We start from the raw sequence: 72089 nt of genomic DNA, 5'->3' as shown, positions 1-72089 counted from the left end.
GCCCAACAACTATCTATGAAGATAATACAGCTTACATAGTACAAATGAAAGAAGAGTATCAAAAATGACAGAACAAAACATAAATGCTGACGAGGCGCTAAAGCTATAAACGGTCTTAACGGTCATAAGTTTGATGGAAAAGAATGGTATATTGGTAAGGCTCAGAAAAAGACTGAAAGGGAATAGGAATTGAAACAACAGTTTGAGCAAACCATGAAGGAGACTGTAGACAAATCACAAGGGTCAAACTTGTACATAAAAGATTTAGATGATACAGTTTCAGATGAAAACCTCAGATTCTTCTCATATACTCAAGATCTCGTAAAAGACAACCAGATTAAAATGAGATACGTTCAATCAACAACTCTGCTGATCTTTATACCAAAGCACTGTCAATCGCTGTTTTCAAAACATACGTTCACAATATTGGCATGAGGCAAGTTCAAAAGATGTGACGACTCAGCGTTGTCTACTTGAGGGGGAGTCAACTCTATGCTGCACTCTTTTTCCCTTAGCTAAAGTTTTATCCCACTGAGTTTTCTTTAGCAAGGTTTTTAACGAGGCATTATTAATTGCTCTTTAAAAAAAATTACCATCCAAGGGTGAGTGTTGTAAATTTAGTAGTTAAATATGGATGGTAATTAGTCAAATATGGATAGTAAAATTTGTACTATATATATTAGCATAATGTAAGTTATAAAAACACACATATACATTAAATACATCACACATCTCTTCAACCTCTTTCTCTCCTATATCTTCTACAACACATCTCTCTTTTATTGGTTCTTTCAATTTGAATATATTGAACCAGGCCACTAAGGTAGTTATAAGCCTACTGAAATATAACACTAACAATAATAAGAGTTACTATTATTTAAAAAAAATACTATGCGACACATTTTTTTCCTTATTTTCCAGAAAAAAACTTGGTATTTTACGTTATTTGAGAGTCCAAATTCCCAGGTCATTTTAAAAGCGAAAGACTTGCCAACAATTTGTGTTAAATCGATCAAATTTTTATAATCACACCCAATAAATCGATTCATTTAACTCGAATGATTGGCTGGATCTTGTTGGGTTATTAATTCCTTTGAAGGTAATTCATTTCCCCCTTTTTTTTCGTTTCAAGTTTTGATCTTTATTTCATAAATCTAAATGGGTAATTTGATTTTAATTGCATTTGCTGTTCGAAATCTAGGGCATGATATAATATCTAAATTTATATAAGTAGATTTTCTTGAATTCGTATTGTTTTTTGATATACCTGAACATGTACAGTTTTTGGAGCATTTACTTTTTATAGGAGTTGTATCTTTATTTATTTATTTATTTTTTTAATATGAAAATGATTTGAATTTTGGCGATTGTATCCCTTCTGATGTATATTTAGATTCTACATTTTATATTTGTAAAAACTGAAGCATAAATGTAGTTATGAGAATAATTCTAGTGATCTTTGTATTTTATTCTTAATGTATTCATTACCCTAGACAAAATTTTCACTTAGTTAAGCCAATATATTTGCAAAAAGTGAAATTATGTCACATTATCTAAGTCGATTAGATTAGGCACGTACGTGTTTGATCCGAAATTGAATGGTGTATTTTTGATAAATTCAGTATCTTCCCTTATTTCTTTCGATATGATTTTTTATCAGTTTTCTTCTACATTTTATGGTAATTTTGTGCGAAAGTCCTATAAGTCTATGTACGCTCGTTTTTAGTTTATCCATTTACTCCTACTGTATCTAAAGAACTGTGAAGGGATCTTAAGAGTAGCTAATTAAACAACCACACAATGTGCTTATTGATATCTTTTAAACACGTATTGCATTCTAGGACTTGATTATGCATTTTCGATAATTAAATGCATCCCCTATAGATTGTTTTTATATTTCCATAAATATAAATACAGCTAAAAACATTTGTGCACAATAATGCGGTTCTAGAAGACAGATTATGTCGCATAATATGGGCCTCCCTAAAGAAGGTTTACCCAATACCTAGCAATTAGAATGCCTTTTTATATGCTTTAATCACTTAAGAATACATATTTAAGGCTATTTTCCAGAACAATTTATTTAGCTTGTAAACTAAAAGAACGTAGCATTCTAGCAGGGGCGAGTTTACTTCTATGAGGGTGGGGTCCTTGGACCCCACTATTTTAGAATTTTCTTTTAGAATGTATCTTTCAAATTGTATAGGACACCACTAAATTTAACGATAGGACCCCATACAAATTTAGGATTTATGGGTTTTTTTTTTGGAGGTAAACAACCACTAAAATACCCTTCAAGTATAATTAGCTTTGAATTTTTTTTTGGGACCCATTGAGTTTCCATGCTGGATTCGCCAGTGCATTCTAGTGATGTACTAGTAGAGGTGGCAAATTCGACCCATTAACTTATGGATTGGTTAGTTCAGGTCATGCCGTGAAGGAAAGGGTCAAGTGGGTCGAAGTGTCGAACATGTCGGATGTTTCTTGGGCTGTTTTCGTTGCACCGAAACAGCAGGAACACAGCAGCAAAAACAAGTAGCAACAAGAGCACTTTTGGGCTGTTTATGTGGCGAAACAGGAGGCTGTAACAGCAGCCGAAAACAGGCGAATGATGGTGGTTTGAAGGGCTGTTTTGGACTGCAGAAGGTGGCGATTAGGAGGCTGTTTGGTGGTCGATTGCACATGGAGGCTGCAGAAGGGCTACTACTACACAGTTTTGATATGAAAGTTGCACATGGAGGGCAGCAGCCCGTGTGTGCTAATTTGGTAAAAGCTCAAATTGTCCAAATGGGCGGGTCAGTTAATAAACCAAACATATTATTAATTTTATATTATTTATTAATATTAATTTTATATTATTTTAAAACTATTATTTTTATCCTTTTAAACTACTTTACCAATTATTTTTTAACACATCTCAACACTCCTAACCAACACCATCAATACCAACACATCCTAGTCACCAAAAACTTACAAAAAGCAACCAAGACGAACTCACAACACGAGTCACCACTACAAATGGTCTTATATTTTTGTGTTGTACCGTATTCTTGAGGAAAAATGCAGTGGGCAATGTTACATTGACATGTCAATAGTTGATGCTGAAATTTCGCTTCAAAATTTTCCAGGTTAAAGTACATTCTTTTCTTGAACATTATGAAAAGGCTTCAAATGTACTGCAGAGATATGGACCTAAATAACTTGATACAGAAACTAAATAGGTTCTGTTACATAATCGCTTTTTTTCCTCCTTATATGAAAGCAGTTCACTTTTTATGGTATTTACATAAGTTGCAAAGAAGTGATCTAGTCTTATAGTTACCTATTTACTATGATTATTGTGATTTTGATTTGAAATGGCAATAATTAGTTTTTAGTTGGATAAGTTCTGCTTATGCTTATGAAGTTTTGGATAATCAGGTCATACTCTCAGCAACCAAATTGATTTTTTGAATTTACTTGATTGAACCCACACATATCAAACATATGTTTTAAGCTTTGGTTTTCAAATATTCTTGATTAAATAATGTTGTGTTAGATAAGATGATTTGAAAGATGAACCGACAGTTTTACACAGTTTACAGCTAATGGGAAGTGGGGAAGTAAGGATGTCTTTCGATGATAAAAGAACGTTTTAATGGGGGCAAATGTGCAGTTTTGTGCGATTGGTGACGGATGGAAGAATGTGAAGCATCCGAAAACATGCAATGGCCATTTGTGCATATTCATCCGGGGCCCGTTAGTACCTCTCATCGTTTTCCTGGGCTATATCTCGAGACTTCAGGACACTACATAAGTGTCATGTACGGAGATTATGATGGTGACGATGAATGAATAAAGAATCAAGAAAATCACATCTTTTGTTGAGAAAGAAATATGTACAACATGTTAGGAGTCTTATGTATTCTGTTCTGTTTTCTTTTAAAACAGAGGGAGATATATGTTTTAAATTATCTCCACAAAATTTCATTTTTATGTTTCGAGGGTCAAGATGGGTCAAGTGTTTGACACCTTCTTCCGGGCTAGTAGTATAAACTCATGTACATTGTGAATTACATTGAAGGATTTTAATCTACCTTATAGACTTCTGTTTTGTTATATATAGACTGTGGTATGTGTCGTATAGTGTTAAATCATTGTAGGGCTCACCAGTTTTTTGAATTTTTTTTTTTAAATAAGAATATTCAAAATGATACTTATATAATCAAAAACATGTTAGATAGAAAAATGACATTGCAAGGTTCCATATTTTTAAAATGTAAATGTGAAGTTGTTTGAAAAATGAATGGATGTATGGATGTTTGTGTTTTCTGGTATGAATAATGTATGTGATATAATAGAGTATTTTATAGATGAGATAGATTGATTTTAAAAAATATATATATAAATATTTAACGGTAATAGTACCGTTTGAAATAACGGTAATATTTTACAGCCAAAATATCTTTTTTCTAGTTACTGACGTCCCGTGTGCATTACCCCTTAAGCTACGTTAATGGTGTTACGAGGCGTTAGTTTTGACAAATCACACGAAACTTGAGCACCTATTCCAACGCCCGTGTTCGAACCATTTTTTCGCTCAACACGACGGTAACGCGTCGTGCTCACCTCCAAATCAAGATGGTGTGCTAGTGAGTGGCGTGCAACCACTTTTTATTGTATTTTAATACTATTTTAATTGAATACTATTTAATATCTTTTAAATATATTTTATCCTCTTTTTCATCAAACGATCAATCATATTCTGAAACATCACTCAATACACTAAACACGCTATTCTAATATTTTTCAAGTTTATCAATCCGCAACTCACGTCAGCATCAAACACCCCCAACATGCAGCACTTCATCACCATTGGAATGGGTTTAACGAGTCCGAAATTGAAAAAGTACCTTGTGAATCCTACAACATTCGTTAAGGCCCAATAAGTAGAAATCCCATGAATAAAGCCCCCATTCATACGTCAGTCCACTTATTTATAATGGGAAGAGCTGCTTAACTGTAACTGTAAGGTCACCACTCACCACAGTTACAAATCGCGATTCACACACATTTGACGATAATTTGCCTCGCTGCTCATCGCTTAAATTCGTTGTTCAGCAGGTAACGTATCTGAGCAATTTGTTTGTGTCAAATTTGAATCGAAATTCTTTGTTATTGATTTAGGTCACAATTGATTATTGAAACCTAGGTTTATCACTGTATATATTTTGTTCCTCGTTTTATAAAGCTAGGGTTTAGGTTTATGAATATATCGCAAACTTTGTTGAGTTATTATACTTTGTTGGTGTATGTTAGATGCTTCTTCTGTGCTATGATTCAGTGTGATGACCCGGAAATTTCTGACCAAATTTAAACTTTATCTTTAAATGATTTAATGTTTTCGACACGATAATCAAAGTCTGTAAAGTTGAATCTCAAAATTCTTGAACTACTCAATTACCCTTCGATTGTTCTCAACGATTCGCGAACAATTATATGTAAATAGATACATATATATGTACTATAACTTGAAAACGTAACAAAGTGTTGTGTATATGATACTGTGCATTAAACTTATTGGTTTGATTATCTGATTGATATAATTTGATAAGTTAACTAGAACGTTTAAAATGAACAAGTAAAACACTAAATTGCTACAGTATTTTCGAATTGCTACAGTACCCGAAAAGCTATAGTGTTTTTGAAAATCACTATTTGCTACAGTAAAATACTATTTCAAAATGAAAATGTATATATGTATATGTATATACTACGAGACGATGATTTATAGAAGCAAATAACCAAAACACTTAATTGATTAAAGCTACACTTCGAGTGACATAGTTTATCAATGATTAAGTTTAATTTTTGATAAAGGTACACGTCGCGTAACGAAAAGTACTAGTTTTCTCAGTGTACGAAAGGACGTTCGAAAAACCAGAACCAGGACATAAGTCGAGTGACGACGTACGACTTATCGGAACGAAAATTACAAGTCAACTATGCACGTGAATTTAATATAATATATAATTAATTATATAAATTAAATATATTATAAATATAATTAATAAATATGTCGACGAGGTACACGATAAAACATTGTGAGCTGTAAAACCAATCCATGCAATCGCATGGGAATTGGTCATGGGAGCCATGCGATTGCATGGTGACAGATCCCAGCAAACATCTATAAATTTCGACGATTTTGTTCATTTGTTGCACAATTACTCCCTCTGTTATATTATTATTATTATTATTATTATTATTATTATTATTATTATTATTATTATTATTATTATTATTATTATTATTATTATTATTATTATTATTATTATTATTATTAAGATTAATATTATTTTTAATCTTATTATTATTAGTATTATTAATAATTAGTATTATACATAAAATACTACGACGAGGTTATGAGCGTGTCACTTTCAAAAATGGGTTTTCTAGCGGGATAGAGCTAAGGAAATTATGGACTATTGCCATGGAGGTTATGGGTAATGTTCATGGGTAATATTCGCAAGTCAAACCTAGTGTTTATCATCTCCGTTACGTCTACGTACTTTCCTGCAATATTGAATCACAATATTGATACGTTGAGATCTACGGTTATTTGGTAATCCGAGTTTCGGTCACATTACGATGAACAACTTTATGTGCTGCTAAGGCGAGTTTCATTTGCTCCCTTTTTAATTGCTTTTGCAATATATATTTTTGGGCTGAGAATACATGCAATATATTTTAAACGCAATGGATACAAGTACATACTAAATTCTACACCGAGTTTGAACCGAAAATCCCTTAGCTTTGGTAACTAGTGTGATGACCCGAAAATTTCCGATCAAATTTAAACTTTAAACTTTATATGTTTTCGACACGATAAGCAAAATCTGAAATGTTGAGTCTCGAAAGTGTTGAAATCAATATTCATGTCATCAATTACCCTTCGACTGCTCGCGACAATTCACGAACCACTATTTATAATTAAATACTTATATATTTGAATATATGAATATATAATAATAATTTGAAATATAATTAGAAATATAAATATTGTTGTTATTAAAGTTATTATTAGTAATATCATTATTAAGTATTATTTGTATTATTATTATTATCTTATTTCAAATTATTGTTATTATTACGTTTGTCTTTATTTTTATTTTTTTTGATATTATTATTTATGTTATTATTATTATTATTATTATTATTATTATTAGTAAGTTAGTTTATTTTAAATATAAATATAAATATAATTATTAATATTATTATCATTACTATTATTATTATTACTGTAAAAATAAAACACTTTATTAATATTACCATTTATAATATCCTTATAACCTTTTTACAATTATTAGTATTATTAATCCAAATAGTAATATTATTATTACAATGATCATTAATAGAATTATTCTTATTAATTCCACTATTGTTATCATTAGTATCAATATTTTTATTATTATTATTTATTATCAGTAACAATATTAATTATTTGTTATTATTAGTATTAATATAATTATTATTAACGTTATTAAAATTGTAATTATTAATATATTATTTAATTGTTTATCACTGAATTATGACCAATATATACTCGTACAGTTTAGGTTAAGTATCACAATCAAACAGTGCTTATCTTGTTTCTTATCTGATTTTATTAAACAGCAAGATCAATTATAGTACGGTTCAGTTACTGATCAAAGTCAGCTTTATATTTCTTTATTGACCCTCTACTCGAGATTGAATCCAATCAAAGATACAAACAATTTCAGTTGCAAGTCGATCTCAAACTTTATTTATCTGTTGTACCATTTGATCCCTTCTGTCGACTTCCATTACACTACAACACATCAGGGATTAATTTATAATTACCACATCAATTGTTCAATTACACCTTATATAGATATTACCTGCCATGATTCGAAAAAGAACACATAAATATTATAAAACCCGGCCACACTTCACCATCATGATTAAACTACTCCCTGTTATGGTTTGTTTTGATTTATGTTTCACCCATAAAACACCACCACTTGAAACCATTACCACCTCCATCATCCCCTCTCTCCTTTATATCAATCTTATTTCTGTTTTTCTGTTCAGAATCACCATGAACCACTTTAACAAATCATAATTTTCGCAGCACCACCGCCATCGTCCACCATATCTCTCTCTCTCTAAATTACTTCGTGAAACTCAAGTGATCAACAACCCTTGAATCGGTAACCACCTTTATAGCTGCAACTTGTATTATTTTATGTAGATAAAACAAGCCGCATGCTATTAAACAACTAACAACAATATGGTGCGTGCTTCTTTTTTTTATCTTTTCCCTTTGTTGGCCGGCAGCCTTTTAAAATCAAGACAAACATTATATGATAGATTCACTAGATGAGTGGGTCTCATCCCGTAAAGTAGGAGTATTGAGGCAGGCGTGATTTTTCTTTTCCTTGTTTTCTGTTGAAACCACCGAAGACCACCACAAATTTGCCACTAATACGCTATCACTATTTCTGTCACGCCAAAACAACCCAACAAGCTGTCATTTGGGGCTGATACAATTACAGTCGAGCCGAGTTACTTCTGTCTTGAGTTAAACAACGAATAAATGGTGATTCTATATAATCATGGTGAAAATGTGATAATGATGATGAGGTGCTAGTGGGATGTTTTTAAAGTAAACCAAAAGGGACTCAACCACTAAATTTTGTTTCTGTTATTTAAAGAAATAATTATAAAAGCATGTATAATTTAATATTTCTAGTAATCGAAGTCAGTTGGTGGATTAGATCAAGTTAATGGAAGATGAGGTATGCATGATATGAGTATGAAACAAAGTTAGATCAAGAATAAGGATACAGAAATAAGGGATAGAAGGTTATAAATCCGTAAAATTACAAGAAAAGAAACAACAGTGATATGGTTTGAGAGGTGTGTGGTCTAGCTAGAGGTCACGAGTTCAAAACCTGGGAGAGGCAGTATCTTTTATTTTTGGAAGATAAACCCTCCTGTTTTTCTTAGTGATGGTATTTAATTCCTTCTAGCCAAGTACCATGGGCCAACCATCACAAGTGCAGCCCAACAAATTCGTACACGGGCCTGGGTTGCTGTTTGATGTACACGGCCCAACAAGCCATAATGATCAGCCTATTAATTCGATGATTTATGATGAAGTGAAGGATGAGAACAGAAAAGCACGAGTTTAATACATTTAAGTTATAGTTAAAATAGAAAAACAATGGCAGAGTAACTGGTTTGGGATGTCATTGGGTTAGCGGGAGGTTGTGGGTTCGAGCCTGACTTGGAGCATTTCTTTTTAGGAAGAGTTATGAGGTAGTTTTCTTCTTAGTTATTATTTATTATTATTATTATTATTGTTATTATCATTAGTTATGATTATTATTACTAGTAAATCGTTAATATCATAACTCTCATTTACAGTAAAATTAATTTTTTACAAGTATTATTACTAACATCATGGTTATTACCCAAAATTGGAATTTTTATTAACATAAGTGTATCATTAATGTTATTATCATTATTTTTACTAATATTAAATTAGTTTAATTAGAACTACTGTTTCGATAAACAAATGAAGTACATACATAAATATATATATATTTTACACACATAACATAACAAAATTAATATTTTATATACGAAATGAACATATAAAACATATATGTATTATTAACCTAAAAATGATATAACTAATACATCTATATATATGTGATCAATTACAACTATGAATATTAATAAATATACAAATGATATAGGTTCGTGAATCCGAGGCCAACCCTATACTTGTTCAATGTCATTCTATGTATTTTTACTACAAAATACATTAGGTGAGTTTCATTATTCCCTTATATATATATATATATTTTTGGGCTGAGAATACATATAATGTTTTAATAACTATTTTACAATATTTATATGCGTGAGTTTCATTAATCCCTTTTTAAATGCTTTTGCAATATATATTTTTGGGACTGAGAATACATGCGCTACTTTTATAACTGTTTTATGAAATAGACACAAGTACGTGAAACTACATTCTATGGTTGAATTATCGAAATCGAATATGCCCTTATTATTAAGTCTGGTAATCTAAGAATTAGGGAACAGACACCCTAATTGACGCGAACTCTAAAGATAGATCTATCGGGCCCAACAAGCCCCATCCAAAGTACCGGATGCTTTAGTACTTCAAAATTTATATCATGTCCGAAGGAGGATCCCGAAATGATGGGGATATTCTTATATGCATATTGTGAATGTCGGTTACCAGGTGTTCAATCCATATGAATGATATTTTTGTCTCTATGATTGGGACGTATGTTTATGAGAAATGGAAATATGAAATCTTGTGGTCTATTAAAATTATGAAATGATTATTTATGTTAAACTAATGAACTCACCAACCTCTTGGTTGACACTTTAAAGCATGTTTATTCTCAGGTTTGAAAGAAATCTTCCGCTATGCATTAGCTCATTTTATAGATATTACTTGGAGTCATTCATGTCATATTTCAAAAGAATTGAATTCGAGTCGTCGAGTTCATCAAGATTATTATCAAGTCAGTTATAGTTGGATATATTATGAAATGGTATGCATGCCTGTCAACTTTCGATGTAATGAAAGATTGTCTTTTTTAAAAACGAATGCAATGTTTGTAAAATGTATCATATAGAGGTCAAGTACCTCGCGATGTAATCAACTGTTGTGAATCATTTATATTCGATATGGACTTCGTCCGGATGGATTAGGACGGGTCTTCACAACTAGTAACTGCCGGTTATAAGAACTGGTGGGCGCGAGTAGTTATATATGGATCCATAGGGTTTGACATCCCCGTCTGTTCCAGGTATAGAAACCCTAACCTGAACTATAAAACAGACGTATACTATTTGAGTTTAATACACGTTGGTTTACGTGTATTGTACATGTTGGTTGCATGTATGTTAAAACAGGGGTACTTATTATAACGTTAAAGCTTAGTTACCAGGGTGCTCAATCTTGTAGAATATTTTGATAAACGTTTCTGGATGAAACAACTGAAATCTTGTGATCCACCTTTATATACAGATTATGCGAAATACTAAAACTATGAACTCACCAACCTTTGTGTTGACACTTGTTAGCATGTTTATTCTCAAGTTCCTAGAAGTCTTCCGCTGTTTGCTTATATGTTAGACAAGCTATGTGCACGGAGTCTTACATGGCATATTTATCAAGGAAATGTTGCATTCACCAAATCATCACCATGTATCTTATTTTGACTGCATTGTCAATGGAAGTACTATTGTAAACTATTATTTACGGTGATTGTCTATATGTAGAAATCATCAAATGTCGAAAACCTTTGATTTAATTATTCATTTATGGTATGCCTTTTCAAAAGAATGCAATGTTTACAAAACGAATCATATAGAGGTCAAATACCTCGCAATGAAATCGATGAATGACGTGTTCGTCCATATGGATTTGGAGCGATCGTCACATTCAGGATAAAATGTGACCTGATATTCATGTTTCTAATGATGTTAATTTTAGTTATTTATTGTTATTTTTTTTACATGAGCTCAACTGTTATATTAATTTCATTAGAAATGTGTTTGGATCTACTGTAGGTTGTTTTGTGCTCGATAAACAAGCGTACGAAGAAAATCATTCATGCTTGAGTCCATTTAATTATTTTTGGGATCTGAAGAGTTGCATAATTTTAAGGTCACCACAATTACAAATCGCGATTCACACACTCTTGACGATAACTTAACTCCGTTCGTCGCTTCAATTCGTTGTTAAGAGGTAACATGTCTTACCAATTTGTTAACGTCAATTTTGAATGTTAATTCTTTGTTATTGATTTATGTCACAGTCGATTATTGAAGTTATGTTATGTTATGTGTTGAACTTGTGGCTGTGGTGTAGTGGATTGACGCATTCTTCTCGCAGGGGAGATGCGGGTTCGAATCTTTGCACCCACAATTAATTCCCAAGGTCACCCCTACATTACAGGATCTAACAAATTGTGTAGTGGGATGCCTGGGTTGAGGTCACCAATTTAAATATCTTCGTGAGAGAAGGTGTCTCATTAAAATAAGCCTGGCTGGGAGGTTTTACTGGATCCATTCACGGACCTCTACCCGGACACTGCCCTTATGGATGTGTTCCCGGGTACCGTCGATCGGGTTCGGGTTTTCGTCGGAACGTGTGTGTTACGTGCAAATGATGAGGGTCGTTGAAGTAAATGATCTGCTGATGCAAAAATTGCCGTTAAAAAAAAATGTTATATTATGTGTTTTTGTAAATATTCACTTACCAATTTGTTAATTCTTTGCTATTAATGTTAATTCACATTCATTCCATTTCCATCTAGAAGTTGTGTTATATTATGTGTTTATGTGAATATTTATACTCCGGATTCTCCAAAACCGGAGTTTCAAACTTCGGTTTTCCTATTTTTGTAACAAATTTTTCTAAATTTCTATTTCTGTAATTTCACCTGCAAAATGTACTTAAAAAAAAAAAATTAATCCAAAAACTTATGTGTAAGGATCACCTTCATTGTTTCAACTTAAGGGTCAGATCGTTCCGCTCAAGGTCACATGATACCTCATCCACTTTGTCCCCATAAAAAAAATAAATAAACGAAAATCTAAATAAATTTTGTGATACCCGTTAACTCCAATTAATAAACTCGAAGTTTATTTAAATATTAACATTTTTTTAATATGCGTTAATTAAATTTGACAATTAACTAATCCATTAAAATTCAGTTTTCAGCAATACGAAGAAAGTAAATAGGTAAACAGAAGGTTTTTCTCTGCTCAAACTACTCGAAAAAGATGAGTATTTTTTATACTTCGATGTACGCTGTCTCTCCAGGGATATACCTGTTTTTTTACCCTTTTTCATGGTCATCTTAATCTATTAAGCTATGTTTCAATAAGATGTAAACTAGGGAACTTTCGGAGAAACTCTAAGGCGAAGGACTATGTTTGGATGATTAGCGATATGACTAAAATCCCAAACTAAAAGTACCTTCTAAAATCTGAAGCATATAACATTTGTTAAGGCCCAATAAGTAGAAAGCCCATAAATAAAGCCCATTCGTAGTGAGTCCATTTTATAAGAAAAGAATTGCATAATTTTAAGGTCACCACAATTACAAATCGCCATTCACACACTTCACGATAATTCGACTCGCTGTTCATCGCTTTAATTCGTTGTTCAGAGGTAACATATCTCCCCAATTTGTTTATGTCAAATTTGAATGTTAATTCTCTGTTATTGATTTAGGCCACAATCAATTATTGAAACCTAGGTTTATTATATATTTTGCTGTGCGTTTTATAAATCTAGGGTTTATGAATATATTTCAGGCTTTCTTGAGTTACTATACTTTGTTGATGGATGTTAGATGATTCTTCTATGCCATGTTTTATGATATATATTAGAAGCTTTATTTATAATTGCCAACTCTTAATATGAATATATGACAATATACTAGATTGAATTTTTAATTGTTCTTTATAATAATGTAAATAATGTATATGATAAAATCTAGCCTTTTTTCTGAGTTAAAAGGTATGCGATTAAGGTTAAAATGTAAACATCTAAGGTAGTTTGTATGTTATACATTTAGTTGTATTGGTATTTAAATGAGTCACCTATCGAACTGCTCATTTTCATTTTGTGATAATGTAAAACGAACTTCTCATTTTCAATAATGATGATTATGAACTGCTGTCTTTGAATCCCTCTTTTTCAATCTGTGCTAGCCGAACACATATTTTGATCAGACTCACCTTCATTCCATTTCTATCTAGATGTTTTGTTATTATATTTGTTTTCTGAATGTTTTCGTATGACTATGGTTTTTTCAGGGTAACTTCTGGAATATGGTAAACTGCTATTGAAGCTAGATCTTGTTGAGTGAGACTATTATACAATTTGAAGCGTATTTTGACAAAATGTTGGGCTCATTGCCAATATTGCCCCTCCCAGCACCACCATCTGATGGCGATCTTGGTCCTCTGCCTCCATCTCAAGTACAAAATGACTCTAACGACGAGCATATGCAAGACGCTGTTGATGACCAAAACAATTCAAATTCTGCTCCTGCATCAATCGCCACACACACTAGAACTATAGGAATCATTCATCCTCCCCCAGATATCAGAACCATTGTAGACAAAACTGCAAGCTTTGCGGTAAAAAACGGGCCCGAGTTTGAAAAAAGAATCATTGCTAACAATGCTGGTAATCCTAAATTCAACTTTTTGAATGGTTCTGACCCGTATCATGCCTATTACCAGCACCGACTTTCTGAATTCCGGACCCAAAATTTAACCCCGGGCCTGCAGTCGACTGAGCAACCCGAGCCACCTGATACAGATTCAGCTCCTTCAGTTGCTTCTACTGATGGCAATGATGCAACTGAGCAAAGTGACCCGTCAGCAAAATTTAGACCCGTTTGGAAAGTGTTGGATCCCCCTGAAGCCGAGCAGTATACGATTCGGCTACCCGAGGGCATGACGGGTGAGGAGTTGGATATAATAAAATTAACAGCACAGTTTGTGGCGCGAAATACACTACAATGAAGTATGTAATTTGCAACACATTTTACAATCCTTTTCAACGTTTAAAATTGCCAAATATTAATTTCCTGACGCTTCCTCTGTACGTCGAAAATTTCAGTGTCAGAAAAACATCTCACTTTCTAACGCTTGGGAGTGTTGGGAAATAACTACCATTCTGACGCTTATGCATGCCAAAAATGTTCTTCAATTTTTAACACTTGGAAGTGTTGAGAAACAACAACTATTCTGACGCTATAATATGTCAGAATTATTTCATTTCTTGACACCTATACTTGTTAAGAATTTATCCACTTTTTGACACTTCTCAAATATATTTGAATTTTTGACACTTAAACTTGTTAAACTTGTCGAATCATATTTGTGGACCACGTTTCAACTTTTAACACCTAAACATGTCAAGGATAAACCACTTTTAGCACTCTACTCTTTACTACTTTTTGACACTTATACTTGTCAAAGATATTTCATTTTTTGACATTTATATTTGATCTAGTTCGTTTTCTAAATTCATTACAAACATATTAAAGGGAACAAAACAACACATTTTGACTAAAAGAGCAAAACAACTCAATTTCATTTTCAATCACTAATCTCCAAACTTATGCTAGATCAAAACACAACCTAAGAACAAGCATCAAGTAAGCTACAGGAAGCTACACTGCATAATATCAACAACTTAAAATCTTAAAAACTTTTCTACAAAAGTATCATCAACTACACTACATAATATCCCTTGTCATAAAAGCATCAGCAACAAAAAAGCTGCACTACATAATATCCCTTGTCATAAAATCTGCAGTAAGCTAAGTACCTGCAACAACAAAAAAAAAAAAAAAAAAAAAAAAAAAAAAAAATATATATATATATATATATATATATATATATATATATATATATATATATATATATATATATATATATATATATATATATATATATATATATATATATATATATATATATATATTACAAATCGCTAAACAAAGCATACACGATCAAATATGAACCGGGAAACCAAAATAGTTAAACAAACTCGATAGTAGTTGACTTTTACTCACCTTTTACCTACGATTAATGTGGATCATTCGCATGCATTGCACCAAACTAGGGCTGAAAAACATAGTATATTGAGTGAACAACATAGTTAAGCTTTAAAAATATACATTATAAGGCTTAAGAGGTAACCTCTGTTCTCGGTATTTCTCCTCGTGTTGCATAGAACATATCTCCCATTGTAGAACCATTATATACACCTTGAAAAGCAGTTCTAAACACTCTAAGCTCTCCGGTACAATCATCAACTTTCTTTTCCATAATCTTCATTTGTCTATTTTGAGCTTCAATCTGCTTACTTTGCATTTCTGATTGTTTGTTTTGCATCTCAATTTGTTTGTTTTGATACTTCACTTTCTCCGACAGAAAACGATTTTCTTTTGTTAAGGCGTCACCTCTCATTTTTCTTAAATCACACCCAAATTTAGTCACTTGTGATTTCGTTACTCCGGCTCCATGAAAACGGGCCCGTCCAGGCCTATTTGGACCCATTAGTTCCATCATCACATCTCTTGCAATGTCTGATTGTTTCTCAAGATTCGGTGGTTCAGAATTTTCAGCTGCCAATACTTTCACTCTTCTTGAAGTTTCAGCTCTTGCTTTAACCTGATCAAGAGTTTATGTTAAAATAAATATTGCTAGATCTTTATACACTAAAGTAACATAAGACCCATCTTTACATACACTACAATAACATAAGAGCCATCTTTACATACACTACAGTAACATAAAATAAATATTGCTAGAATCTTTACATACCATAAGCTCTCTCGACATGTCTGTAACATAAGACCCATCTTCCTTTTCATGAGCAAGTTCAAAAAACTCAAGATCATTAGGCTCTCTTCCGTGTTTCAATTTCTGTGGACCAAACAAAAATGGTCACAAACGGCTAGCTTAATGTAATAAACATGTAAGAATATTGCGGGTCTGATTGGTGCCTTAAATGGGTAAAATGGGTCAAATAGGTTCAAAATCAGATAGTCTTTTTTTTTTTTTTTCCCCTGATTGTTGCAGGCAACTTAATAGCTGACTTGTTTAAGGACCTGTTGCAATTTTGCAAATAGCAGAACTTTTTCCCATGCTTCAACCATATTGAGCGAGTATAACTCATGCAACATAGGCATGCGACACGACCCCTGGTGCTCCAACAAGATAAGTTAGCATAAGCAGGAAAATCATTCACGGTCCACAAAAGTGATGCTTTCAATTTGAACCATTCTTTAGCATAAGAATCGTACGCATCCACACCTTCCCATAACAATTTCAACTCTTGAATTAGAGGTACTAGATATATGTCTATATCATTTCCGGGACCCTTTTCCCCTGGAATAATCGATGAAAGAATAAAAGATTCTTTTTTCATGCATATCCAAGGAGGTAGATTATAAGGAATTAGCAAAACAGGCCATGTACTATATGATGAGCTCATAGTACGATGAGGATTAAAACCATCACTAGCAAGACCAAGCCTTACATTACGAGGATCTGAGGCAAATTCTGGATACCGAGCATCGAATGCCTTCCAAGCAAGACCATCAGCTGGATGCCTTAATTTTCCGTCTTTAGTTAGACCTGTATTATGCCACCTCATATCCTTTGCTGTTTTCTCTAACATGTATAACCTTTTTAGTCTTGGAATTAAAGGAAAATAACGAAAAACTTTAGCAGGCTTTTTTGACTTGTGTGACTTTGAACTTTCAGTCATTTCACCCCCCATATCACTTTCATATCGTGGAGCTTTACATACGTGACATGATTGTTGACCTTTTCTTTCTCCCCAATACAACATACAATCATTAGGACATGCATCAATTTTCTCATAACCAAGCCCTAGATCTTTGGTTAATTTCTTTGCTTCGCTCACAGATGATGGTATTGAAGTAAGTTGAGGGAATGTGCTTTTTAGAAGCTCTAGTAACATACCGAAAGCCTTGTCGGATATGCCACCAATACATTTGATATGATACAAGTGTAATGTAAAGGATAGATTAGAATACTTGCAACCGGGATATAGTTCCTTGTCACATTCTTCTAATAGCTTTTTATATGTATCACCCTTTACACCGTGATCAGAATTTTGGTCATTTTGATCCGGTTCACTAATATCTCCATCAACATTTGAATTCATTTCTTGTTCATTTTCAAAAGGCGGAGAACACACACCCAAGGCATTTTGAATCAAATCTCTTATGTTATCTTGACCCAAAGAAGTTTCTTGAACAATATTATGATGAGAGAGTGATGAAGGTACTACATGTTCCCCATGAGACGTCCATGTTGTGTATCCCGATAAAAATCCATAACGTAATATGTGAGCATGAACACTTTCAACACGTAACCATTTGAAATTGCAACATTTACGACATGGACAGACAATTTGTCCTCTAACGGATTTAGCACGAGCAAAATCAATAAATTTCAAAACTATCTTTGAAAGTGTTACTTTTTATTTGTGCTTGAATCCAACTTTTGTCCATGAATTCACTTAAATTACCTAAGATGTTTAAAAAGTAAATTTATATTATATTACTTATATAAGAATATAACAACTATTAAGTAATACATCTTAACATAATAGTAGATGTGATTGAAATCAATTTTTTTCTCACAGTTGAACGGTAATTACTCTTCGTGTAAAATTAAACTTTACTTAGTACACCGTCATTATGTTGAAATTGTGAAATACTTGATCCATTTTTTTTTATCTTTAGTTTATTTTGGTGAATCAGTCAACTTCTTTTGCTGTACTAACATGAAATTCATTGGTCAACAATAACCAATACTTAGATCCCAGTGACCAAAACTTGTCATGCAACATCAACAAAATACCAGGCAAAAATGAGTAATATATTATTCATCAGCTATTTATCTAAAATTCTCATGTACTACTAGGATTTATAAACAAAAGCTAACTGGAAGGCAGTGGGTTAAGCTTTAATAGAAACATATAGAAGATGAAGGTCATATATGTAAGCAGCACAAGCATTTACTTAATATTAAACATACTTACACTATCATGTTCACACACTATGAAGAAGACTAAAACGAACCTGATTTATATGTCGCATTCAATTCTCACAAAATCAATATTAATAGTCAATAGTACCTTATATAAATTTTTAACAAGTTGTGTTTCTTAACATAGCTAATATATCAAACGGTTCTAAAACCTGCCTAAAGTTAAATAATACTGGATACATCTTCGTAGATAATCTTATTCATAGATCAAAGTATTTACCATAACACTAAAAATTTGGGTACAACTTGGTAATACATTAGTTTAAATTCAAAGTAATTATACGATTCAAACCTTTTTTAGGATTCTGTCAAGTAGCACAGGTAATTTCAGCTTCACATCATTCATACACAAAGACTCCTGCTTCTGTCAGACAGCTCTTCCTTGCAAACGAGACACACTGATGCCTTTATATGCTTAGCTCTGCCAATTTACATTTACAATTCTCATAAACGCATACCATAAAAACGACTAGATGGAAACAATAAAGAACTTAATATGGAGATGCGGTTTCCTGTTATATAACATAATTCATATCAAGTTCAAAACCCTAACTGAGCTTAATGATGATACAGCGAATTAAACAACAATAACTGATTAATTGATACAATCAACTCATGAAACCTTAATTAATTATGTGAAAAAGATGAAACTAACCTGCAAATGAAGTGATTCGGCGAAACTATGACTGACGTGAAATAGTGATCATGCATATTTTAACCGTGGGGTTTAATATGCCTGCTCAATACGTAAAGAGGGGTTTAAGGATCTTAAAACGTGGCTCTCCGGTCCGGCTACCGTGAATAACCCTGGCCGACATGATGATGTCGGCGGGGTGGCCAAGTGATTAAGTCCACCTTCGATAGCGGCCGCTGATCGGAAGGCCCCAAATAAGGTCGTAGGTACTAGCTTACAAAAGACTAACCTGTTAACCTTGAAAGGATGCTGAATGATGCTGTTTTACGTAATGTGTACCGTATGCGATGGTTACGTAATGTGCTGTGTTTGGTGAATGATGATTAGGGTTTGTATTTATAGGCAAACCCTAATTCTAGAACCGTCCCAGATCATGATAATCTCATCCATAACTGACTCCCCCGAATCACGGATATAATTATGGAAAATATATTTACTTGACAGCTAAGCAACCGCCGTACCGGGAACAAAGGCATTCGCACGCCGCATACCGCACACAAGAACACGCATACGCACAATAGTGATTGTCCGCATACATTTGCGGTGCGCCTGCGGGTTGCGGTATCATTATGTCCCCCCAGTTTGATGTTATATGGCGCGAGGCGTATGATATCAAACTATTAAGCGAAAGAAAAAAACAAGAAAACGGCTAGCATTTAATATTCCGCGTGCGCCTCGATGCCATTAAATGCCTGTCACAATCGCAGAAGCCCATTCGGCGGACATGACATAAAGTGGCAGTGTGTCAGGCGCTTGCCAACCACGCGCGTACATGTAATCATACCCAACTGGCATCCACGCGCATAAATAAAGTGCTGGCCGTCGATTGCGTAACACGTGTACAGCCACGATCACACCACTCCATCCAATCTTCCCTATAAATACCCCATTTTGCAGCTCATTTCCACTTTCCTGCTTCAAGCTTCCTCGTTACGCTGTCAATTTGAATTCCGATCAAAAATCGAACATTCCGGCCACCATTTAAAGGTTAGTATTCATCCGATTACTCCTAGAAAATGACTAAAGCTAACGAGACGTATGTAGATAGCGTAGAGTCTGTTATAGAGCAGAAGCACATAGATTACTTAGTGAAACAGTATCCTCCCTTAGCCAAGTACAATCCGGTGCCACCCCTACCCCATCAGCGTGCTCACGAGCCACCGGAGAAGAAAGTGGCCATCTATGAACATGCGTTCAAGCATGGTAACTTTAGGGTTCCTCCCTCTGACTTCTTCTTAGGCGTATTAGATCACTTCAGAGTGGGATTAGGGCAACTACACCCGTATGCGATAGGCAAAATAGTTCTTTTTGAAATGTGGTGCGCCGCAATCGACAGGGTACCGTTGGTTAAAGTTTTCTGTCATCTATACCGCCTAGCCAATCACCACAAATCCTGGTTCACCTTCTTCGCCCGACAAAATTTCACCAAAACCCCAAAGTCGAATGCGGGTAACTGGAAAGAATCTTTCTTTTTCATTGACCAAACTGTAGTTGGTACCGCTTTTCCGCAAACGCTTATATGGTGCGAGAAGGTGGAAAAGGATGTGAACAAAACCCCGGTCCTTGATGACGAGGAAACAAAGCTGTTAGCGGAGTGCGCTAACGCACAGCTGGTGCACCGGTCATACGGGAACGTGATGTTGCGGCTAGGGAAGATATCCGCACACTGGCCATGGGAGGATGTGCGTCCAGCCATAGTCGGACCGGATGGAAAGGGTAGGAATAGTATAATCACGTACTAACAACAGTGTGATATTTATGTGTTCTAACGCATGCGTGCATGTTTGCAGAGATGAAGATGAAGAGAGTACTGACTGCGGAGGAGATTGCGGGCATCGCCTTCCGCAAACAGAATGTGAACCAACCGTTGGAGCAGGAGAAGACTGGCGAGAATGCACCTGCCACCTCCGGCAATAAGCGCAAGGCCGCCGAAGCCTCCCAATCCCAACAGAAGAAGAAGAAACTCACTCCCAAACAGAGGGAGGACAAGCGGAACGATAACTTCGTTCCCATCGAACCCCGTTCTGCGGATCTACCTCCCCCATCTGGTAAGAGTTCAGCTTTCACGCATACCGCACATTTAAGTTTGCATTTATATAACCACTTATTAATACGCAGGGGATGCGGAAGAAACTCATCACACCCCACCGCGGGTCAATCCGGACCTCGAAGCTACTGCCGAGTCAAAGGATAAGACGATACACCTGGACTCCGAGTCCAGACCAACCCCACCACACTGTAACTTCCGATTGGCAAACCTGGCGCAGCTCACCCAGTTATCGGCGGAAAACGCCGCAGAGCAGTCCGCCTTCCTCCAACAAATCTTCCCGGCTGAGTTCCGCAACCAACTAGCCGCACTGCCTTTTAATCAGGCGCTCAACGCCTTCGTCCAAAACGGCCTTGTCTTTTTTGGCATGGTTGCAGATCAAGCCCGCCGTTCGACTAACTTGTATCAAGTGGCCTTGCGGAAAGAAACAGAGCTAGGGCTGCTGCAAGCGGGGGTTGATCAGGTGAAGAAAGACAGGGACGCCGCAGAAGAAGCGCGCAAGGCGGTGGAGTTAACCGCGGCGGAAACCAAAACTGCACTGATTGAAGAGAGAGAGAAAAACCGCGAGCTGGTTGGTGCGGTTGACCAGTCCAAGGGGGAGGCGGAGCGTCTGCGGGTGGAGCTGGAAAGGGTGACGAGGGAAAGGGATGACGCGGTAACCAACCGCGAGCTGGCAGAGGCGGACCTGGCGAAGCTGCGCACTGCACTCCCCACCATTGCGCAAAAGGTGATGGATTCTGGGCCAGTTACCGATAAGTTCAATGCCTATGTTGACGCGGTGAAAGACCACGAAGTCAACAAGGCAGTCTTAGAGGTGATTCAAGCCTGCAGCCTCACACCACCGTACCCTGACGCTGTGCAGAAGAAATTGAAGGAGGGTACGGCTGCGGCATTGCTGGAAGCGGAGAATGCTACCACCACCATTCCTATCCCTCTAATCGATGCGTTTGCGGCGGACCCAAACATGCCGATTGATGGGTTTCTCAAGGAGGATTTTTAGTTTGTGTTTGTGATGGTTTGCGCCGTAAGTCCTATGCTTAGGCAGGCAATTGTAAATGTATTTTTGAGCCCTAAGTCCCGTGTCGGGCAGGCATTTGAAACAATTACCACTTATGTAATAACTTAATTCAATGTATATGTAACTTACTGTTATGCATGCGTAGTTTGTTTGTTTATATATCGCGAATCAAAACAAAAGGTGAACCGCATGCCCATGCGCATAGTTAACCAAAACTCATGCGTATGCGGGTATTACTGCGTAAAATAAACCAATACTTTAACAATTACCCTTTAATAATTTAGACTCGAAAGCTACTGCGTTATCGCTTTGTCATGTACTAGAGGTGCACTATAGCTGTATGGTAAGCAACGCAACTAAAAACAAGCCAATGTTTTTATGCTTTGAGTTCCTCAAGCAAACCAATGCGAGAGTAATTACGCACAAGCAAACCAATGCTTGTAATTTTTTAAGTCGACTTTGCAGCCATCTAGTCTGCGTGGCGCTTGGCTAGGGGAAAACCAATTCCCTTTACCTGCCGTTAGCGTCTAGCCTTGTAACCAAACAGGCTTCTGCCGCACGGGGGCTAGAGGACACCCCTTAAGTAGGCAGGAACCGCATACAAAAAAGATTTAAACAACAAAAGTATGCGCGAGTAAATATTTAATTGGCATTAATCACAATTACAACCGCGACACATCCAAACGGACGGAAAATACATAGAAAAAATACCGTGCTACAACAAACTGGAGTGATCAGGTCCACCTAGCTACATATAACATTTTTTCAATAACGTCGCATGCCAAGTGCGTTTCACAGGTTTTCCACCTAATGTCTCGAGATGGTACGCCCCGGTATTGCTTGCCTTCGCTACCCTGTATGGACCTTCCCAACGGGGGCCCAGTTTCCCAGTATCCTCCGCATGACTTGCGTCGTTCTGACGCCAAACCAAGTCACCGCACTTGTAAGAGCGCGAACGCACACGCTGATTATAGTACTTTGCAATTTTTTGCTTGTTATTTGCTTCGTTGACAGCCGCAGAGAGTCTGCGTTCTTCCAGCAAATTAAGATTTTCCCGCAAAGCTTCAGAGTTATTTTGCTCATCAAAATTTTGTATGCGGAACGTTGGTACCCCAATTTCTGCGGGTACAACAGCTTCTGATCCATAGACCAAACTGAACGGGGTCTCACCAGTGCTTGCTTTGGGTGTTGTTCTATGTGCCCATAAAACCTTCGGTAGTTCATCCACCCAACCAACGCGACCATGACCCAACCTAGCTTTGATTCCAGCTACTATATCCCGGTTGGTGACTTCGCACTGGCCATTCGCCTGCGGATGCGCAACAGATGTAAAAGTTTGCTTAATATTAAGCTCCGCGCACCAGCTGCGAAAAGGGTCACCCGCGAACTGCGTACCGTTATCGCTAACAATTTCGTTTGGTATACCAAATCGACAGACGATGTCTTCCCATACAAAATTTCGCACCCTTTTTCCTGAGATTGCTGCCAGCGGTCTCGCTTCGACCCACTTTGTGAAATAGTCGATTGCAACAATCAAGAATTGGATGTTTCCTGCGTGTGCAGAATGTGCGTAAGGTACTGATGTGAGTAACATGTTTAGAAAATAAATGATAAAATTACCTCGGACTTTTGGGAATGGTCCGACTATGTCGATTGCCCATTTGCAGAATGGCCACGGTGAGGAGACTGGTATCATTGGATGCGCAGGTGCTCTGCTAATAGGTGCATGTATTTGGCATGATTCACATTGCTTAACTATGCGCGCAGTATCCGCGTACATGGTGGGCCAATAATATCCTAGCCGCATTATTTTTGACACAATGGACCTGTGCCCCGAATGGAGTGCGCATGCACCCTCATGCACCTCGCGTACAACTTCCTCCGCCTCTTTCGGGCCAATGCACCTTAAGTGCGGTCCCAAATAATTATTTCGATATAGGACGTTGATGGAATTCAACATAACAACAAGTTCATAAAGTTTATCAAATCACAAAACCAATTTCATGAGTATAAAGTCAAGCGGAAGCATTATTTCAAATATAAACAAGTGTATATGTTAAACCATTTTATCAATTGAATTCCATGTAATATCAAGTCTTGAAATCATGCTTACAAATAAGACAAGTTTAGATGTTATACCTTCTCCAAGTTAGGAGGTTATTTACTTCCAAGAATGATGGATTTGAAGATGAAAACACCAAGCTTATACTTCTCCAATATCACCCTTAATCTTGGCTAGACTTTGGTACCTTATAACCTTACTAACCAAGCTAGAAAACCACCTTATTAGAACCTTAAAATCTGGACAGCAAGTACCAAGAAAGATGATGATGAATGGAGTTCCAAAAGCATGAAACCTCAAGAGATTATACCCCAAACTTGACACCAACACTTAGTACATTGGTTAGGATTTTTGACACTTGAAATCAAGCTTTCAAAGATGAACTTGAGAACCCCTTTTGGTCCCAAACAGCCCACGGCTGAATGCAGCAGCAGAATGCAGTTTCTTTTGTTTGTTTACTTGATTTAATTGCATGTGTTACTTGCTACTAGTCAAGGGACATGTCTATATGGAGGTGTGTTATGGAAAGCAACAAAATAAGCATGGGATAGACTTTCTTGGAGCTACAAAATCTGCCCACCATCTATTATTTTATAACAAGAGTGTTTTTATAAAACTTGTAACAAATTTTATATAAAAAAAACTTGTATAAAACTAATATGTATTTGTTACTTGCAATAATTTTATAAACCATTTTATAAAATATAACATAACATAATTATTTAAACCTATAAATAATTTAATCCACATCATATATAAATTATCCAAATAATTTATCTCAAGTGATTGTAATTTAGAAAACCGATTTTCTAAAGTTCAAGTGTCGCGTATTTATTTAACAATCCAACCGTTAAAATAAATACATATAAAGTGTTGGTAAGCTTGTTATTGGGTATGACCCGACTTGGATCAAAACATATTAGCCACATTAATTTAATATGTCTCTCGGGCATACGAAAAACCTTCAATCTCCCACTTGCACGAGAAAACATAAGAAATTAATGCAAGTGATGGATACAGCCTAACACACCGTCCATCACCCATAATATGTTATGACTTTGTGCCATTCAATAACATCATCCCTTTCGAGCTCCCTACTCGAACTGATATATAGGTGAATCTTTCATTATATCCTTTTGTCCTAGATGTCATGTTAATTCCAAGAGATACAGAGCGATCACTCTCTTTTAGATTTAACTTTATCAGGCCTTAGACATCTGACTCTCAACGAATAAGAGGGACAAATTCCATCTTGACTACATACGTCCTATATATACACGTTGTATTATACCTGAGCTCTTCCTTATGTACTACCATATTTCAGAATAGCGAAGGAAAGAATCAAGGCATAATACTCAGTGAATATCAGGACCCAGTATGTATCTCAGGTCAGAGGATACGATGATATTCGCCTTTACTCAAGATTACATGTGATCAACCACAAAGGCTCCATACAGTAAATCTTGAGAGCGGGTCTTCCAATATTTGTTTCCCACAAATATCTATGAACCTTGGTTGCAACCTTGCCCCACATTCAACCTACGAATGTATACCAATCCGAGTTCATAATAGTCTAAACCTCACACTTGTTCCCACAAATGTGATCGACTACGGAATTTAGAATAATTGCTTATTCATGGATGAAATATGCAAAATAGGAACATAACTCAAATAAATTAACACCATAGTTATATTAATGAGTTTGAATAATTTCGTTCCGGTACAATACATAAAATAAATCACATCCAATCACTAGAATATCGAAGCCCTAATGCACAAACATGTCCCTCATGTTTTGGCCCATGTAAAAGCTTCGTGAGTGGATCCGCAACATTTTGATCTGTGTGAACTTTGTGAATACATATCTTTCCCTTTTCAACCTCATCCCTGATGTAGTTGAATCTCCGCTCAATGTGACGAGTCTTTTGATGAGCACGAGGTTCCTTGATTTGAGCAATCGCACCCTCGTTGTCACAAAAGATCTCAAGAGGGTCCTGAATGGAAGGGACCACTCCTAAGTCGTCGATGAATTTCTTCATCCATGCAGCCTCCTGAGCTGCCAGTGAGGCGGCAATGTACTCCGACTCTGTAGTGGATAACGCAACAACCTCCTGTTTCGAACTCTTCCAAGAGACCGCACCACCATTCAACATGAAGACATAACCGGATTGTGATCGAGAGTCATCTCGATCAGTTTGGAAACTCGCGTCCACGTAACCTTTTACAGCGAGTTCCTCCTCACCAGACCCATATATTAGAAACATATCCTTAGTCCTCCTAAGGTATTTCAATATGCTTTTAACAGCAATCCAATGACTGTTTCCTGGGTTGTTCTGGTATCTACTTGTCAAGCTTAGAGCGCATGACACATCCGGTCTAGTACATATCATTGCATACATGATAGACCCAATAGCAGATGCGTATGGGACTTTCTTCATTCTCTCTTGTTCATCTTTCGTAGCAGGACACTGAGATGAACTGAGAACGGTTCCCTTTTGAATAGGTACCAAACCTCTCTTAGAGTTTTCCATCTTGAACCTTTTCAAGATTTTATCAATGTATGTACTTTGACTTAAACCTATCAATCTCTTGGATCTATTCCTATAGATCCCTATCCCCAATATATATTGTGCATCTCCAAGATCCTTAATGGAGAAGCAACTCTTTAGCCAAGTTTTGACTCCTTGCATTGTGGTAATATCATTCCCAAATAATAATATATCATCCACATATAGTACAAGGAACATGATAGTGCTCCCACTAGCTTTCTTATATACACAAGCTTCATCACCATTTTTAATGAAGCCAAATTTCTCGGCTTCCTCATTAAAACGATGATTCCACATTCTAGATGCTTGTTTCAATCCGTAGATTGACTTCTTTAACTTGCATACACTTTTAGGATATTTTGGATCAACAAAACCTTCAGGCTGGACCATATAGACATCTTCCATAAGATATCCATTTAGGAAAGCAGTTTTGACATCCATTTGCCATATTTCATAGTCGTAGTGAGCAGCAATGGAAAATAATATCCTAATAGACTTTAGCATTGCCACAGGCGAGAAAGTTTCATCATAATCAACCCCTTGAGTTTGAGTGAAACCTTTTGCAACAAGTCTAGCTTTATATGTATCCAAGTTTCCATGTATGTCGGTTTTCATTTTGAAAAGCCATTTGCAATCAACTAGCTTAGAGCTAGGAGGTTGCTCAACAAGTTCCCACACTTGGTTTTCATACATGGATTGCATCTCGGCGTTCATGGCTTCCTGCCATTTATCTTTATCAATCCTTGATAAAGCATCTTGGTAGTTTGTTGGTTCATCCAAATCAACCGTATAGCAACCATCTATGAGAAACCCATATCTCTCAGGAGGATTGCTAATCCTACCAGATCTACGAATGTCTTGTGTATTTTGATCATCCATTTGATCACTATCAACATTTTCATGTTGAGTGCTAGTGTCAACCAATTGTGTATCATCTACTTGATCTTGAACCTCTTCAAGATCTATCTTCCTTTCACTATTTCCTTCCATTAGGAACTTAGTTTCAAGGAATTCCGCCTTCCGAGCAACAAATACATTCTGCTCGGATGGATCATAAAAATAGTATCCCATATCATCCTTGGGATATCCTATGAAGATACACTTCGTGGATCGAGCATTCAACTTATTAGGGACGTAACGCTTAGGATAAGCTTCACATCCCCATACTTTTAAGTAAGATAGAGATGGAGGTTTACCAAACCACATCTCGTGAGGAGTTCGTTCCACTTTCTTGGTTGGGGCCATATTTAAAATACGAGCCGCGGAGCTTAGACAATAACCCCAAAACGATAGAGGCAACGAGCTTCTTGCCATCATAGATCGAACCATATCCATTAGGGTTCGGTTCCTCCTTTCGGAAACTCCATTAAGTTGGGGTGTTCCGGGTGGAGTAAGTTGTGAGATAATCCCACAACTCCTAAGATGATCTTGGAAGGCATCGCTTAGGTATTCACCTCCTCTATCGGTACGAAGTACCTTAATTGTCCTATTGAGTTGATTTTGTACTTCGTTTTGATATTCTTTGAATGCTTCAAACGTTTCGTCCTTGTGTCTTAATAAGTAGACATATCCGAAACGACTAAAGTCATCAATGAAAGTAACAAAGTATCTTTCACCATTCCTAGTCATGGGTTTAAAGGGTCCACATACATCCGAATGTATTAATCCCAATAAATCTTTAGCCCTTTCATAGGTCCCTTTGAAAGGTGCTTTAGTCATCTTGCCTTGTAAACAAGATTCACATACATCAAACGAATCCATTTCATTTGATTTCAAAAGTCCATTCCTTTGAAGTGTATGCATTCGGTTCTTGTTTATGTGACCAAGGCGACAATGCCATAAGTAGGAATCACTCAAATCCCTTTTGAGTTTCTTGGTGCTTGTATGGTACATTGAGCTACTAGATAATGTGTCATCGTGAACCAATTCATAAATTCCATTTGAAGGTGAAGCCTTGAAATAGAATACATTATCTAAATAAAAGTGGATATCATCATTAACAAAATTAGGATTAAAACCACATTGTTTCAAACGGGAAACAGAAATAATGTTTCGACATAAGTCGGGTGCATACAAAACATCATTCAAAATAAGTTCCAAGCCACTTGGAAGTTTTAACACAAAGTCTCCTTGAGCCTTCACTTGCACTTTGGCTCCATTACCCATGTAGAGACTTGATGTTCCCATTTGCTTGCTACTTCTTTTGAACCCCTGCAATGAATTGCAAATGTGAGTTCCACATCCAGTGTCTAATACCCATGTATTAGAAGAAGTAATACTAAGCTCTATATATACCATATATATATTACCTGAGGTTTGCCCTGCATCCCTCTTGTCCTTCAACTCCTTAAGATAAACCGGACAGTTTCGTTTCCAATGACCCATCTCACCGCAACCGAAACATGGGTCTTCCTTGGGGTTTGCCTTCTCGGCTACCTTTTGCTTCTTATTCTTGTTGATGGTTGGGGTAACCATCTTCCCCTTCCCTTTGCCTTGATAGGCGGGTCCTTTTCTCTTAGCCACCTTTGGCTTAGAGGTCTTACCTTTGGATCCACCTTGATCGATTGTTAACACGGGTAAAGCCCTTTTACCCATGCTAGTTTCCGCCGTTCTAAGCATACCGTGAAGCTCACCTATGCTCTTATCCATCCCATTCATATTGTAATTAATTACAAATTGATCAAACCTTTTTGATAGGGAGTTAAGGATAAGATCGGTGGCTAACTCATTGGAAATGTTTAGGTTAAGACGGTTAGCACGATCGATAAGGCTTTTCATCTTAAGTACATAAGATGAAACCGATTGGGTATCGTCCATACGACAAGCATGTAGCGCCCGAACCGTTTCGAAGCGCTCGACACGCGCTTGTTGAAGGAACATCTCCTTCAATTGCGTTATCATGTCGTATGCACTATGATGCTCGAAATCCTTTTGGAGTTCGGGAATCATAGTCCCAAGCATTAGGCATGAGACTTGAAGGGAGTCGCGGCAATACTTATCGTAAAAGGCCATTGCTTCCTCATCATCCTCATCCGGTTGATCGGGAATGGGGTCCTCAAGTACATACGCTTTATCCTCTTGTTTGAGGACAATCCGAAGATTGCGGAACCAATCCATAAAGTTGGTATGGTTGAGTTTGTCTTTCTCTAAGAGAGACCTTAATGATAGGTGGTTTAGGTTAAGTGGTGCGTTTGGAATGTTGTTGTTGTTATTGGCGGCCATCTACAAAATTAACAAAGTTCGTTTAAGTATCGATTTTAATTTAACATTCAATACCCTTTAAATCAAATTGAATTATTAAATTCTAGAATCCAACGGTAAACCAAATCTCGGTTAGGTGACCTTTATCCCGCAATTTGATTTAGCTAGGTAGTCAATAAATGACAATTGCAATCCATTTGCAACTTCTAGAGTATGGGATCATGCAATCCTTTTGCATGGCATATTTATCCCATCAACGCCTATTTGTTCCTCATGCTTCGGTGACCCTAAGTTCATGATTCCCAAATCAAGTCGTCCTACTTGTATAGACTTGTAAATTTAACATACATGTGGTTAGGTGACCTTTATCCCACAAGCATGCGAAATTTACCTTAATCATATTAGTTTGCTCATAATGGTTAGGTGACCTTTATCCCATCATGAGTTCCCTAATACTTTTAAGTGTCACACAATAGGATGGCGTTTAACTTGTTTGCCTTGTTAATAAGGGATTTTGAGTTTTCGTTAATTCTAGTTTAGGAAAACATTTACACCATACACCAACATGCATTTAGTGTATGGTTTATTTGAAAATCCATTTTCATGTTATGTAATAAAGCCATTTTATTACTTTGATATAAACCATTTTATATGTATGATCCTTATCATGTTCTTAATAACCGATTATAAATGTCCTTTTAGCCGTTTTTAATTTAACCATTTAAATTGACGTTTTGCATGTCGTTAATAATGTCAATTTTAACCAATTTAAATTGCCATTTTAGTTTGTTGTTAACTTGTGTGATTAACTTGTAGCATACAAACATACACTCCACATAATCATACAAAACAACCACGCATGCAAAATCATATGTTCACAATCAAGCCATTTTTGGTAGACATTTGTTTAGCCGAAAACAAATGCCACCGGTTAAGGGTAATAACACAAAGTAGAAGATTTTAAAATCTCCCACTTAATCTTGCATCCAAATGCTTCTTCTTGTGTTCTTCAAGTCTTCATTGAAATGTCCCGTTCTTATTGATTAAAAACGTTCCATATTAATTGATTTCGTTGCGAGGTTTTGACCTCTATATGAGACGTTTTTCAAAGACTGCATTCATTTTTAAACAAACCATAACCTTTATTTCATCAATAAAGGTTTAAAAAGCTTTACGTAGATTATCAAATAATGATAATCTAATATATCCTGTTTACACACGACCATTACATAATGGTTTATAATACAAATATGTTACAACAAAATAAGTTTCTTGAATGCAGTTTTTACACAATATCATACAAGCATGGACTCCAAATCTTGTCCTTATTTAAGTATGCGACAGCGGAAGCTCTTAATAATCGCCTGAGAATAAACATGCTTAAAACGTCAACAAAAATGTTGGTGAGTTATAGGTTTAACCTATATATATCAAATCGTAACAATAGACCACAAGATTTCATATTTCAATACACATCCCATACATAGAGATAAAAATCATTCATATGGTGAACACCTGGTAACCGACAATAACAAGATGCATATATAAGAATATCCCCATCATTCCGGGACACCCTTCGGATATGATATAAATTTCGAAGTACTAAAGCATCCGGTACTTTGGATGGGGTTTGTTAGGCCCAATAGATCTATCTTTAGGATTCGCGTCAATTAGGGTGTCTGTTCCCTAATTCTTAGATTACCAGACTTAATAAAAAGGGGCATATTCGATTTCGATAATTCAACCATAGAATGTAGTTTCACGTACTTGTGTCTATTTTGTAAATCATTTATAAAACCTGCATGTATTCTCATCCCAAAAATATTAGATTTTAAAAGTGGGACTATAACTCACTTTCACAGATTTTTACTTCGTCGGGAAGTAAGACTTGGCCACTGGTTGATTCACGAACCTATAACAATATATACATATATATCAAAGTATGTTCAAAATATATTTACAACACTTTTAATATATTTTGATGTTTTAAGTTTATTAAGTCAGCTGTCCTCGTTAGTAACCTACAACTAGTTGTCCACAGTTAGATGTACAGAAATAAATCGATAAATATTATCTTGAATCAATCCACGACCCAGTGTATACGTATCTCAGTATTGATCACAACTCAAACTATATATATTTTGGAATCAACCTCAACCCTGTATAGCTAACTCCAACATTCACATATAGAGTGTCTATGGTTGTTCCGAAATATATATAGATGTGTCGACATGATAGGTCGAAACATTGTATACGTGTCTATGGTATCTCAAGATTACATAATATATAATACAAGTTGATTAAGTTATGGTTGGAATAGATTTGTTACCAATTTTCACGTAGCTAAAATGAGAAAAATTATCCAATCTTGTTTTACCCATAACTTCTTCATTTTAAATCCGTTTTGAGTGAATCAAATTGCTATGGTTTCATATTGAACTCTATTTTATGAATCTAAACAAAAAAAATATAGGTTTCTAGTCGGAAAAATAAGTTACAAGTCGTTTTTGTAAAGGTAGTCATTTCAGTCGAAAGAACGACGTCTAGATGACCATTTTAGAAAACATACTTCCACTTTGAGTTTAACCATAATTTTTGGATATAGTTTCATGTTCATAATAAAAATCATTTTCTCAGAATAACAACTTTTAAATCAAAGTTTATCATAGTTTTTAATTAACTAACCCAAAACAGCCCGCGGTGTTACTACGACGGCGTAAATCCGGTTTTACGGTGTTTTTCGTGTTTTCAGGTTTTAAATCATTAAGTTAGCATATCATATAGATATAGAACATGTGTTTAGTTGATTTTAAAAGTCAAGTTAGAAGGATTAACTTTTGTTTGCGAACAAGTTTAGAATTAACTAAACTATGTTCTAGTGATTACAAGTTTAAACCTTCGAATAAGATAGCTTTATATGTATGAATCGAATGATGTTATGAACATCATTACTACCTTAAGTTCCTTGGATGAACCTACTGGAAAAGAGAAAAATGGATCTAGCTTCAATGGATCCTTGGATGGCTCAAAGTTCTTGAAGCAAAATCATGACACGAAAACAAGTTCAAGTAAGATCATCACTTGAAATAAGATTGTTATAGTTATAGAAATTGAACCAAAGTTTGAATATGATTATTACCTTGTATTAGAATGATAACCTACTGTAAGAAACAAAGATTTCTTGAGGTTGGATGATCACCTTACAAGATTGGAAGTGAGCTAGCAAACTTGAAAGTATTCTTGATTTTATGAAACTAGAACTTTTGGAATTTATGAAGAACACTTAGAACTTGAAGATAGAACTTGAGAGAGTTCAATTAGATGAAGAAAATTGAAGAATGAAAGTGTTTGTAGGTGTTTTTGGTCGTTGGTGTATGGATTAGATATAAAGGATATGTAATTTTGTTTTCATGTAAATAAGTCATGAATGATTACTCATATTTTTGTAATCTTATGAGATATTTCATGCTAGTTGCCAAATGATGGTTCCCACATGTGTTAGGTGACTCACATGGGCTGCTAAGAGCTGATCATTGGAGTGTATATACCAATAGTACATACATCTAAAAGCTGTGTATTGTACGAGTACGAATACGGGTGCATACGAGTAGAATTGTTGATGAAACTGAACGAGAATGTAATTGTAAGCATTTTTGTTAAGTAGAAGTATTTTGATAAGTGTATTGAAGTCTTTCAAAAGTGTATAAATACATATTAAAACACTACATGTATATACATTTTAACTGAGTCGTTAAGTCATCGTTAGTCGTTACATGTAAGTGTTGTTTTGAAACCTTTAGGTTAACGATCTTGTTAAATGTTGTTAACCCAATGTTTATAATAACAAAAGAGATTTTAAATTATTATATTATCATGATATTATGATGTACGAATATCTCTTAATATGATATATATACATTAAATGTCGTTACAACGATAAACGTTACATATATGTCTCGTTTCAAAATCATTAAGTTAGTAGTCTTGTTTTTACATATGTAGTTCATTGTTAATATAATTAATGATATGTTTACTTATCATAATATCATGTTAACTATATATATAACCATATATATGTCATCATATAGTTTTTTACAAGTTTTAACGTTCGTGAATCACCGGTCAACTTGGGTGGTCAATTGTCTATATGAAACCTATTTCAATTAATCAAGTCTTAACAAGTTTGATTGCTTAACATGTTGGAAACCATTTAATCATGTAAACATCAATCTCAATTAATATATATAAACATGGAAAAGTTCGGGTCACTACAGTACCTACCCGTTAAATAAATTTCGTCCCGAAATTTTAAGCTGTTGAAGGTGTTGACGAATCTTCTGGAAATAGATGCGGGTATTTCTTCTTCATCTGATCTTCACGCTCCCAGGTGAACTCGGGTCCTCTACGAGCATTCCATCGAACCTTAACAATTGGTATCTTGTTTTGCTTAAGTCTTTTAACCTCACGATCCATTATTTCGACGGGTTCTTCGATGAATTGAAGTTTTTCGTTGATTTGGATTTCATCTAACGGAATAGTGAGATCTTCTTTAGCAAAACATTTCTTCAAATTCGAGACGTGGAAAGTGTTATGTACAGCCGCGAGTTGTTGAGGTAACTCAAGTCGGTAAGCTACTGGTCCGACACGATCAATAATCTTGAATGGTCCAATATACCTTGGATTTAATTTCCCTCGTTTACCAAATCGAACAACGCCTTTCCAAGGTGAAACTTTAAGCATGACCATCTCTCCAATTTCAAATTCTATATCTTTTCTTTTAATGTCAGCGTAGCTCTTTTGTCGACTTTGGGCGGTTTTCAACCGTTGTTGAATTTGGATGATCTTCTCGGTAGTTTCTTGTATAATCTCCGGACCCGTAATCTGTCTATCCCCCACCTCACTCCAACAAATCGGAGACCTGCACTTTCTACCATAAAGTGCTTCAAACGGCGCCATCTCAATGCTTGAATGGTAGCTGTTGTTGTAGGAAAATTCTGCTAACGGTAGATGTCGATCCCAACTGTTTCCGAAATCAATAACACATGCTCGTAGCATGTCTTCAAGCGTTTGTATCGTCCTTTCGCTCTGCCCATCAGTTTGTGGATGATAGGCAGTACTCATGTCTAGACGAGTTCCTAATGCTTGCTGTAATGTCTGCCAGAATCTTGAAATAAATCTGCCATCTCTATCAGAGATAATAGAGATTGGTATTCCATGTCTGGAGACGACTTCCTTCAAATACAGTCGTGCTAACTTCTCCATCTTGTCATCTTCTCTTATTGGTAGGAAGTGTGCTGATTTGGTGAGACGATCAACTATTACCCAAATAGTATCAAAACCACTTGCAGTCCTTGGCAATTTAGTGATGAAATCCATGGTAATGTTTTCCCATTTCCATTCCGGGATTTCGGGTTGTTGAAGTAGACCTGATGGTTTCTGATGCTCAGCTTTGACCTTAGAACACGTCAAACATTCTCCTACGTATTTAGCAACATCGGCTTTCATACCCGGCCACCAAAAATGTTTCTTGAGATCCTTGTACATCTTCCCCGTTCCAGGATGTATTGAGTATCTGGTTTTATGAGCTTCTCTAAGTACCATTTCTCTCATATCTCCAAATTTTGGTACCCAAATCCTTTCAGCCCTATACCGGGTTCCGTCTTCCCGAATATTAAGATGCTTCTCCGATCCTTTGGGTATTTCATCCTTTAAATTTCCCTCTTTTAAAACTCCTTGTTGCGCCTCCTTTATTTGAGTAGTAATGTTATTATGAATCATTATATTCATAGATTTTACTCGAATGGGTTCTCTATCCTTCCTGCTCAAGGCATCGGCTACCACATTTGCCTTCCCCGGGTGGTAACGAATCTCAAAATCGTAATCATTCAATAATTCAATCCACCTACGCTGCCTCATATTCAGTTGTTTCTGATTAAATATGTGTTGAAGACTTTTGTGGTCGGTATATATAATACTTTTGACCCCATATAAGTAGTGCCTCCAAGTCTTTAATGCAAAAACAACCGCGCCTAATTCCAAATCATGCGTCGTATAATTTTGTTCGTGAATCTTCAATTGTCTAGACGCATAAGCAATCACCTTCGTTCGTTGCATTAATACACAACCGAGACCTTGCTTTGATGCGTCACAATAAATCACAAAATCATCATTCCCTTCAGGCAATGACAATATAGGTGCCGTAGTTAGCTTTTTCTTCAATAACTGAAACGCTTTCTCTTGTTCATCATTCCATTCAAATTTCTTCCCTTTATGCGTTAATGCAGTCAAGGGTTTTGCTATTCTGGAAAAGTCTTGGATGAACCTTCTGTAGTAACCAGCTAGTCCTAAAAACTGGCGTATGTGTTTCGGAGTTTTCGGGGTTTCCCACTTTTCAACAGTTTCTATCTTTGCCGGATCCACCTTAATACCTTCTTTGTTCACTATGTGACCGAGGAATTGAACTTCTTCCAACCAAAATGCACACTTTGAAAACTTAGCGTACAATTCTTCCTTCCTCAATACTTCTAACACCTTTCTCAAATGTTCACCGTGTTCTTGGTCATTCTTTGAGTAAATAAGTATGTCATCAATGAAAACAATGACAAACTTGTCAAGGTATGGTCCACACACTCGGTTCATAAGGTCCATGAACACAGCTGGTGCATTAGTTAAACCAAACGGCATGACCATAAACTCGTAATGACCGTAACGTGTTCTGAAAGCAGTCTTTGGAATATCATCTTCTTTCACCCGCATTTGATGATACCCGGAACGTAAGTCAATCTTTGAATAAACAGACGAGCCTTGTAGTTGATCAAATAAGTCGTCGATTCTCGGTAGTGGGTAGCGGTTCTTGATGGTAAGTTTGTTCAACTCTCGGTAGTCGATACACAACCTGAATGTACCATCTTTCTTCTTGACAAACAAAACAGGAGCTCCCCACGGTGATGTGCTTGGTCGAATGAAACCACGCTCTAAAAGTTCTTGTAATTGGCTTTGCAGTTCTTTCATCTCGCTGGGTGCGAGTCTGTAAGGAGCACGAGCTATTGGTGCAGCTCCTGGTACAAGATCTATTTGAAATTCAACGGATCGATGTGGGGGTAATCCCGGTAATTCTTTCGGAAATACATCAGGAAATTCTTTTGCAATGGGAACATCATTGATGCTCTTTTCTTCAGTTTGTACTTTCTCGACGTGTGCTAGAACAGCATAGCAACCTTTTCTTATTAGTTTTTGTGCCTTCAAATTACTAATAAGATGTAGCTTCGTGTTGCCCTTTTCTCCGTACACCATTAAGGGTTTTCCTTTTTCTCGTATAATGCGAATTGCATTTTTGTAACAAACGATCTCCGCTTTCACTTCTTTCAACCAGTCCATATCGATTATCACATCAAAACTCCCTAACTCTACTGGTATCAAATCAATCTTAAATGTTTCGCTAACCAGTTTAATTTCTCGATTCCGACATATATTATCTGCTGAAATTAATTTACCATTTGCTAATTCGAGTAAAAATTTACTATCCAAAGGCGTCAATGGACAACTTAATTTAGCACAAAAATCTCTACTCATATAGCTTCTATCCGCACCCGAATCAAATAAAACGTAAGCAGATTTATTGTCAATAAGAAACGTACCCGTAACAAGCTCCGGGTCTTCCTGTGCCTCTACCGCATTAATATTGAAAACTCTTCCACGGCCTTGTCCATTCGTGTTCTCCTGGTTCGGGCAATTTCTAATAATGTGGCCTGGTTTTCCACATTTATAACAAACTACATTGGCATAACTTGCTCCGACACTACTTGCTCCGCCATTACTCGTTCCGACACCATTTGTTCCTTTCGTTCTATTAACCCCTGGTCCGTAGACCTCACACTTCGCCGCGCTATGACCATTTCTTTTACACTTGTTGCAAAATTTGGTGCAGAACCCCGAGTGATTCTTTTCACACCTTTGGCATAGTTGCTTCTGATTGTTGTTGTTGTTGTTGTTGCGGTTATTATTGTTGTTGGGATGATTGTTGTAGTTGCTGTTGTTGTTGTTGTTGTTGTTGGGCCGTTTGTTGTAGTTGCGATTGATGTTGCGATTGTTGGGATAATTGTTGCGATTATTGTTGTAATTGCTGTTGTTGTTGTATTGGTGATTCTTATCACCGTTTTCCTCCCACTTTCTTTTGACTTGCTTCACATTGGCCTCTTCAGCAGTCTGTTCTTTAATTCTTTCTTCAATCTGGTTCACTAGTTTGTGAGCCATTCTACATGCCTGTTGTATGGAGGCGGGCTCGTGTGAACTTATATCTTCTTGGATTCTTTCCGGTAATCCTTTCACAAACGCGTCGATCTTCTCTTCCTCATCTTCGAATGCTCCCGGACACAATAGGCACAATTCTGTGAATCGTCTTTCGTACGTGGTAATATCAAATCCTTGGGTTCGTAACCCTCTAAGTTCTGTCTTGAGCTTATTGACCTCGGTTCTGGGACGGTACTTCTCGTTCATCAAGTGCTTGAATGCTGACCACGGTAGTGCGTACGCATCATCTTGTCCCACTTGCTCTAGATAGGTATTCCACCATGTTAACGCAGAACCTGTGAAGGTATGCGTAGCGTACTTCACTTTGTCCTCTTCAGTACACTTACTTATGGCAAACACCGATTCAACCTTCTCGGTCCACCGTTTCAATCCGATCGGTCCTTCGGTTCCATCAAATTCCAAAGGTTTGCAGGCAGTGAATTCTTTGTAGGTGCATCCTACACGATTTCCTGTACTGCTAGATCCAAGGTTATTGTTGGTATGTAGCGCAGCCTGTACTGCGGCTATGTTTAAAGCTAGAAAAGTACGGAATTCCTCTTCATTCATATTCACAGTGTGTCGAGTAGTCGGTGCCATTTCCTTCAAAATAGTTAAATGGAACAAGTTAATCATACAGAATATTAAGAGTAGTTAATAGTATTTCGTAGCATAATATGAACTCATTTATAAAAGCTTTTTCTTCATATTAGCGTTTTATAAGTTTAAATTCGGGTAGTACCTACCCGTTAAGTTCATACTTAGTAGCTAATATACAATTCAACTACTACAATTCTATATGAAAAACTGATTATAATAATATTTCGCGTTCAAACTTTTATACAATATTTTACAAACTTACAATACCGCTTATTTTACATAAAGCATGAAATATAGCACACAATAACTTTGATACAAGATAGTTGTGAAGACAATTCTAGCTAGTACACAAGTCGTTCAGCAAAGGCAATAAAGACACGTAATTCATACGTCCAGAAACAAGTCATGCATTCTGGTTTTACTAGGACTACTTCCCATCCTTGGTCTTGTGCAACATAACCGTTATGGCCGTTGATAAGACAGCGTGTTGTAACGTCATCAAAGGGACGAGGGTTACGTAATGTCCAACAGTCCCGTAATAATCTAAAAACCTCATTTCTTACCCCAATTACCGACTCCGTCACTTGTGGAAACGTTTTGTTTAATAGTTGTAGCCCGATGTTCTTGTTCTCACTTTGGTGAGAAGCGAACATTACTAATCCGTAAGCATAACATGCTTCTTTATGTTGCATGTTAGCCGCTTTTTCTAAATCACGAAGTCCAATATTCGGATATATTGAGTCAAAATAATTTCTTAACCCGTTGCGTAAAATAGCATTTGGGTTCCCCGCAATATATGCGTCAAAGTAAACACATCGTAACTTATGGGTTTCCCAATGTGATATCCCCCATCTTTCAAACGAAAGTCTCTTATAAACCAAGACATTCTTGAAACGTTCTTCGAATGTCTTACAAACTGATCTCGCCTTAAATAGTTGTGCCGAAGAATTCTGGCCGACTCTAGACAAGATTTCATCAATCATGTCTCCGGGTAGGTCTCTTAAAATATTGGGTTGTCTATCCATTTTGTGTTTTTAAACTGTAAAATAGACAAGAGTTAGATTCATAAAAAAAATACTTATTAATACAAGCAATTTTTACATATATCATAAAGCATAAGAACACTATATTCCATATATTACACCACACAAATACAACTATCTTATTCCGACTCGCTCGTTTCTTCTTCTTCGGTTTTGGTTCGTTTTGCCAAGTTTCTAGGGATATATGATGTTCCCCTAATACGAGCCGTCGTTGTCCACATTGGTTTAGAAAAACCTGGTGGTTTAGAGGTTCCCGGGTCATTGTTACAACTTAAGGACTTCGGGGGTTGACGATACATATAAAGTTCATCGGGGTTGGAATTAGATTTCTCTATTTTTATGCCCTTTCCCTTATTATTTTCTTTTGCCTTTTTAAATTCAGTTGGGGTAATTTCTATAACATCATCGGAATTCTCGTCGGAATCCGATTCATCGGAGAATTGGTAATCCTCCCAATATTTTGCTTCCTTGGCGGAAACACCATTGACCATAATTAACTTTGGTCGGTTGGTTGAGGATTTTCTTTTACTTAACCGTTTTATTATTTCCCCCACCGGTTCTATTTCTTCATCCGGTTCCGATTCTTCTTCCGGTTCCGATTCTTCTTCCGGTTCCGACTCTTCTTCCGGTTCCTCTTCGGGAACTTGTGAATCAGTCCACAAATCATTCCAATTTACATTTGACTCTTCATTATTATTAGGTGAGTCAATGGGACTTGTTCTAGAGGTAGACATCTATCACATAATATCAAACACGTTAAGAGATTAATATATCACATAATATTCATATGTTAAAAATATATAGTTTCCAACAAAAATGTTAAGCAATCATTTTTAAAGAAAACACGGTCGAAGTCCAGACTCACTAATGCATCCTAACAAACTCGATAAGACACACTAATGCAAATTTCCTGGTTCTCTAAGACCAACGCTCTGATACCAACTGAAATGTCCCGTTCTTATTGATTAAAAACGTTCCATATTAATTGATTTCGTTGCGAGGTTTTGACCTCTATATGAGACGTTTTTCAAAGACTGCATTCATTTTTAAACAAACCATAACCTTTATTTCATCAATAAAGGTTTAAAAAGCTTTACGTAGATTATCAAATAATGATAATCTAATATATCCTGTTTACACACGACCATTACATAATGGTTTATAATACAAATATGTTACAACAAAATAAGTTTCTTGAATGCAGTTTTTACACAATATCATACAAGCATGGACTCCAAATCTTGTCCTTATTTAAGTATGCGACAGCGGAAGCTCTTAATAATCGCCTGAGAATAAACATGCTTAAAACGTCAACAAAAATGTTGGTGAGTTATAGGTTTAACCTATATATATCAAATCGTAACAATAGACCACAAGATTTCATATTTCAATACACATCCCATACATAGAGATAAAAATCATTCATATGGTGAACACCTGGTAACCGACAATAACAAGATGCATATATAAGAATATCCCCATCATTCCGGGACACCCTTCGGATATGATATAAATTTCGAAGTACTAAAGCATCCGGTACTTTGGATGGGGTTTGTTAGGCCCAATAGATCTATCTTTAGGATTCGCGTCAATTAGGGTGTCTGTTCCCTAATTCTTAGATTACCAGACTTAATAAAAAGGGGCATATTCGATTTCGATAATTCAACCATAGAATGTAGTTTCACGTACTTGTGTCTATTTTGTAAATCATTTATAAAACCTGCATGTATTCTCATCCCAAAAATATTAGATTTTAAAAGTGGGACTATAACTCACTTTCACAGATTTTTACTTCGTCGGGAAGTAAGACTTGGCCACTGGTTGATTCACGAACCTATAACAATATATACATATATATCAAAGTATGTTCAAAATATATTTACAACACTTTTAATATATTTTGATGTTTTAAGTTTATTAAGTCAGCTGTCCTCGTTAGTAACCTACAACTAGTTGTCCACAGTTAGATGTACAGAAATAAATCGATAAATATTATCTTGAATCAATCCACGACCCAGTGTATACGTATCTCAGTATTGATCACAACTCAAACTATATATATTTTGGAATCAACCTCAACCCTGTATAGCTAACTCCAACATTCACATATAGAGTGTCTATGGTTGTTCCGAAATATATATAGATGTGTCGACATGATAGGTCGAAACATTGTATACGTGTCTATGGTATCTCAAGATTACATAATATATAATACAAGTTGATTAAGTTATGGTTGGAATAGATTTGTTACCAATTTTCACGTAGCTAAAATGAGAAAAATTATCCAATCTTGTTTTACCCATAACTTCTTCATTTTAAATCCGTTTTGAGTGAATCAAATTGCTATGGTTTCATATTGAACTCTATTTTATGAATCTAAACAAAAAAAATATAGGTTTCTAGTCGGAAAAATAAGTTACAAGTCGTTTTTGTAAAGGTAGTCATTTCAGTCGAAAGAACGACGTCTAGATGACCATTTTAGAAAACATACTTCCACTTTGAGTTTAACCATAATTTTTGGATATAGTTTCATGTTCATAATAAAAATCATTTTCTCAGAATAACAACTTTTAAATCAAAGTTTATCATAGTTTTTAATTAACTAACCCAAAACAGCCCGCGGTGTTACTACGACGGCGTAAATCCGGTTTTACGGTGTTTTTCGTGTTTCCAGGTTTTAAATCATTAAGTTAGCATATCATATAGATATAGAACATGTGTTTAGTTGATTTTAAAAGTCAAGTTAGAAGGATTAACTTTTGTTTGCGAACAAGTTTAGAATTAACTAAACTATGTTCTAGTGATTACAAGTTTAAACCTTCGAATAAGATAGCTTTATATGTATGAATCGAATGATGTTATGAACATCATTACTACCTTAAGTTCCTTGGATGAACCTACTGGAAAAGAGAAAAATGGATCTAGCTTCAATGGATCCTTGGATGGCTCAAAGTTCTTGAAGCAAAATCATGACACGAAAACAAGTTCAAGTAAGATCATCACTTGAAATAAGATTGTTATAGTTATAGAAATTGAACCAAAGTTTGAATATGATTATTACCTTGTATTAGAATGATAACCTACTGTAAGAAACAAAGATTTCTTGAGGTTGGATGATCACCTTACAAGATTGGAAGTGAGCTAGCAAACTTGAAAGTATTCTTGATTTTATGAAACTAGAACTTTTGGAATTTATGAAGAACACTTAGAACTTGAAGATAGAACTTGAGAGAGTTCAATTAGATGAAGAAAATTGAAGAATGAAAGTGTTTGTAGGTGTTTTTGGTCGTTGGTGTATGGATTAGATATAAAGGATATGTAATTTTGTTTTCATGTAAATAAGTCATGAATGATTACTCATATTTTTGTAATCTTATGAGATATTTCATGCTAGTTGCCAAATGATGGTTCCCACATGTGTTAGGTGACTCACATGGGCTGCTAAGAGCTGATCATTGGAGTGTATATACCAATAGTACATACATCTAAAAGCTGTGTATTGTACGAGTACGAATACGGGTGCATACGAGTAGAATTGTTGATGAAACTGAACGAGAATGTAATTGTAAGCATTTTTGTTAAGTAGAAGTATTTTGATAAGTGTATTGAAGTCTTTCAAAAGTGTATAAATACATATTAAAACACTACATGTATATACATTTTAACTGAGTCGTTAAGTCATCGTTAGTCGTTACATGTAAGTGTTGTTTTGAAACCTTTAGGTTAACGATCTTGTTAAATGTTGTTAACCCAATGTTTATAATAACAAAAGAGATTTTAAATTATTATATTATCATGATATTATGATGTACGAATATCTCTTAATATGATATATATACATTAAATGTCGTTACAACGATAAACGTTACATATATGTCTCGTTTCAAAATCATTAAGTTAGTAGTCTTGTTTTTACATATGTAGTTCATTGTTAATATAATTAATGATATGTTTACTTATCATAATATCATGTTAACTATATATATAACCATATATATGTCATCATATAGTTTTTTACAAGTTTTAACGTTCGTGAATCACCGGTCAACTTGGGTGGTCAATTGTCTATATGAAACCTATTTCAATTAATCAAGTCTTAACAAGTTTGATTGCTTAACATGTTGGAAACCATTTAATCATGTAAACATCAATCTCAATTAATATATATAAACATGGAAAAGTTCGGGTCACTACATTCATCATCTTCATCATTTTACAAAATATATCCTAATACATTTTGTCTAGAAAATGAAAATACAACCTAATCTATTTTACATACCAAATATAAAATAAATTACATAACCAAATGAATATTATTACAAACCAATTGAATGAATAATTACAACCATATTGAAATTGACAAATCAACCAAACAAACATTCATTCAACCACAAGGTCTTGGCTATGATTGTGAACAACAACATATGAACAAAATATGACCAAAAGGCAAGTTCCAAAACCCATTTGGAACCTTTTAAATTCGGCCATCCAACAAACCCACCCAAAATCCATCAATTTTGCATTCTACTTTCATGCATGTTAATAAAATGCAAAGTTGGTGGGTTTTAAAGACCATATTCAAGAAGCATATTTCATAGACTTCGGCTCTTGATACCATTGATGGAATTCAACATAACAACAAGTTCATAAAGTTTATCAAATCACAAAACCAATTTCATGAGTATAAAGTCAAGCGGAAGCATTATTTCAAATATAAACAAGTGTATATGTTAAACCATTTTATCAATTGAATTCCATGTAATATCAAGTCTTGAAATCATGCTTACAAATAAGACAAGTTTAGATGTTATACCTTCTCCAAGTTAGGAGGTTATTTACTTCCAAGAATGATGGATTTGAAGATGAAAACACCAAGCTTATACTTCTCCAATATCACCCTTAATCTTGGCTAGACTTTGGTACCTTATAACCTTACTAACCAAGCTAGAAAACCACCTTATTAGAACCTTAAAATCTGGACAGCAAGTACCAAGAAAGATGATGATGAATGGAGTTCCAAAAGCATGAAACCTCAAGAGATTATACCCCAAACTTGACACCAACACTTAGTACATTGGTTAGGATTTTTGACACTTGAAATCAAGCTTTCAAAGATGAACTTGAGAACCCCTTTTGGTCCCAAACAGCCGACGGCTGAATGCAGCAGCAGAATGCAGTTTCTTTTGTTTGTTTACTTGATTTAATTGCATGTGTTACTTGCTACTAGTCAAGGGACATGTCTATATGGAGGTGTGTTATGGAAAGCAACAAAATAAGCATGGGATAGACTTTCTTGGAGCTACAAAATCTGCCCACCATCTATTATTTTATAACAAGAGTGTTTTTATAAAACTTGTAACAAATTTTATATAAAAAAAACTTGTATAAAACTAATATGTATTTGTTACTTGCAATAATTTTATAAACCATTTTATAAAATATAACATAACATAATTATTTAAACCTATAAATAATTTAATCCACATCATATATAAATTATCCAAATAATTTATCTCAAGTGATTGTAATTTAGAAAACCGATTTTCTAAAGTTCAAGTGTCGCGTATTTATTTAACAATCCAACCGTTAAAATAAATACATATAAAGTGTTGGTAAGCTTGTTATTGGGTATGACCCGACTTGGATCAAAACATATTAGCCACATTAATTTAATATGTCTCTCGGGCATACGAAAAACCTTCAGACGTTACCCTCAAGGGCATACAGCGGTGCCTTAACGCGGACTTTCTTTGCATCAGCGGAATATGCTGGAGAAGTGCCATCCCGCAGAAAAGCCACGATGGGCGTCATCCATGTTGAGCTTGATTCCTCGACTGGTGCCACTAAAGGCATCATAACAATGGATTTCGCATTGAGTTCTTCTATTAGAACTTTCTTCCCCATATGATCAAAAGCCAAGGCAGCCAGTTTGCTTAGCGCATCCGCTTTCTTATTTTGCCCCCGCATTACGTGGGAGATTTGAAAAGCTTCAAACTGGTCAGCGAGGTTGTGAACAAGCGATAGATATTGCTGCATGGCTATGTCATGCGCTTCGAAATCTCCGCTGACTTGACTGCATACTAGCTTTGAATCCACATAAGCGTGCAAAATTTTAACATTTAACCTATGCGCAATGCGCATACCTGCTAACAGAGCCTCATACTCTGCTTCGTTGTTTGTAACAGCAAAATTAAACCGCAGTGCGTATGTATGCTCTTCGCCATCCGGGCCTGTTAAAATTACACCGGCACCTGCACCAGATGCGCTGCATGCACCATCGGTGTACAATTCCCATGGTGACAAAGTTGGTGCAGGTGGATCCTGATGTTCTGCTGATGCCTCGACCTCCGCAGGTAATTTCGCTAGGTAATCAGCAAGTATTTGACCCTTAACCGCACTGCGCGAAGAAAAATTTATTTCATGTTCACCTAATTCAACTGCCCACTTAGCCATTCGGCCAGAAATCTCAGGCTTGTACAACACCTGAAAGAAAAATGATTGCGTTAGTCAATGCGGTAACCCCGGTCATTGCCGCAAAGTAGGAGTTTACCAACCTGTTTGATTGGTTGATCAGTTAGAACCACGATTGGATGTGCTTGAAAATATCGGCGCAAACGCCGCGCCGTATGGACCAGCGCATATACAAGCTTTTCTATTGGTGAGTAGTTTACTTCGCTTGATGTCAGCGTCTTGCTTACGAAGTAGACCGGCATTTGCGTCTGAGAAAAACCTCAGTCGTTAAATTTCTGCGATATAAATAAAGCATGTAAATTAATGGATTACCTTTCCGCGATCCGCGATGAGGACTGAGCTGACAGCTTCCTTCGATGCCGCGAGGTACAGCGTTAGCGTTTCTCCTGATACTGGCGCAGTAAGTGTTGGTAATTCTGCAAGCACCTTTTTCATCTCCTGAAAGGCTGATTCCGCTTCCTGAGTCCATACGAAGTCTTTTTTCTTCAAACAATTTTTCAAAGTATTGAAGAATGGCAACTGTCGTTCTGCGGCTTTCGACAGAAACCGTGTGATAGCCGCAAGCTTCCCCGTTAGACTCTGCACATCTTTCTTTGTCTTTGGAGATGGCAAATTATCAATGGCCTCAATCTTTTTGGGATTGGCCTTGATACCCCGCGCTGTCACCACATGACCTAAAAACTTGCCTTCCTCTTCCCCAAAACTACATTTTAGCGGGTTAAGCTTCATGTTGATCCTGCGCAGAGATGCAAACGTTTCCAGGATGTCTGCGAGCATGTCTTCTTCGGTGTTACTTTTAATTACCAAGTCGTCGACGTACGCTTCAAGATTTCTACCGATTTGGTGCTTGAATGCTGCGTCAATTACACGCTGATAGGTCGCGCCAGCATTCTTTAAACCGAAAGGCATCTTCGTGTAACAATAAATAACCTGCGGCGTATGAAAAGCAGTCTTGTCCTCATCCTCCGCAGCCATTAAGATTTGGTGATAACCCTTGTACGCGTACAGAAAACACTTGTACCTAAATCCCGATAGTGATTCTACCTTCCAGTCTATCTCCGGGAGAGGGTAATTGTCCTTGGGACATGCCTTATTGATATCTTTGAAATCAACGCACATCCTCCAGTTACCGTCAGCCTTTTTTACCAACACAGGATTTGCAACCCATGTCTGATAACGCACTTCCCGCAGAATGCCTGCTTTGACAAGGCTGTCCACCTCTGCGCACAACCAATCACTGCGGTCTAGGGCCATATGCCGCTTCTTTTGCCTAACGGGTGTCAATGATGGATTAACGTTTAACTTATGCTCCGCAATATCCCGCGGAACCCCTGTCATGTCTGACTCGCACCATGCGAAAATATCTGCGTTAGCTGATAGTATTCCATGCAACTTGCCCTTCGTTTCGGTTGACAAGCCTGCGCCGATTTTAATTCGCTTATCCGGATTCAAGCGATTTGCTATTACTGCACAGTTTGCAAGTTGCTCACCTACGCTAGGAGCGCTTACAGACGCGACAGAGCCACACAGCTCGGTTGCTTGATGTGACGCAACTGTGGCAACGCCTCCTACTGTGGGAAACTTAATCAAACCATGCACTACCGATGGGATAATGTTAAAACGCCGTATAAAGTTTCTCCCTAGCAGTGCATTATATCGTGAAGTTGAACGAACCACATAAAAATCGACCAATTCACGCCTGATCATCTGCGGGTTCCTGTCATCCGCAAGCTCTATCATTAATTCTATTCGGCCTAGCGGCCACGAGTTTTCTCCAGAGAACCCTGATAGCGTAATGTCAGGCTGACGTAACTGCGCTTTGACTTCTGCCGGAAGGAAACGATAACAATGCTCATACATAATATCGACACCGCTGCCAGTGTCAACATGCATGCGCTTAACCTGGATTCCGCAATCGGGGATGAGACACTTGATGATAATGGGCTCATTAATAGAATCAATTGACATTACAGGAGGGAAAGTGATCGGGAGAAGCTCCCAATCCTGATGATCGTTGTACTTTCTCCGCTGGCTGATTTTCTCTGCGTCAACCATGTTAATGGTTAATTCGGCATTTTTCGCTTTGTCAACTTTCTGCCACGCGAAAGTCTTAGACTTCGGAGCCTCTTCTGCGGCCTTTCCCTTGTCCTTTTTAGGTGGTTTTAGATGATCCAACTTGCCTGCGCGAAGCGCTTCCAGAACCCGTTCCATCAAATTTTTACATCGATTGGTGTCGTGACCATAATCGTCATGAAATTCACAATACCTTGTTTTGTCCCGCTTGCCAAATTCTGTAAGCGGAGTTGGAACCGCGAAGGTCGCGCATACTGGCTCCGTTGCCAAAATTTCCTTGGGCGTTTTGGACAAACTTTTTAGTAGTGCATAGTTCTGATTATTGATGCCGCGCTGATTATTGTTTCGATAATTGCCACTTGATTTCCCTTTATCATTCCTGATTGGACCACCGCTAGGATACCTTCCACGAGAGTTGTTACCGCGACCTTGGTCGCGCGAACGATCATCATCGTCCTTTCTCTCGTTGCGTGAGCTAGCTGTTGGAATGTCATTATCTTCGCCACTCCGCATATAGTCGTGGCATTCATTAAGCGCCTCGGCATAAGTTGTTGGGACTGTATGGCGCAGACGCCTTACCAGTGTTGGATGACGTTCTGAGTTTATACCATGTATGAGTCCGGAAATCTGTTGCTCTGGTTTGAGATCTGGTATACGCAGGCACTCATTAGTATACCTTGTGAGAAATTCGCCCAAAGATTCCTTGGGCTTCTGCACGATGTCATGGCATTCAATGTGAGTGCGCTTGCGTGGTCTCTGATTCTGATATTGCAGTAAAAACTTCGTCCGCAGATCCATAAACCCGGCAATACTACCCGTCGGCAACTTATTAAACCACTCACGAGCAATACCCTGTAGTGTCATAGGAAATATCTGACACGCAACCGGATCCACCCAGCCTTGAGTGCGCATTGCGCCTTCGAAGCGCTGTAAAAAATCATCTGGATCGGTCAGGCCATTGTAAGTACCCAACGTGCTAGGTATCTTTGGTGCTGATGGAAACGGGTACGCGGATATATGCGGAGGAAACTTGTCAAAGGTAGTCGGTAGCTCGAAGGTTGGTTTAACAGGATCCCCTTTCAAATTTGCAAAGAAACGCTTCATCATGTCCTGAACAAAGTCAGGTTGTGAAAATAAGTGAACCATATCGGGAGGTGCGGCCTGCATGAATTGACTTGCAAGATTTGCCTGCCCTTGAACATTTTGCCAAGGTTGACCCTGCGTCTGCGGATATGACCAAGGCTGCTGCGTTGGAAAAGAGGGATAACTTGAAGACGCAGAGTACACAGGTGGCTGTAAAGGAAGCGAAACCTGTGGCGCAGATATCTGCGAAACTTGAGGATACACACTTAAAAGCCCAACTGTATGCGCTGTGCTTTGCTGCTGCGCTGTTATCGGCGCCCAATGAGAGTTCGCATCTGGGATGACCCCGAATCCCCAACTATTAAGTAACGCCTGCGCATCCGCAGGAGTTAAAAATTGTGAAACTGGGCGCGGTGGTTGCCAAGGTTGCAACGGTGTAAGTGACGAATTCTGCTGAATGCTCTGCGTATGCAGAGGTATTGAAACAGTGGTACTGTAAATAGGTACCTGGCCGCAGCAAACCACATGCGGCCCCGTTGTTCTACCGCCAACGCCCGCAAAGATGACCCTTGGATCCACTGACGAAAAGTCCAGCCGCGTGGTTGTGACTGGTGAGTTTGCTCTTGGCGGTGTGACCCCGTCTGAATATATCGGCTTGTACCTCTGAAAGGGTTCGCCGGATATAGGTGGAGGGTATATCGTGTATCCCGCCTGAGTAGCGGCCTCCGTAGTCATAACCGGTGTATGTTGACTACCAGACGGTGCGTTCTGAACGTCTGTTTGGGTATGTTCCGATGATTCCTCGGAAGTCATGATACTGTTAAAGAAAAAATTCAAAAATTTTGTAAATAACGAGTCATACAATTCAAAACCTTAAAAGAAAAAGCAATTAAACAGTCTTGAATTAATTCGACTCTCAACGAGAGCACCACTTGATCATGCATATTTTAACCGTGGGGTTTAATATGCCTGCTCAATACGTAAAGAGGGGTTTAAGGATCTTAGAACGTGGCTCTCCGGTCCGGCTACCGTGAATAACCCTGGCCGACATGATGATGTCGGCGGGGTGGCCAAGTGATTAAGTCCACCTTCGATAGCGGCCGCTGATCGGAAGGCCCCAAATAAGGTCGTAGGTACTAGCTTACAAAAGACTAACCTGTTAACCTTGAAAGGATGCTGAATGATGCTGTTTTACGTAATGTGTACCGTATGCGATGGTTACGTAATGTGCTGTGTTTGGTGAATGATGATTAGGGTTTGTATTTATAGGCAAACCCTAATTCTAGAACCGTCCCAGATCATGATAATCTCATCCATAACTGACTCCCCCGAATCACGGATATAATTATGGAAAATATATTTACTTGACAGCTAAGCAACCGCCGTACCGGGAACAAAGGCATTCGCACGCCGCATACCGCACACAAGAACACGCATACGCACAATAGTGATTGTCCGCATACATTTGCGGTGCGCCTGCGGGTTGCGGTATCATTAAATAGAGAACATGTTTACTTGATGCGTATGAAGTCGTATGATAGACGAACCCTAATTTCGTTATAAAATTCAGTTTGTAAGGAGTGAACAAGTGGATCGTCGAACCCTAATTTTATCCTTGCTCTCTTGGATCGTCTCTTGGATCGTCGCCTCCTGATGCACCGAACTTAATTTGTGAAAAGAGTCCAATTTTATTCTTTTATACGCCTCCTGATGAAACTAAATTTGACTTTCAATTTCTGACGCTTTTGGTTGTTAATTTTATTTTTTGTTATTGTAACCAAGGTTGTAGAAATCGGTTCTCGGGGAGTTCTCGGCGGGGTCTCCAAAACGAGAACTCGGAGAACTCGGGGAGAACTCGGGGAGTTATCGGCGGTTGACTTTTGTTGACTTTTGAGATTTTATTGAGTTTTTTCCGAGATTTGACCGATTTTACCGAGATTTGACCGATTTTACCGAGATTTGACCGATTTTTCTGAGATTTGACCGATTTTTCCGAGATTTGACCGATTTTTTGGAGATTTGACCGATTTTTGGTCGTTGACCGATTTTTTGACCGATTTCAAAACGAGTTCTCGCCAGGAATTAAATTCCGAGTTCTCGCCGAGTTCTCGCCGAGTTCTCTGCAACCATGATTGTAACACCTTTAGCTGTCAAGAAATCTTTTACCTTTCAACAGATTAAAATGTTAATAAGTTTTTGACACTTCTATTTGTTAAAAGTATCTAATTAATTTTATAACTCACATAAACGTTGAAATTTCAAAATATTTTTAACGCTTTCATCAAGTGTTAAAAAATAAGTGTTAAAAACTTAACTTTTTTTTTTTTGTAGTGAATGGTGAAATGTCCCGTTCTTATTGATTAAAAACGTTCCATATTAATTGATTTCGTCGCGAGGTTTTGACCTCTATATGAGACGTTTTTCAAAGACTGCATTCATTTTTAAACAAACCATAACCTTTATTTCATCAATAAAGGTTTAAAAAGCTTTACGTAGATTATCAAATAATGATAATCTAAAATATCCTGTTTACACACGACCATTACATAATGGTTTACAATACAAATATGTTACAACAAAATAAGTTTCTTGAATGCAGTTTTTACACAATATCATACAAGCATGGACTCCAAATCTTGTCCTTATTTAAGTATGCGACAGCGGAAGCTCTTAATAATCACCTGAGAATAAACATGCTTAAAACGTCAACAAAAATGTTGGTGAGTTATAGGTTTAACCTATATATATCAAATCGTAACAATAGACCACAAGATTTCATATTTCAATACACATCCCATACATAGAGATAAAAATCATTCATATGGTGAACACCTGGTAACCGACATTAACAAGATGCATATATATAAGAATATCCCCATCATTCCGGGACACCCTTCGGATATGATATAAATTTCGAAGTACTAAAGCATCCGGTACTTTGGATGGGGTTTGTTAGGCCCAATAGATCTATCTTTAGGATTCGCGTAAATTAGGGTGTCTGTTCCCTAATTCTTAGATTACCAGACTTAATAAAAAGGGGCATATTCGATTTCGATAATTCAACCATAGAATGTAGTTTCACGTACTTGTGTCTATTTTGTAAATCATTTATAAAACCTGCATGTATTCTCATCCCAAAAATATTAGATTTTAAAAGTGGGACTATAACTCACTTTCACAGATTTTTACTTCGTCGGGAAGTAAGACTTGGCCACTGGTTGATTCACGAACCTATAACAATATATACATATATATCAAAGTATGTTCAAAATATATTTACAACACTTTTAATATATTTTGATGTTTTAAGTTTATTAAGTCAGCTGTCCTCGTTAGTAACCTACAACTAGTTGTCCACAGTTAGATGTACAGAAATAAATCGATAAATATTATCTTGAATCAATCCACGACCCAGTGTATACGTATCTCAGTATTGATCACAACTCAAACTATACATATTTTGGAATCAACCTCAACCCTGTATAGCTAACTCCAACATTCACATATAGAGTGTCTATGGTTGTTCCGAAATATATATAGATGTGTCGACATGATAGGTCGAAACATTGTATACGTGTCTATGGTATCTAAAGATTACATAATATACAATACAAGTTGATTAAGTTATGGTTGGAATATATTTGTTACCAATTTTCACGTAGCTAAAATGAGAAAAATTATCCAATCTTGTTTTACCCATAACTTCTTCATTTTAAATCCGTTTTGAGTGAATCAAATTGCTATGGTTTCATATTGAACTCTATTTTATGAATCTAAACAGAAAAAGTATAGGTTTATAGTCGGAAAAATAAGTTACAAGTCGTTTTTGTAAAGGTAGTCATTTCAGTCGAAAGAACGACGTCTAGATGACCATTTTAGAAAACATACTTCCACTTTGAGTTTAACCATAATTTTTGGATATAGTTTCATGTTCATAATAAAAATCATTTTCTCAGAATAACAACTTTTAAATCAAAGTTTATCATAGTTTTTAATTAACTAACCCAAAACAGCCCGCGGTGTTACTACGACGGCGTAAATCCGGTTTTACGGTGTTTTTCGTGTTTCCAGGTTTTAAATCATTAAGTTAGCATATCATATAGATATAGAACATGTGTTTAGTTTATTTTAAAAGTCAAGTTAGAAGGATTAACTTTTGTTTGCGAACAAGTTTAGAATTAACTAAACTATGTTCTAGTGATTACAAGTTTAAACCTTCGAATAAGATAGCTTTATATGTATGAATCGAATGATGTTATGAACATCATTACTACCTTAAGTTCCTTGAATAAACCTACTGGAAAAGAGAAAAATGGATCTAGCTTCAATGGATCCTTGGATGGCTCGAAGTTCTTGAAGCAGAATCATGACACGAAAACAAGTTCAAGTAAGATCATCACTTAAAATAAGATTGTTATAGTTATAGAAATTGAACCAAAGTTTGAATATGATTATTACCTTGTATTAGAATGAAAACCTACTGTAAGAAACAAAGATTTCTTGAGGTTGGATGATCAGCTTACAAGATTGGAAGTGAGCTAGCAAACTTGAAAGTATTCTTGATTTTATGAAACTAGAACTTTTGGAATTTATGAAGAACACTTAGAACTTGAAGATAGAACTTGAGAGAGATCAATTAGATGAAGAAAATTGAAGAATGAAAGTGTTTGTAGGTGTTTTTGGTCGTTGGTGTATGGATTAGATATAAAGGATATGTTATTTTGTTTTCATGTAAATAAGTCATGAATGATTACTCATATTTTTGTAATTTTATGAGATATTTCATGCTAGTTGCCAAATGATGGTTCCCACATGTGTTAGGTGACTCACATGGGCTGCTAAGAGCTGATCATTGGAGTGTATATACCAATAGTACATACATCTAAAAGCTGTGTATTGTACGAGTACGAATACGGGTGCATACGAGTAGAATTGTTGATGAAACTGAACGAGGATGTAATTGTAAGCATTTTTGTTAAGTAGAAGTATTTTTATAAGTGTATTGAAGTCTTTCAAAAGTGTATAAATACATATTAAAACACTACATGTATATACATTTTAACTGAGTCGTTAAGTCATCGTTAGTCGTTACATGTAAGTGTTGTTTTGAAACCTTTAGGTTAACGATCTTGTTAAATGTTGTTAACCCAATGTTTATAATATCAAATGAGATTTTAAATTATTATATTATCATGATATTATCATGTATGAATATCTCTTAATATGATATATATACATTAAATGTCTTTACAACGATAATCGTTACATATATGTCTCGTTTAAAAATCATTAAGTTAGTAGTCTTGTTTTTACATATGTAGTTCATTGTTAATATACTTAATGATATATTTACTTATCATAGTATCATGTTAACTATATATATATATATATCCATATATATGTCATCATATAGTTTTTACAAGTTTTAACGTTCGTGAATCACCGGTCAACTTGGGTGGTCAATTGTCTATATGAAACATATTTCAATTAATCAAGTCTTAACAAGTTTGATTGCTTAACATGTTGGAAACATTTAATCATGTAAATATCAATCTCAATTAATATATATAAACATGGAAAAGTTCGGGTCACTACAGTACCTACCCGTTAAATAAATTTCGTCCCGAAATTTTAAGCTGTTGAAGGTGTTGATGAATCTTCTGGAAATAGATGCGGGTATTTCTTCTTCATCTGATCTTCACGCTCCCAGGTGAACTCGGGTCCTCTACGAGCATTCCATCGAACCTTAACAATTGGTATCTTGTTTTGCTTAAGTCTTTTAACCTCACGATCCATTATTTCGACGGGTTCTTCGATGAATTGAAGTTTTTCGTTGATTTGGATTTCATCTAACAGAATAGTGAGATCTTCTTTAGCAAAACATTTCTTCAAATTCGAGACGTGGAAAGTGTTATGTACAGCCGCGAGTTGTTGAGGTAACTCAAGTCGGTAAGCTACTGGTCCGACACGATCAATAATCTTGAATGGTCCAATATACCTTGGATTTAATTTCCCTCGTTTACCAAATCGAACAACGCCTTTCCAAGGTGCAACTTTAAGCATGACCATCTCTCCAATTTCAAATTCTATATCTTTTCTTTTAATGTCAGCGTAGCTCTTTTGTCGACTTTGGGCGGTTTTGAACCGTTGTTGAATTTGGATGATCTTTTCGGTAGTTTCTTGTATAATCTCCGGACCCGTAATCTGTCTATCCCACACTTCACTCCAACAAATCGGAGACCTGCACTTTCTACCATAAAGTGCTTCAAACGGCGCCATCTCAATGCTTGAATGGTAGCTGTTGTTGTAGGAAAATTCTGCTAACGGTAGATGTCGATCCCAACTGTTTCCGAAATCAATAACACATGCTCGTAGCATGTCTTCAAGCGTTTGTATTGTCCTTTCGCTCTGCCCATCAGTTTGTGGATGATAGGCAGTACTCATGTCTAGACGAGTTCCTAATGCTTGCTGTAATGTCTGCCAGAATCTTGAAATAAATCTGCCATCCCTATCAGAGATAATAGAGATTGGTATTCCATGTCTGGAGACGACTTCCTTTAAATACAGTCGTGCTAACTTCTCCATCTTGTCATCTTCTCTTATTGGTAGGAAGTGTGCTGATTTGGTGAGACGATCAACTATTACCCAAATAGTATCAAAACCACTTGCAGTCCTTGGCAATTTAGTGATGAAATCCATTGTAATGTTTTCCCATTTCCATTCCGGGATTTCGGGTTGTTGAAGTAGACCTGATGGTTTCTGATGCTCAGCTTTGACCTTAGAACACGTCAAACATTCTCCTACGTATTTAGCAACATCGGCTTTCATACCCGGCCACCAAAAATGTTTCTTGAGATCCTTGTACATCTTCCCCGTTCCAGGATGTATTGAGTATCTGGTTTTATGAGCTTCTCTAAGTACCATTTCTCTCATATCTCCAAATTTTGGTACCCAAATCCTTTCAGCCCTATACCGGGTTCCGTCTTCCCGAATATTAAGGTGCTTCTCCGATCCTTTGGGTATTTCATCCTTTAAATTTCCCTCTTTTAAAACTCCTTGTTGCGCCTCCTTTATTTGAGTAGTAAGGTTATTATGAATCATTATATTCATAGATTTTACTCGAATGGGTTCTCTGTCCTTCCTGCTCAAGGCATCGGCTACCACATTTGCCTTCCCCGGGTGGTAACGAATCTCAAAGTCGTAATCATTCAACAATTCAATCCACCTACGCTGCCTCATATTCAGTTGTTTCTGATTAAATATGTGTTGAAGACTTTTGTGGTCGGTATATATAATACTTTTGACCCCATATAAGTAGTGCCTCCAAGTCTTTAATGCAAAAACAACCGCGCCTAATTCCAAATCATGCGTCGTATAATTTTGTTTGTGAATCTTCAATTGTCTAGACGCATAAGCAATCACCTTCGTTCGTTGCATTAATACACAACCGAGACCTTGCTTTGATGCATCACAATAAATCACAAAATCATCATTCCCTTCAGGCAATGACAATATAGGTGCCGTAGTTAGCTTTTTCTTCAATAACTGAAACGCTTTCTCTTGTTCATTATTCCATTCAAATTTCTTCCCTTTATGCGTTAATGCAGTCAAGGGTTTTGCTATTCTGGAAAAATCTTGGATGAACCTTCTGTAGTAACCAGCTAGTCCTAAAAACTGGCGTATGTGTTTCGGAGTTTTCGGGGTTTCCCACTTTTCAACAGTTTCTATCTTTGCCGGATCCACCTTAATACCTTCTTTGTTCACTATGTGACCGAGGAATTGAACTTCTTCCAACCAAAATGCACACTTTGAAAACTTAGCGTACAATTCTTCCTTTCTCAATACTTCTAACACCTTTCTCAAATGTTCACCGTGTTCTTGGTCATTCTTTGAGTAAATAAGTATGTCATCAATGAAAACAATGACAAACTTGTCAAGGTATGGTCCACACACTCGGTTCATAAGGTCCATGAACACAGCTGGTGCATTAGTTAAACCAAACGGCATGACCATAAACTCGTAATGACCATAACGTGTTCTGATAGCAGTCTTTGGAATATCATCTTCTTTCACCCGCATTTGATGATACCCGGAACGTAAGTCAATCTTTGAATACACAGACGAGCCTTGTAGTTGATCAAATAAGTCGTCGATTCTCGGTAGTGGGTAGCGGTTCTTGATGGTAAGTTTGTTCAACTCTCGGTAGTCGATACACAACCTGAATGTACCATCTTTCTTCTTGACAAACAAAACAGGAGCTCCCCACGGTGATGTGCTTGGTCGAATGAAACCACGCTCTAAAAGTTCTTGTAATTGGCTTTGCAGTTCTTTCATCTCGCTGGGTGCGAGTCTGTAAGGAGCACGAGCTATTGGTGCAGCTCCTGGTACAAGATCTATTTGAAATTCAACAGATCGATGTGGAGGTAGTCCCGGTAATTCTTTCGGAAATACATCGGGAAATTCTTTTGCGACGGGAACATCATTGATGCTCTTTTCTTCGGTTTGTACTTTCTCGACGTGTGCTAGAACAGCATAGCAACCTTTTCTTATTAGTTTTTGTGCCTTTAAATTACTAATAAGATGTAGCTTCGTGTTGCCCTTTTCTCCGTACACCATTAAGGGTTTTCCTTTTTCTCGTATAATGCGAATTGCATTTTTGTAACAAACGATCTCTGCTTTCACTTCTTTCAACCAGTCCATACCGATTATCACATCAAAACTCCCTAACTCTACTGGTATTAAATCAATCTTAAATGTTTCGCTAACCAGTTTAATTTCTCGATTCCGACATATATTATCTGCTGAAATTAATTTACCATTTGCTAATTCGAGTAAAAATTTACTATCCAAAGGCGTCAATGGGCAACTTAATTTAGCACAAAAATCTCTACTCATATAGCTTCTATCCGCACCCGAATCAAATAAAACGTAAGCAGATTTATTGTCAATAACAAACGTACCCGTAACAAGCTCCGGGTCTTCCTGTGCCTCTGCCGCATTAATATTGAAAACTCTTCCGCGGCCTTGTCCATTCGTGTTCTCCTGGTTCGGGCAATTTCTAATAATGTGGCCCGGTTTTCCACATTTATAACAAACTACATTGGCATAGCTTGCTCCGACACTACTTGCTCCGCCATTACTCGTTCCGACACCATTTGTTCCTTTCGTTCTATTAACCCCTGGTCCGTAGACCTCACACTTCGCCGCGCTATGACCATTTCTTTTACACTTGTTGCAAAATTTAGTGCAGAACCCCGAGTGATACTTTTCACACCTTTGGCATAGCTGCTTCTGATTGTTGTTGTTGTTGCGGTTATTATTGTTGTTGGGATGATTGTTGTAGTTGTTGTTGTTGTTGTTGTTGTTGTTGTTGTTGGGCCGTTTGTTGTAGTTGCGATTGATGTTGCGATTGTTGGGATAATTGTTGCATTGCTGTTGTTGTTGTATTGGTGATTCTTATCACCATTTTCCTCCCACTTTCTTTTGACTTGCTTCACATTGGCCTCTTCAGCAGTCTGTTCTTTAATTCTTTCTTCAATCTGGTTCACTAGTTTGTGAGCCATTCTACATGCCTGTTGTATGGAGGCGGGCTCGTGTGAACTTATATCTTCTTGGATTCTTTCCGGTAATCCTTTCACAAACGCGTCGATCTTCTCTTCCTCATCTTCGAATGCTCCCGGACACAATAGGCACAATTCTGTGAATCGTCTTTCATACGTGGTAATATCAAATCCTTGGGTTCGTAACCCTCTAAGTTCTATCTTGAGCTTATTGACCTCGGTTCTGGGACGGTACTTCTCATTCATCAATTGCTTGAATGTTGACCACGGTAGTGCGTACGCATCGTCTTGTCCCACTTGCTCTAGATAGGTATTCCACCATGTTAGCGCAGAACCTGTGAAGGTATGCGTAGCGTACTTCACTTTGTCCTCTTCAGTACACTTACTTATGGCAAACACCGATTCGACCTTCTCGGTCCACCGTTTCAATCCGATCGGTCCTTCGGTTCCATCAAATTCCAAAGGTTTGCAGGCAGTGAATTCTTTGTAGGTGCATCCTACACGATTTCCTGTACTGCTAGATCCAAGGTTATTGTTGGTATGTAGCGCAGCCTGTACTGCGGCTATGTTTGAAGCTAGAAAAGTACGGAATTCCTCTTCATTCATATTCACGGTGTGTCGAGTAGTCGGTGCCATTTCCTTCAAAATAGTTAAATGGAACAAGTTAATCATACAGAATATTAAGAGTAGTTAATAGTATTTCGTAGCATAATATGAACTCATTTATAAAAGCTTTTTCTTCATATTAGCGTTTTATAAGTTTAAATTCGGGTAGTACCTACCCGTTAAGTTCATACTTAGTAGCTAATATACAATTCAACTACTACAATTCTATATGAAAAACTGATTATAATAATATTTCGCGTTCAAACTTTTATACAATATTTTACAAACTTACAATACCGCTTATTTTACATAAAGCATGAAATATAGCACACAATAACTTTGATACAAGATAGTTGTGAAGATAATTCTAGCTAGTACACAAGTCGTTCAGCAAAGGCAATAAAGACACGTAATTCATACGTCCAGAAACAAGTCATGCATTCTGGTTTTACTAGGACTACTTCCCATCCTTGGTCTTGTGGAACATAACCATTATGGCCGTTGATAAGACAGCGTGTTGTAACGTCGTCAAAGGGACGAGGGTTACGTAATGTCCAACAGTCCCGTAACAATCTAAAAACCTCATTTCTTACCCCAATTACCGACTCCGTCACTTGTGGAAACGTTTTGTTTAATAGTTGTAGCCCGATGTTCTTGTTCTCACTTTGGTGAGAAGCGAACATTACTAATCCGTAAGCATAACATGCTTCTTTATGTTGCATGTTAGCCGCTTTTTCTAAATCACGAAGTCCAATATTCGGATATATTGAGTCAAAATAATTTCTTAACCCGTTGCGTAAAATAGCATTTGGGTTCCCCGCAATATATGCGTCAAAGTAAACACATCGTAACTTATGGGTTTCCCAATGTGATATCCCCCATCTTTCAAACGAAAGTCTCTTATAAACCAAGACATTCTTGGAACGTTCTTCGAATGTCTTACAAACTGATCTCGCCTTAAATAGTTGTGCCGAGGAATTCTGGCCGACTCTAGACAAGATTTCATCAATCATGTCTCCGGGTAGGTCTCTTAAAATATTGGGTTGTCTATCCATTTTGTGTTTTTATACTGTAAAATAGACAAGAGTTAGATTCATAAAAAAAAAAAATACTTATTAATACAAGCAATTTTTACATATATCATAAAGCATAAGCACACTATATTACATATATTACACCACATGAATACAACTATCTTATTCCGACTCGCTTGTTTCTTCTTCTTCGGTTTTGGTTCGTTTTGCCAAGTTTCTAGGGATATATGATTTTCCCTAATACGAGCCGTCGTTATCCACATTGGTTTAGAAAAACCTGGTGGTTTAGAGGTTCCCGGGTCATTGTTACAACTTAAGGACTTCGGGGGTTGACGATACATATAAAGTTCATCGGGGTTGGAATTAGATTTCTCTATTTTTATGCCCTTTCCCTTATTATTTTCTTTTGCCTTTTTAAATTCAGTTGGGGTAATTTCTATAACATCATCGGAATTCTCGTCGGAATCCGATTCATCGGAGAATTGGTAATCCTCCCAATATTTTGCTTCCTTGGCGGAAACACCATTGACCATAATTAACCATGGTCGGTTGGTTGAGGATTTTCTTTTACTTAACCGTTTTATTATTTCCCCCACCGGTTCTACTTCTTCATTCGGTTCCGATTCTTCTTCCGGTTCCGATTCTTCTTCCGGTTCCGACTCTTCTTCCGGTTCCTCTTCGGGAACTTGTGAATCAGTACACGAATCATTCCAATTTACATTTGACTCTTCATTATTATTAGGTGAGTCAATGGGACTTGTTCTAGAGGTAGACATCTATCACATAATATCAAACACGTTAAGAGATTAATATATCACATAATATTCACATGTTAAAAATATATAGTTTCCAACAAAATTTGTTAAGCAATCATTTTTCAAGTAAACACGGTCGAAGTCCAGACTCACTAATGCATCCTAACAAACTCGATAAGACACACTAATGCAAAATTCTGGTTCTCTAAGACCAACGCTCGGATACCAACTGAAATGTCCCGTTCTTATTGATTAAAAACGTTCCATATTAATTGATTTCGTCGCGAGGTTTTGACCTCTATATGAGACGTTTTTCAAAGACTGCATTCATTTTTAAACAAACCATAACCTTTATTTCATCAATAAAGGTTTAAAAAGCTTTACGTAGATTATCAAATAATGATAATCTAAAATATCCTGTTTACACACGACCATTACATAATGGTTTACAATACAAATATGTTACAACAAAATAAGTTTCTTGAATGCAGTTTTTACACAATATCATACAAGCATGGACTCCAAATCTTGTCCTTATTTAAGTATGCGACATCGGAAGCTCTTAATAATCACCTGTGAATAAACATGCTTAAAACGTCAACAAAAATGTTGGTGAGTTATAGGTTTAACCTATATATATCAAATCGTAACAATAGACCACAAGATTTCATATTTCAATACACATCCCATACATAGAGATAAAAATCATTCATATGGTGAACACCTGGTAACCGACATTAACAAGATGCATATATATAAGAATATCCCCATCATTCCGGGACACCCTTCGGATATGATATAAATTTCGAAGTACTAAAGCATCCGGTACTTTGGATGGGGTTTGTTAGGCCCAATAGATCTATCTTTAGGATTCGCGTAAATTAGGGTGTCTGTTCCCTAATTCTTAGATTACCAGACTTAATAAAAAGGGGCATATTCGATTTCGATAATTCAACCATAGAATGTAGTTTCACGTACTTGTGTCTATTTTGTAAATCATTTATAAAACCTGCATGTATTCTCATCCCAAAAATATTAGATTTTAAAAGTGGGACTATAACTCACTTTCACAGATTTTTACTTCGTCGGGAAGTAAGACTTGGCCACTGGTTGATTCACGAACCTATAACAATATATACATATATATCAAAGTATGTTCAAAATATATTTACAACACTTTTAATATATTTTGATGTTTTAAGTTTATTAAGTCAGCTGTCCTCGTTAGTAACCTACAACTAGTTGTCCACAGTTAGATGTACAGAAATAAATCGATAAATATTATCTTGAATCAATCCACGACCCAGTGTATACGTATCTCAGTATTGATCACAACTCAAACTATACATATTTTGGAATCAACCTCAACCCTGTATAGCTAACTCCAACATTCACATATAGAGTGTCTATGGTTGTTCCGAAATATATATAGATGTGTCGACATGATAGGTCGAAACATTGTATACGTGTCTATGGTATCTAAAGATTACATAATATACAATACAAGTTGATTAAGTTATGGTTGGAATATATTTGTTACCAATTTTCACGTAGCTAAAATGAGAAAAATTATCCAATCTTGTTTTACCCATAACTTCTTCATTTTAAATCCGTTTTGAGTGAATCAAATTGCTATGGTTTCATATTGAACTCTATTTTATGAATCTAAACAGAAAAAGTATAGGTTTATAGTCAGAAAAATAAGTTACAAGTCGTTTTTGTAAAGGTAGTCATTTCAGTCGAAAGAACGACGTCTAGATGACCATTTTAGAAAACATACTTCCACTTTGAGTTTAACCATAATTTTTGGATATAGTTTCATGTTCATAATAAAAATCATTTTCTCAGAATAACAACTTTTAAATCAAAGTTTATCATAGTTTTTAATTAACTAACCCAAAACAGCCCGCGGTGTTACTACGACGGCGTAAATCCGGTTTTACGGTGTTTTTCGTGTTTCCAGGTTTTAAATCATTAAGTTAGCATATCATATAGATATAGAACATGTGTTTAGTTTATTTTAAAAGTCAAGTTAGAAGGATTAACTTTTGTTTGCGAACAAGTTTAGAATTAACTAAACTATGTTCTAGTGATTACAAGTTTAAACCTTCGAATAAGATAGCTTTATATGTATGAATCGAATGATGTTATGAACATCATTACTACCTTAAGTTCCTTGGATAAACCTACTGGAAAAGAGAAAAATGGATCTAGCTTCAATGGATCCTTGGATGGCTCGAAGTTCTTGAAGCAGAATCATGACACGAAAACAAGTTCAAGTAAGATCATCACTTAAAATAAGATTGTTATAGTTATAGAAATTGAACCAAAGTTTGAATATGATTATTACCTTGTATTAGAATGAAAACCTACTGTAAGAAACAAAGATTTCTTGAGGTTGGATGATCACCTTACAAGATTGGAAGTGAGCTAGCAAACTTGAAAGTATTCTTGATTTTATGAAACTAGAACTTTTGGAATTTATGAAGAACACTTAAAACTTGAAGATAGAACTTGAGAGAGATCAATTAGATGAAGAAAATTGAAGAATGAAAGTGTTTGTAGGTGTTTTTGGTCGTTGGTGTATGGATTAGATATAAAGGATATGTTATTTTGTTTTCATGTAAATAAGTCATGAATGATTACTCATATTTTTGTAATTTTATGAGATATTTCATGCTAGTTGCCAAATGATGGTTCCCACATGTGTTAGGTGACTCACATGGGCTGCTAAGAGCTGATCATTGGAGTGTATATACCAATAGTACATACATCTAAAAGCTGTGTATTGTACGAGTACGAATACGGGTGCATACGAGTAGAATTGTTGATGAAACTGAATGAGGATGTAATTGTAAGCATTTTTGTTAAGTAGAAGTATTTTGATAAGTGTATTGAAGTCTTTCAAAAGTGTATAAATACATATTAAAACACTACATGTATATACATTTTAACTGAGTCGTTAAGTCATCGTTAGTCGTTACATGTAAGTGTTGTTTTGAAACCTTTAGGTTAACGATCTTGTTAAATGTTGTTAACCCAATGTTTATAATATCAAATGAGATTTTAAATTATTATATTATCATGATATTATCATGTATGAATATCTCTTAATATGATATATATACATTAAATGTCTTTACAACGATAATCGTTACATATATGTCTCGTTTAAAAATCATTAAGTTAGTAGTCTTGTTTTTACATATGTAGTTCATTGTTAATATACTTAATGATATATTTACTTATCATAGTATCATGTTAACTATATATATATATATATCCATATATATGTCATCATATAGTTTTTACAAGTTTTAACGTTCGTGAATCACCGGTCAACTTGGGTGGTCAATTGTCTATATGAAACATATTTCAATTAATCAAGTCTTAACAAGTTTGATTGCTTAACATGTTGGAAACATTTAATCATGTAAATATCAATCTCAATTAATATATATAAACATGGAAAAGTTCGGGTCACTACAAATGGTAAATCTTTTTTGACTGGTTTGACTAGTAGAGAGAATAACAATCCACAGTTTCACTTTTTGAAGCCGACACACAGTATGTTCATGTTTTTCACATCACTCGCGGATGCCTACTCGAAAGTATTAATGCCGCCTAAAGGTTTAACAGATAAGTTGAAAAAAAATGTTGCTGATATGACTACTGTTCTTGAACGGTGCTTGCATCGGCTTGAGTGGGAACGATCCCAGGAACAGGCGAGACAAAAAGCTGAAGATGAGATTGAACAGGAAAGATTGTTAATGTCTCAGATTGATTGGCATGAGTTTGTTGTTGTTGAAAACATAGATTTTGCAGATGATGAAGATGATGATTTACCTCCTCCAATGACTTTAGAAGAAGTTATAAGAAGGAGCAAGATGACATCAGCAATGGAGGAAGAAGAAATTGTAGAGCCCGGTAAGGAAGTTGAAATGGAAATGGATGATGAAGAAGTACAACTTGTTCAAGAAGGTATGCAGGCTGCAAGTATTGAAGAGAATAATGATAATGATGATATAAAGAAAGAGGGAAGGGTAATTTCGGAAGAAAATGAACCGCCAATGAGGATCGTGAAGAATTGGAAGAGGCCCGAGGATCGGGTCCCGGCTGAACGAATCCCGACGAAATACGTGGTTTCACCAATCACTAATGAATTGATTCCGGTTAATGAAATGTCTGAACACATGCGAATTTCTCTTATTGACCCGAAATACAAAGAACAGAAGGAGAGAATGTTTGTAAAGATTAGGGAAACTACACTTGCTCAAGATGATGAAATTTCCAAAAATATTGTTGGGCTTGCTCGAACCCAGCCCGATATATTTGGGACGACAGAGGAAGAGGTTTCTAATGCAGTGAAGGCCGAAATTGAAAAGAAGAACGATGAGCAACCAAAGCAGGTTATATGGGATGGGCACACGGGTAGTATTGGGTGGACTGCAACTCAAGCTTTATCCCAAAATGCAGAGGAGAAAATTGATGATGGGCGGAATCTTGCGGGACCCGCAGCTCCGCCGCCTAGACCGGTAGTTCCATCACTTCGGCCACTACCAGCACCACCTGGGCTTGCGTTGAATCTGCCTCGTGGGCCAGGTAATACTCAGTACTCGACTGTAACTAGCGGTGGTCTTGTGCCGCCACCGCCCGGGCCGGGAATGAACACGATGGTTACTGGTCTACGTCCACCGCCACCACCGATACAAATGGGATATGGTCAGCAGCAGCCGCCTTACATGATGAATCGGCCGCCACCACCACCAATGGGCCAGTCAATGAATCCACCAGTGCCGCCACCACCAGGATCTCAGTTCACGCCACTTGCACCACGTCCTTATATGCCTCAACATGGTATGCCGCTAACGGGTCCACCACCTATGCCGCTAGGAATGCCGCCACCGCCGCCACCTGAGGAAGCTCCCCCTCCCCTTCCTGAAGAACCTGAGCCAAAGAAGCAAAGACTTGATGATTCTCTGCTTGTTCCAGAGGATCAGTTCTTAGCTCAACATCCGGTACACATCCTTTAGAACTAATTTTCTGCTTCTGATTCAGTTTAAGATTTGTTGGAGGTGGGAAGTTTGACCCACTTACTGATGGGTCTTAATTGGGTAATGTTAGATCTCTTATTATGGTCAAACATGTAACAAATTAGCTCAGGAAAATGGGCTGGGTCGTGCATGAGCCAAAGCATTTCTAAAGTTAACGAAATCGTGTAAATTAGTTTGAACAAAATTTCATTCTTTATCAGACTAAAATAACTTCTTTTAAATGTTTAAAACAAGTGACTTATTTAAGAAACCGACAAAAGGTAAGCAAAAACTTGCCCATTTTGATCTGTTACAAAATTGGTGTTGTGTGCTATAATAAGTTCTAGTGTAGAAAATTTTCTACTCGTATATCGTTTTGTTTCAGAAAAGAATATCGTTTCGTCTCAGGGTTTAGGGTTTAGGGGTTAGGGGTAAGGGGTTTGGGGTTTGGGGTTTGGGGTTAGGGGTTTGGGGTTTGGGGTTTAGGGTTTAGGGTTTAGGTTTAGGGTTTAGGGTTTGGGGTTTGGGGTCTAGGGGTTTAGGGGTTTAGGGTTTAGGGTTTAGGGGTTTAGGGTTTAGGGGTTAGGGTTTTGGGTTTGGGGTTGGGGGTTTGGGGGTTAGGGGTTAGGGGTTAGGGGTTAGGGTTGGGGGTTGGGGGTTGGAGGTTGGGGGTTTAGGGTTTAGGGTTTTGGGTTTGGGGTTTTGTGTTTGGGGTTTGGGGTTTGGGGGTTTGGGGTTTGGGGTTTAGGGGTAAGGGGTTAGGGGTTAAGGTTTTAGGGTTTTAGGGGGTTAGGGGTTTAGGGGTTTAGGGTTGAGGGGTTAGGGTTTAGGGGTTAGGGGTTTAGGGTTTAGGGTTTTGGGGATTCGGGTTTGGGGTTTGGGGTTGGGGGTTTGGGGTTTGGGGTTTAGGGGTTTAGGGGTTAGGGGTTAGGGTTTAGGGTTTTAGGGTTTAGGGGTTTGGGGTTTGGGGGTTAGGGGGTTGGGGGTTTTGGGTTTAGGGTTTAGGGTTTTAGGGTTTTAGGGTTTTAGGGTTTAGGGTTTTAGGGGTTAGGGGTTAGGGTTTGAGGTTTGGGGTTTGAGGTTTGGGGTTTGGGGTTTTAGGGTTTAGGGTTTTAGGGTTTTAGGGTTTAGGGTTTAGGGTTTTAGGGTTTTAGGGTTTGGGGTTTGGGTTTGGGGTTTAGGGTTTAGGGTTAGGGTTGGGGGTTAGGGGGTTGAGGGTTTAGGGTTTAGGGTTTAGGGTTTTAGGGTTTAGGGGTTAGGGTTTAGGGGTTTAGGGGTTTAGGGTTTTAGGGTTTGAGGGGTTTAGGGTTTGGGGTTTGGGGGTTAGGGGTTAGGGTTTAGGGTTTTGGTTTTAGGGTTTAGGGTTTAGGTTTAGGGTTAGGGGGTTAGGGGTTTAGGGTTTGGGGTTTTAGGGGTTAGGGTTTTAGGGGTTTGGGGTGTGGGGTTTCGGGTTTAGGGTTTAGGGGTTAGGGGTTAGGGTTTAGGGGTTTGGGGTTTGGGGTTTGGGGTTTAGGGTTTAGGGGGTTAGGGGTTTAGTGTTTAGGGTTTAGGGTTAGGGGTTTATGTAGTGACCCGGAAAATTTTGACTAATTTTAAACCAAACTCTCGATACGATTTAATATTTTTGACACGATAAGCAAAGTCTGTAAGGTTGAGTCTCAAAAAGTTTGAACTATTTCATATATTCAATTGACCTTCGACTGCTCTCGACGATTCACGAACCATTAATTGTAAATAGATATATGTGTGTATGGATATATAAATAATAATTCGAAATATAGTTTGAAGTATTATATGTTGTTGTTATTAAAATTTAATAAGATAAAAATAGGATATTATAATAATTATTATTTAAAATATATCTATATATATTAATAAAGTATATTAAAATAAATATTAAATGATTGTAATACTCGTTTGATGTTCCGATTGATATTAAACAAGTTAAATTCGAACTTATGTGATTTTAAAATAAACGGTGATCCAAAAATGTGTTCTATAAATTGTAGGCTTACTAAAAATGTATTTAGGATTTAGTTATTAAATTTTAACACTTTTTATATTTTACCTAGAATTGAGAGGGACGGTCGATGTAATTTTTTATTTAGTATTTAATAATCAAATTTTATACCATAATGACCGAAATAAATAAAGATAATTTCTGTGAAAGTTTGGGATTTTTCTGTGGACTTTCATCCGCCACTGATTTAACAACGGAGTACGAAATAATATCCGTTAATTGAGATGTCTACAAAATAAGGACAAGGAGCCGATGGCTTCACTGTTTTGTGTTTAATTTTTTCAACAAAGTGTTCTTTATATAATATGCATACAGAAATAGATGTCATACACGTTTTTTTTTATTTCTTCCTACTTTGTAATCCATTTAATTAATATTAACTGATACTGTGTTTGTTTTAGTGTGTTTGTTTTAGTTCCTTTCCACATTAAGTGAATTCTATATATACATCTGCATGCGTAGTGAGGGAGACACATCCCACTATCTACAATCATTCTCAAAACACCAATTTATTGATATCTATTGCCACTGTTTCCTTTTTGTTCAATTATACCCATAACCGAAACCATGGTGACACATAATTTATGCTTCCGGCTCAACACAAAAACTAAACAACTAGTTACCACAAACCATATCGACAACCATCAAATCACTTTCTATATATATAAACGAGAACATATACATACACTTGATAACCAACTCAATCACAACTGTGATCACTATCACTCCCCGAACCACCTTCCAACACCATATACCGAACACCCTTTCTTATATTTTTTTTCTTCTTTTTCATACAGCAACTTCGAATAATTAAAAATCCAAATGCCACTTGTGATTTATGTTGGGCTGCTGTTTTATGTTCTTGTTTCACCACTGTTTTCGCAGACGAGAACCACAACAAACCGCCAACACTTCCACCACATCTACAACTTTCATCCGCCACCTCACCGCCATGAACTACCACCACCACAGCTACAAGTTGCTGATGTTGCAGTCCCTAAAATGCCACCACCCCAGCTCTCTCACTCTATCTCCGTTCCCTCTCTCTCTAACTTTTGAGTTTTGCAGCAACAAACTTGTAGTTGTTACCGTGTCAATTCAGCGAAAAGAAGTGATTATAAAGGAGATGATGAAACGTACTACGATTAAGATGATGAAATTATGATGAGCCGTTAAATGAAACCATCGGGTACTGCTATGTTCAAAGTTGTTGATGTCGAAAGCAACAGTGAAGCTTCATTGTTGTATTTTTTTTTCTTTTTCTTCACTGACGAGCCAGACCCATCAAAATTGCTGCTGCACTATTCCGTTTTCGCTTTATCTGTTAAATAACGATGATACATAGATGATAGAAAAAGATGATGAAGAAGATGAAAGCGTAATTGGACGATGTACTTTTATGGCTGCTCGATCTATTCTGTTGCCTTCCCCGATCGAACACAAATAAGAAATTAAAAACCCAATCTTTCATGGGCCTTTTTAATTGTTAAATGGATTACAAAAAGTTGTTGGGCTGAGATGGCCCATCAGGAATAGTACCAGACTTGATTTTTGGGCTGATCGTTTTATTGCTTGGGCTAAGTCTATTAGTGATAACGGGTTAAATAAATGGATGACACGAAAATAATCAGAAAGACAAAACAGATCAGAGGGTTTAAGGGGTGTTGGCTTGAGCGAGAGGTCTTGGGTTCGAGTCTCGTCCTAGACAACTTATTTCTTTTAATACTCCTAAGGTATTATTGATATTATTGTGTCACTACTATAAATGTCATCATTTAAAATCTAATTTTATTATCTTTAATATTATTATTATTATTGATATCATTTAAAACTCTTATTTATATTAACATAATATTTAGTATTGTTATTAGTAAATTTATTTCATTATTATCACTAGTAATAAACTTGTTATATTCATAGTTGCTATTATTATTATTATTACTATTATTACTGTCATTATTATCAATCTTATTTTTCCAATATTATTACACACGGATATTTTTATATATATAAAAAATACATTACAATAATATTAAAAGTACATATCATCATACTGTTATTATTAAAATCATAATTACTAAACTATATATATATATATATATATATATATATATATATATATATATATATATATATATATATATAAATGTATCAGTTAATACGTAAATATATATTGTTATCATATATAAACCCTAATATATATTTTTATTATTAACATATTATGAAGAACGATAAATATTAGTTATATATATATAAATTAAATATATTAAATTGAACTAACTAACAAAAACTATAACAAGTATATTATTAATAATAATTTAAATCAACTTGCTCGATTACGATTACATATTTTAATAAATACACAATTGTTATAGGTTCGTGAATTCAAGGCCAACCCTATTTTTGTCCAATGCCGTCATATGTATTTTTACTACAAAATACATTAGGTGAGTTCATTTGATTCCCTTTTACTCTTTACATTTTTGGGCTGAGAATACATGCAAATGCTTTATTAACTGTTTTACAATATTTATATGTGTGAGTTTCATTACTCCCTTTTTAAATGATTTTGCAACATATATTTTTGGGACTGAGAATACATGCGCTTTTATAAATATTTTACGAAATAGACACAAGTAATCGAAACTACATTATATGGTTGAATGATCGAAATCGAATATGCCCCTTTTTATATAGTCTGGTAATCTAAGAATTAGGGAACAGAAACCCTAATTGACGCGAACTCTAAAGATAGATCTATCGGGCCCAACAAGCCCCATCCAAAGTACCGGATGCTTTAGTACTTCGAAATCTATATCATGTCCGAAGGAGGATCCCGGAATGATGGGGATATTCTTATATGTATATTGTGAATGTCGATTACCAGGTGTTCAATCCATATGAATGATATTTTTGTCTCTATGCATGGGACGTATGTTTATGAGAAATGGAAATATGAAATCTTGTGGTCTATTAAATTGATGGAAACGATTGTTTATGTTAAACTAATGAACTCACCAACCTTTTGGTTGACACTTGAAAGCATGTTTATTCTCAGGTACGAAAGAAATCTTCCGCTGTGCATTTGATCATTTTAAAGATATTACTTGGAGTTATTCATGACATATTTCAACAAACGTTGCATTCGAGTAGTTGAGTTTATCAAGATCATTATTAAGTCAATTATAGTTGGATATATTATGAAATGGTATGCATGTCTGTCAACTTTAGATGTAATGAAAGATTGTCTTTTCAAAACGAATGCAATGTTTGTAAAAT

General features: G+C 36.4%; 1 protein-coding gene across 1 annotated transcript; it reads left to right on the top strand.

Annotated features, from left to right (window-relative positions):
• Positions 1-13166: 13166 nt before the first annotated feature.
• On the top strand, positions 13167-66790 carry LOC139847243 (probable splicing factor 3A subunit 1). The gene is made up of 3 exons (XM_071836897.1): positions 13167-13234; positions 13885-14585; positions 65245-66790. The coding sequence occupies exons 2-3, from the start codon at positions 13972-13974 to the stop codon at positions 66788-66790; spliced, it is 2160 nt and encodes a 719-aa protein (XP_071692998.1). The 5' UTR covers positions 13167-13234; positions 13885-13971.
• The last annotated feature ends 5299 nt before the right edge of the window (positions 66791-72089 follow it).

This window comes from Rutidosis leptorrhynchoides, chromosome 5, assembly GCF_046630445.1.
Source record: "Rutidosis leptorrhynchoides isolate AG116_Rl617_1_P2 chromosome 5, CSIRO_AGI_Rlap_v1, whole genome shotgun sequence".
Classification (NCBI taxonomy): domain Eukaryota; kingdom Viridiplantae; phylum Streptophyta; class Magnoliopsida; order Asterales; family Asteraceae; genus Rutidosis; species Rutidosis leptorrhynchoides.
Note: the sequence above shows the minus strand (reverse complement) of the source record. Positions and strands in the feature narration are given on the sequence as shown.

Coding starts and splice junctions, on each gene's coding strand:
- LOC139847243 (XM_071836897.1), top strand. CDS start 13,972: ATGTTGGGCTCATTGCCAATATTGCCCCTCCCAGCACCACCATCTGAT. Junction 14,586..65,244: donor ACAGCACAGTTTGTGGCGCG/AAATACACTACA, acceptor TCGGGTCACTAC/AAATGGTAAATCTTTTTTGA.